The 72,089-nt window shown below is 46.9% G+C and overlaps 1 long non-coding RNA gene across 1 annotated transcript; it reads right to left on the bottom strand.

The window, feature by feature from the left end:
- Positions 1 to 19,980: 19,980 nt before the first annotated feature.
- On the bottom strand, positions 19,981 to 68,163 carry LOC138562526 (uncharacterized). The gene is made up of 3 exons (XR_011299336.1): positions 68,106 to 68,163; positions 40,751 to 40,780; positions 19,981 to 20,019 (listed from the first exon to the last, which is right to left on the bottom strand). It is a non-coding gene; the product is annotated as an uncharacterized lncRNA (long non-coding RNA).
- Positions 68,164 to 72,089: the final 3,926 nt, after the last annotated feature.

Genomic DNA, 72,089 nt, shown 5'->3' with positions numbered 1-72,089 from the left:
TCTTCTCCTATTCCCACCAACACTATTGTTGGAGAGACCACTCTAGTAACTTCCTTAGTTCAGAATTTCTATCTTATGATCATTGTGATGAGGGAGATTACTCCTCATGCACTCTTCACTTGTGATGCCTTTAACACTGTTACTGTGACGAGGGGGATTTCTCCCATTATATTCTACACACTTGATAACTTTGGCACTGGTAATGTCACAAGGGAGATTACTCCCTGTGCACTCTTTAATCTTGGTAACTCTAGGGCTGTTACTGTGACAAGGGTGATTTCTCCCATTATTTTCTTCACTCTTGAGAAATTTGATACTGTTACTGTCACAAGGGAGATTACCCCTGATGCACTCATTAAGCTTGGTAGCTTTAGCGCTGTTACTTTGACGAGGGATATTACTCCTGATGCCCTCTTTAATCTTGGTATTGGTTGTTTGTTTCCCTGGACACCAGGTAGTTCAGAAGCTCCTGTTACCTTGCCTGTCCTGGGAACACATCTCTGCTTCTTCCCAGGTTCTCAAGATTTCATTCCTCGATCAACACTTTCAGTAGCTATTCTTTCAGGCTCTTGTTCGACTATGTGTCTCCCGGAGTCTTTGGGTTGACAGCCTCAGGGTCGTTATTCGACCGCATGGTCCAACTCCCAGAGATCATGCCACCGCCTGGGCTTCCCCAGTCCTTAAGTGAGTCGGTTCCCTGCCGGCTCACATAGTGCTTCCTATGCTGTTTCTGCTTCTTCTTCTTGTTACCTTCTCCTCGAAGTACCAGCTCATATGCAGGACTGTCATGGTCCGAGGTCCTAACTTCTGCTTGATGCCAGCTGTTTATTTCATCAAGTCCTTTTTTTTTTTTGTCTTGTATCTGGTTCCTCCCCAGCATAGTGCCAAAATTCGTCCTTTGTGTCAGTGAAGTACTTTTCATGCCTCTTCGGGGTACTGTCTGGACCTAAAACAGGCGTAGGTTGCATTACTCCTTCAATGTTCCTCTCTCAGTAGTTTGGGGAGATAAGTTATAATCACTGTGTCTGTGCTTTCCATTCTTCCTCGTCTCAGTGATGTCAAGTCTTAAGCAATGAAGGACGGGAATATTGCAGTAACAAACAGTAGTGCATACAGGTGAGATCTCTGAGGACCTGAGATATATCATGGCCTCAATGGTAAGAGCGTTAGAGAATTCCATCGAGGAAAAGGAGTCCTTATCAACATGAGGGGAGTCTCTCCCTGTGAGGTCCCACTTTCTGCCACCCTGCGGATTCATCTCCCTATCCTCACATGGAAGGATCCCCCCCTGTGGAAAAGTGAAAGCATCCCTTTAATTGTTACACTCTGCACTTCCGAAGAATTATCTATGTGTCCGTCACTCCACTTGCTGGCTCCAAAAAACTCAGTGGCCTTTGACGCGTATTCTTTTTAAGGCATGCCTTTAGAGATCCATTGCGTCTCAGCTCAATCGCCTTAGTATTAAGTCATCTTTACTCTCCGTTGAAACAGGCTCCGCCAGCTTCTGACTACACCAGTCGTTGATGGGGCACTGAAGTTCAATAAAAGGCCCTTACCTAGGTTCAAATTCTGTTCCTCGAGCTGGCTTTAGGGTTTATTTTAGTGGAAGGTTGTAAAGGCATCCTGACAAAGTTTACATTGAGTGTGGGAGCGAGGGGCCAGTAGGCCCCTCGCAGCATTCACTTCTCAGTACAAAACTCGGACCAAGTGCCTCCAATAGTGGGTATGCCCCTCGCCCTTATGCAATGTTAACTTTGGGTGACATTCGCATAGATGGGACCACTGAGCAGGACACAAGGCATACATTTTTTGTACCCCCTTTCGACTCCATCTTGTTGACCAGGCCTCACAGCGATAGTACAAAATGCTTCTCTCCCTTTCCCCGCAGCAGCAGCTTGGAGCACATGGCCCCAACCCTTGTTCCCACTCTGACTGGAAAACTCCACAGCTCTATTCTCACGCTGAAGCCGGAGGTGCTTGCAACAAATAATAAATGTAACACATCTCTTTTCCTCTGAGATCACTATCCTGCATGTGAACAAAAATGAGCTAAGCACATAGCTCACCCATCTCCACAAAAGTGTCCTTGCCCTCTTACCCTCGCTAGTGAAAACGTATTGCCATTCTAACCCTGTGTCCCTGTAAGATATTCCTTTCATGTGCCAGACCACTGACCATACCGTGATGCCCACACAGCAAACCTTTAACTAACATTAGATCCCTGCTGCAGTATATCATGCCCAGTACTAACAAATGCCACATACTTGAGATTCTTGCATGTGTAAAATACACTCTGGTCATTGTATTATAGTGGTCAAGACCCTTAACCTATGACTTGTGTAAATCTAGATAATATGGGCACCTGAATGACTTTTATAGAAGACATGATAAACTACTGACATTCTTTTTAAACCACTAAAATTTAGTGAATGAATTAGATCAGCTTAGATAGTGACCACCGTGTTTCACAGCGACCTGACCTTCACCCATCCGGAGCACATATGTCTAACGTCAATCCTCCCGCCAACCAAGCTGCCAACCCGGAGGAAGAGATGCCACCGACACCTGAGACAGCGTGCAACTGACCAATCCGGAATCGACATAGTATCCTATGTTAATTGCGTCATACTACTGTAAAAAAATGTAATGTAGCGATAATTTGTCACAGCGCTCTCAGAGATCTAGATAAACATTTCCTTGAACTCTCGCAGCCTGCTCTTTTGTGTCTTATTCCCTGTCTGGAGAGAGTCTGTGTTATTCATTTTGCACGTGTAAGTCATTGAGGGAACAAACATTTGTTCACCCCAGTGTGGCAGAAATCTCTAATTAAGTGAAATGTGCCTTTCTGATAGGGTGCACCCTAGTGAAAGGGCTCTAACATGAGTCCAGCAGCCACCACACAAGTCACTCAGTTCCTGAAGAGGGAGACAGGGATCCATCTTCAGCTGAAAGCGTCTCTTCTGCGTGATGGTACTCATGCTCTCACCCTCACATATCTAGTGTTAAACATGTTCTCTAGTGATCACACGCTTAAGTTATGGGTCTCCCCAGTGCATTGTAGGCTCTGCCAGCTCCACTTCATGACGACTGCCTCCACATTATTAACCCAGAAAATCAGATTTCGTGGTCTTTCAGCATTTTCACGTTACCCTCTATGTGCATCAATGTTGCTGAACATCTTATCCTCACTGCTGATCATCACTTTGAGGTCTGGTTAGATGCAACTATTCCAACCTCTGGGCATCTTCATACTCTTAATGAGCCATAAACTGCCCTACACATCTCCACTAAATTTAGCAATGGTTTAGCCATGTGGTCTAGTAGATTTGGGGTTACATTCTGTCATTATCCTGGACACATTTTCCTTTTCACCCCAGGCCAACGGTTGCTGTCTAAAAGTACACAATGTTGACTTCATGCCAAACCATGCACTGGTGTAATTATTTAACTATTGCTGAATGCATCATGAGTTAATTTAGCAGTCGTGCTACAGAAAACAAGCATATACATAATATCTGGAAATGAGTCCTGTGTCTGCATGGGATTTCCTCTGTAAAATGCAAGCACATTGCTTTGCTTGTTCCCTCAGCTGACATATTCCAAGCCGGCAATGAAAATGGATGTTTACTGTTTTCGTTTGGACCATATGCCCCACACACAACTGGAACGAAACACAAAGTTGAGCCATACTCTCTGTGCATTGGAACTAGTGCTCTCCTTACTATTAGATTTCACTAACAGCAACCCAAATTTAAATATGGTGTGTTATAGCAGCCATATATATTTTGTATTGGTTACTTTCACCCTTCAGAATAAAGACAACACAGGAAAGGGTGTTACCACATTTAAATGCTTCGCCTTATTGTGAACTTCCTAAATACGCCACATAAAGTGGAGGCGTTCAGAGCCTTATTTCTCTTACAATTTAAAATTTCAGTTCATACTTCACTATCCACACCTCCAAAGGCCAAACACTCCGGTTAAAATGTATTCAGAAATAGGCGGCCAGGATTATCTGCTCTCCTCCTTTACTCAGTGGAAACACTCCAAGTCAGTACACAGAATAAAGACAATGGACACTTACCTGCAGTTGTGTTTGCAGGTGTAGTTGCTAGAAGAGGATTGAAAGACAAAGTTGAGCCATTCTCTGTTTGAATTGTATATAGTCTTGCTCTTATTAGTAATGCTCCGTACCAGCAATGCATTACATTAGAAATCAGATGTACATATAATGTGTATCAAAAGTCATGTATGTTACGACTTGCTCTCAATCACCCTTCAAATTCAAAACATCCCAAGTAAATTGTGCTACTCCTTCCACATGCTAAAACCCATTCTGCACTTCCTTAATATGTCACATAAAGTGAGGTGCCCCGAGCCAAAATAGTTCACTGCTCCAGACTATTCTTGATTGTACCCAAAAGCTTGATTCTGCATTTACCAGCTATTCAGAAAAAGATGGCCCAGTTCAACCAGGGCCTGAGAGGAAACCTTCACATCTTAGTAGTCCTCAGTTCCCTGCATTAACTCCCAGAAGACAAAGACATTTCCCTAAAATCCTTGTGTGCCGTTCCTAAGCATACTGGGATGTTGGCAAGGATACATTCATTGGAATGTCACCATGCAAGATCCTCCCAGGGTCATGTGATCAGCAAACTACTTTGATCTTGCCATCGACTGTTCAATTAGGAGAAACTCCTAGTCGGACTGCGCAGCGCTGCAGGTGTCTGCTTATGGAGCAATGTCTTTAGCTGCATGAAATCATTGTGCACCCGTCTGCACTTGACTTCACACTTTTGCTCTGTGTTTGCCTAGGGGTCGGGTCTCATATAACGTGGTGAGAGACCCTTCTCAGGTGGAGGATTCTCCTTGATCCTGATTGCACCAGATTGGTTAAACAAGATACTGCTGCAGACTGCATCTGCACTTGGCCCCAGATTTTTCTGTGTGTGCACCAAGGATGAAGCACATGTAGCGTATTCAGCATGATTATCAGGTCCTGCATCTTAATGCTCTTGCGTTGCAAAAATGAACAATTGCTGTAGTTTTCATATGCACTTGGCTACTCTAAAGGCTTGGCCCTACCTAACTGAAAAATAACTCGGCTGCTCATCTTCAGGGTTGTAGTCCAACTAAAGAGTCTCTGCTCTGTGCAACTCTAACCTGCACTCACTAATCAGAAGAAGGTTTTAACAAACAGAAATAGCACCAGGATAATGACTCCTGTCTCCTTGTAAACTTAGTCAATCTTAGGCTGTTCTTCAACAATCGTTAGCAATGGCTTCTGATTCAATAAAAGGTAAGGCCGGGGGAGTGATTCCCTTCTCCTGGTCACAGCGGCTCAGCCTTAAGGGCTGTCTCCAGAGAGTCTCTGTTAACATTCCTTAAATGCTCTTGGAGTTCTTCCCAGGGATTTCCCTGGCTTGACCAATGTCCAGCAGTTCTTTTCAGCACTATATATATTCCGGTATTAGCCCCAGATTTTGCCATGTGTGCATCATGCGTAGTCAGCGTGATTACCCTCTATTCCTACACATAGTGAAACTCATAGGTGCCATTGTTGTTCCATATCCTACTTCCCTGTTCAAATCCTCTCCTGACAGTGCCACGTTTCCATAATTTGTATTTGTATTTTATTGTTATTTATATAGCGCTTTACTCCAAAGCGCTTTACAGTTTAACAACCTGGAAGCAACAAACAAGGCACAGAAGAAATAACAGTATACATGATTGAAGTTGGGAGGATGGAGATCATGGGGAGACAGGGAAGATAGAGGAGCAAGGAAAGGGTATTGGGAGGAGAAAGAAAAGGTGAAAGGGAGGGAGGAAGGAGTCAGGGAGGGGAGCGAAGGAGCGCTTTCAAGAAGGAACGGAAGGTAGAATAGGTCTAAGTGGAGCAGATAGTGAGGGGAAGGGAGTTCCAATGAAGGGGGGCAAGGAGCTAAAAGGAGCGGAAACGAGATGAGGAACAGGGAGGAGGGGGGACAGAAAGTAAGAAGAGATCAGCCAAACACAGGTAGCGAGAAGGGGTATAGAATGAGAGAATAGAGGAGAGGTAAGGAGGGGCAAGGTCATGAAGAGATTTAAAGACAAGACAAAGGAAGTGAAATTTAAGTTGGGAATGGAAAGGAAGCCAGCCTAGGTTGGAAAGTGAGTTGGAGATGGAGTCATGGGGAGAGAGAAGACAGTGGGAACGGATGGCAGAGTGCTAGATGGATTTAAGGGGGACAAGATGAGAGGTAGGGAGACCGGAAAAGAGAGAAGAGCAGTAGAAAAGGTGAGAAAAGATAAGGGAGGAGATTAAGAGTTTAGTAGCATGGAAGGTAAGAGAAGAACAGACTTTACAGATATTGAAGAGGTGGTAGTGACATGAGCGAGAAGTAAGGGAAATATGGTGAGTAAAGGAAAGGGATGAGTCAAAGTAGATTCTAAGATTCCTGGCATGGGTGGAAATAGGAAAATTAGAAGGGGGAAAATGAACTGAAGGAGGGGGAGAGGGAGGAGGAATTGTGTTAGAAGGGAAGAATAAGACCTCAGTTTTGTCAGTATTAGGAGAGAGATAATAAGAAGACATCCAGTTTTTAATGGTGGTGAGTCAGGAGGTGAGATTTAGATGAAGATCAGGAGAAAAGGAAGAAAAGGAGAGGAAGGGCTGAGTGTCATCTGCATAGAAATGGTGAGAAATTTCAAAAGAGGAGATGAGAGGAGCGAGAAGAAAAGTATAGAGAGAGAATAAGAAGGGTACAAGGACAGAGCCTTGGGGAACACCTTAGTCCAGAGGGAAGGTGGAGGAGGTTCAACCGCCCCAAGAGACGGCGAAAGTATGGTGGGAAAGGTAAGAGGAGAGCCAGTTAACGACTGAGGCGTTGAAGCCAAAGGACGAAAGAGTATTGAGAAGTAAGGGGTGATCGACAGTATCAAAAGCAGCAGAGAGGTCAAGGAGGATGAGCTTAGTGGATTGTTTAGCGTAGCGAGTGGTAAGGAGGGTGTTAAGGACATAGGTAAGAGCAGATTCAGTGGAATGTTTGGGGCGGAAGACAGATTGAAAGGAGGAAGGAGAGAGCGGTTGAGAATAGGCTAGGCAATCAAGTCGTTTAGAGAGAAAAGCAAGAAGTGAAATTGGGCGAAAGCTAGATGCAAGAAGGGGATTAGCAGAAGGCTTCTTAAGGATAGGGGTAATAGTGGCATGTTAATGTTGTTAATGTTAAAGGATATTTGTACCGCGCACTATCACCACAGGAGTGGTCCCCTGGCGCTCTGGCGGCTCTGAAAGAGGGAGGGGGGTGAGTTAGTGGGAATAAGCGGGAAAAGTACAAGAGAGCAGTGATGTGCTGATGGCAGCCTCAGCCCGGTGGGTCCATCCCGTCCCGTCGTGTTCTGTTGTGCAAGTCTATGTGGGGTTTGTTTTGTTGTTGCACTGTAGTGAAGTTAGTGCGGATTGCTGCGTTTTAGGCTTGTGGTTGTGTTTGGTTAGAGTTTGAGAAGTGTATGCAGAGGGATGAAATTGTTAGTGGATTAGTTAGTTGGCATTGCTGTCCTTGCAGTTATGTCTATGTCTGATGTTTGCTATCATTCACTATTCCATCGTTGCTAATTTTCAATATTCTGTCTAGATGTGAGGCAGGCTAGTGATCACAATTCCAATCAAGTGTTGCACTTACCATCATTCACAGTTTCATCTAAGTGTGTTGCATGCTAACATTCACATTTCTATCTAGATGCGACACAAGCTAACGTTAAGAATTCCATCTGAGTGTGCTACATGCTAATATTCATAATCCCGTCTAGATGTGATGCAAGCTAACAATAAGAATTCCATCCAAGTGTGGCGCAAGCTCACATTCACATTTCTATCTAGATGTGACACAGGCTAAAGTTAAGAATTCCATCTAAGTGTGGTACACGCTAACATTCACATTTCTATCTAGATGTGACGCAGGCTAAAATTAAGAATTCCATCTAAGTGGTGCAAGCTAACATTCACATTTCTATCTAGATGCGACGCAGACTAAAGTTAAGAATTTCATCTATGTGGCGCAAGATAACATTCACATTTCTATCTAGATGCGACGCAGACTAAAGTTAAGAATTTCATCTAAGTGGCGCAAGCGAACATTCACATTTCTGTCTAGATGTGACGCAGGCTAAAGTTAAGAATTCCATCTAAGTGTGGTACATGCTAATATTCATAATCCCGTCTAGATGCTTAAAGGCAGTTGTAAGGTGGCCGTAGAGAGACAATTATTGAAGAAGGAGGTTAGATACGGAATAAGAAGGGGGTAAACCTTTTGAATAGGAAGGGTAGGTATGTAATCCGAAGGGGCAGCAGTAGGGTGGGATTTGGTTAGGAGGAGAGAAACGTCAGAGGAAGTGATAGGAGAAAATTCAGACATACAAACCGAGGGGGAATGCAAGGAGGGAGGGGGATGGGAGTAAGAAGGAGAGGAGATCATTTTATGGCAAAGAGAAATAATTTTTTCAGAGAAGAAGTTAGCAAATTCGGATGAAGAGAGAGGGGAAGTAGAAGAGAGGTCAAGAGGGGGTGGGGGGAGTAGACGAGAGAGGGTTTGAAAGATACGATGAGGATGAGAGAATTGGGAGTGAAGGAGGTTAGACTAGTAGGAGTGTTCAGCTGAATTAAGGCAGGAGTCATAAAGGGAGTGATATGAAAAGTAGGCAGTTTGGTTAGGGAGAGTAGGGGATTTGAGCCAGCAATGCTCGAAACGGCGGAAAAGATGCCTCTTGATTAGGAGGTGAGGGGAAAGCCAGGGTTGAGAAGGCTTACGAGTAGGGTGGAAAGAAGAAAGGATATAGAGTTGATCGAGACTAGAGGTTGGAGAGGAGGACAGAGAAGAAATGGCAAGGTCAGTTGGGAGAAAGGAGAAGTCAGAGAGGGGTGGAAGGGATGAAGCAAGTGTCAAAGAAGAGTAAAGGGTTAAAGTTTTGTAGGTCACGTCGGGTGAAAGAAGTGGAGAGGGGTGCGGAAGTGGGAGGAGGGGAGCAAGGAGTAAGGGAGAAGGACAGCAGAGTATGGTCAGACAGATAAGTGGGTAAAGAGGAAACAGGGGAGGAGGAGTAAGTAGAGTTAAAGATGAGATCAAGTGTGGAGCCGGAAGAGTGAGTAGAAGACGAGGGGAGAAGAGAGAGAAGATAGGAGTCAAGGATTGCGAGAAGGGGAGAGAGATGAGGAGGAGTAGGAAGTTGAAGGTTGAAATCATTGAGAACAGTGTGGGGGGAGGGCAAGGGGGAGATAAGAGAGCAGCGATGATCAACATCCTCTGGCAATAGATCAGGGCTAAGAATAGGCTCAGTAGGCACTATGAGATAGAGGAGGTTCTGGGCTCCCTCATTGAAGAGTCAGGATAGGGCTGTAATGGAAGGTGTCACTTCTGTCCAAGGAAGACAGGTGGTGGTCTTCAAAGCTCAGGTAAAAGAATTTGAGGCAGAGGTAGCTGCCGAATTAACTACAATGCAGGGTCCAGGTCAGACAAAGGGGGGTGAGGGAGGGGATGGCCAGCAGACAGGACTGGAACCTCGGGATCCACTTGAGCAGTAGGTGGAAGTGCTGCAGAAGGCGAGCGGTAAGTTAATAGAGGTGCAGGTCAACTCAGAATCCGGACGGGAGGCCACACCAGTGCCGATGAGCCCTAGGTGAAAGGGGCAGGCACAGAGGAGAGGCCCCAGGGCAAGCTGGTGGGGAGGCAAAGGTCACTACTCCCAGCAGAGCATTCACTGTCAGCAGGCAGGGACGGAGCCCAGGGATCCACTAATCAGCAGGTCAAAGCACTGCAGCAGGCGAACGGGAACGGTAAGATGATAGAGGCGTCCGCCCACTCGGAATCTGGGCTGGAGGCCACAAACATGTTGGATACTCTAACCACTATCCTTAAGAAACGTTGACTAGTGGTGTTGAGTTTACCCCCAACCCTTGCTGTTGGAAGTGGTAATTAAGCTGAATATGGGTGTCAGGGTTTTTTAGTTTCTGTCCTCTTTTAACTTTAACTTCCAGTGAGAATTGTTGGGTCCTTTTTGGGATGGTGACTTCCATGACCAGTGGGTGTTCCCCACCTCATTCTAAAGCCTGATGCTAAGTCACGCCCATGATGCGGCCACAGCCGGTCATCAGGGGTTTCATATGACACTAGAAATCTTAAGAGAGGTTGAATACTGGCCACCCATGGGGCAGGACCTCGACCAATACATGAAGGGTTGTCCTGTGTGTGCACAATTTCAGCCAACATCATTCACACACTGTGCTCCTCTCCAGATTTACAAGTCGGCTTTATCGGGCCCGTGAATCGCTCCTCCAGGGGGAACAAGTACATGTTGACCGTGACATGCTTGTTCACTAAATGGGTGGAATGTCTCCTGACCCCAAATTACAAGGCAGAAACACCAGCTGCCCTGATGATCAATCACATCTTCTTGTGTTTTGGACTACCCCAAAGGATTGAGTCAGACCGAGGTAGCCACTTCACTAGCGACCCAAGGGGCCCGGCGTATCGCTCCATACTCTCATCCGGAACCGGCGAGGAGAACCTGTCGATCCAGCGCTGATGGGAGAAGCAGACGAATTTTGCCACTTGGACCAAAAAGAAAAACAGAACATCCCAATCGCCCGACTTCCCCTTGACGGGTGGTCAAAAGTCAAGTCATGAGGGGGGGTTTGTGGGTTGTATTAACCCACTTATGCTCTGCCCTGTGGCATCACTGGGTGCTGATGGTTCAAGAATGATCAAAATGGCCGCAAAACCCTTGGGCCCGCCGAAACCTATGGAAATCGCACCACAACATGAAAAGATGGCTGACAAATCCACAATGAATGTCAGTGGTGGAATGGAGATTGCACTCCTGAAACATGTCACTGGGCTGCCCAACAAGTAAAAATGGAGGCTGCATGAAAAGCAGTGCTTGCTGAAAGAAATCCGAAATCTTGCATTTTAAATCTTTTCCTGGTTGCTGAAACTGCAGAGTGCTGGTACAAAACACCCACAAACATCCAATATTCTTGCTGGGTGCCACATTTTACTGAATTCAAGAAATCATTGTGAAATTGCAATATCCTGGAAAGCTAAATTGGTCATCAAAACAGCCACAGCACAAGTTTGCCTTCCTGTGGGATCTGTCAAAATGTGGGCGCAGTACCAGCGGCCGCCTGAATGATTGTTTTCAAAAGCCTGCATTAAAACTGTAAACTTGTATCACTAACATTTAATGTCTGAAATCTAAGTGACCTGTTATCAAGAGTAACCTAGGTTGTAACTATTTAAACCTCATGCTTTAGAGTCTGGAATCAGTGTTCTAGCTGCTTGTTTTAAAATTACAAGTTTATTTAAACCAAGAAAAATGTAACAAATGACATTTAAATTAAGCCTGACTGCAAGCCAAAACCAGTAGAACAACTTCCCCCACAGGGCCAGGCACCTTCCTTCTGCTCTCTAGACCAGGAACTCACACCCATGTGATGATTAAGAGGGGAGGAGAACTGGGGCTGCTGTGGGAAGAACACAATGGACTTCCTCCAAGGCAAGGAGATGCTAATCAGGAAGGATCATAAATGGCCTCTGCCAGAAGGAAGGGGGCAGAGATTGCTCCTGAGCTGCAAGGAGGAGAAGGAGGTGGGACCAGACAACCTTTTGTTGATTCACAATGGACAAAAAGCACATTTCTAGAAAGACTGATAATTTACTGTGTACAATTTTGAAAAATAATTAAACCCCGGACTTCTGAACCTCATTTTTGGGTGCACATTTTAAGAGGAACCAGAACTCTGTGCTATGTTCTGGGAAGTAACTGTGACAATTATCGTTTTGCAGCAAATGTATTTATTTAAAAAGCATGAAACTCACACGCTTATGCCCATGTGCAATGCTCACAGTTGTACACTTTTTTGGATAAACTAGATATTGCGTTCCGGCCCAAAAGGACAGAATTCTGTCAAAAGCTGACACAAGATCCTACAAGGACGGGGTTTGGAAGAGTATTTGCTCCACAAAATATGTGATCTAGATATGTTATTGTTATAAAGTTTGCAAAATTGCAAATATGTATTGCACTAAAAGTAGATTTTATGTTCAAAAGGCAAGGGGAGGATTCTCTGACTCATAAAACAACATCATCATGGTGACACCCTGTTTTCTCCTCCAATCAAGGGATAGGGAAGACTCTAGCCAATAGCCTACCTAGGGGGCGCACTTAGGATAAGCCAGCATACACACCCCCTTATCAAATGCCTAAAAAGAGACAGCTGAGGACTTAGCAAGACGCACAGATTCACCATCCAACCGATTGCTGGCGGAGCACCCTGCTAGAGGACTAGACATCTTCCTTGCTCCAGACTCCAGAAACTTGGCAAGCAGAAAGGCCCATTCTATAGCTGATCCATTCTCAGCTTGGCCTTAAAATTCCAGAAACCAGAATTTACCCCAGACCTTTAAGGGGAACCAAAGAACAGCCGGGCTGTGCTGTAACTACTTTCCTGCTAAAGAATTATTACCAGAATCCAAAGACCCAATACAGTAGTGTCGTGCTGTGACCAGATAGCTGTGACCAGAGCCATTGCTGACCCAGTCCAGTCCGGTGTGCCCAGCAGCCTGTCCCAGTCCGGTGTGCCCAGCACAATTTCTGAGCACAATCCCTGATCTTGGCGGACCAGAATTCCCAGCGGTTCTGTTCAAACCTATATAGTGAGTATCCATAGTATAGGACTGTCACTATGTACTATCCATAGTCAATCCCTATCTCAAATCCATCCTCTCTTATATCCAGAACTGCATTGTTAGGATTATTTTGAATTGCCTGAACTCTCTATCTCATCCCTACTATCTTCTTCTGTAATAGTATTGTTAAAAATATCTTTGCGCTGACATATTTCATCTGAAGAAGGCACGCTCCTCGGCACGCAAAAACCTGATCCAGAGGCGCTGTGGTCTAGTGGCTGCGCTTCTGTGTGCTATTTGCTTCTTCATAGTCAACCCCTAGTGTAGAGAAATCATGTTTGTCTTTTGAAAGCGCATCCCTGTTTTCTCATTTTGGTGCTCATTTGAAGAAAAAAAAACAGCCTCCAGTAAAACGTCCATAACTTCTTAGAATGTTATGCTAGACATAAAATGTAAACGTCTGCTTGTAGCTAACATCCACAGCTTTCCATATAACCAAACCGCATCTCAACTCCCTATAGTTTTCCCGCAATTGTGATTACCGCACACAGAAAAGTTTGCCGCAAATTTTGTTTTAGGTAAAATATTGCACGTGTAAAATAGCTTTTGATTGCAACCGACCTCAGTTTTCAGTTTGCACATTGCTTCTTAGTGTCAAATCATTGCTAGTGTTTGTCTGCAACCAGATAAAGTGGCTCCCATTAGAATTTAAACAATTTCAGTGATTTAGCCCATATTTAGTGTTTTACCCATGCCATTCAAAGCCAACTTTAAAACCATTTTGAAACCATTTTGACAATTTGACAATCAATTCTGTTGCTCTCTTGTGTTTGCTGGGGGGAGGAAATTGGGATTGACATTTGTTTGAATTTGGTATTCCTGGAACCTGCTCTCTCTCCTCCTATCCCTCTACATTGCATATTGGGGGTTGAGGAGTGCGCAGGGGGAAATAGTAACCACATTGCTATTTTGATTTGAACACACACCCACAAAAGTATTAAAGCATTGTTTTTGCTCGTTATTACTCCTTGTGATTAAAGATATTGCTTAGTGTGACATCACCCCATTGGTGATCATTGTATTCCCATTAAAATAGTGTGCTTATAATGTGAATATATAAATAAATATTTTAACTTTGCAAACCACCCTGATTCCTGATTCAGTGTGACCGGGGGGGAGGGTGTTCCAAGAGAGGGGTGTGATATGAGTGGTACATCGTTCAGAATGAAAAAACTTTTAGACACAAATAAATAAATAAGGATTTTAGTTGGGCATTACACGCTAGGCATTGACTTAGGTGAAATGCTGGATTGAAATCACTTACAATGCTATGTTTCTTCTACTGGGCTACACCATCCTGTTCATTGGGCGCGGAAAGTGCAATTAACGGTCCCTACACAGGGTAAATTTGGTCAGCATGCTGACTCTGCAATGTGTAAGTAATAGGTTCTGTTGGCATCTTGGCCAAACGTATATTTATTTTACCCTGGCCAGTACTTTTTTCTAGGCTACACCCTAATGGAAGTAATTTAACATTTTTTAATTTCATCTCAATTTCATTCTAGTTACAGACAAATGTTCTATGGAAAAGCCACAACCACACAAGGAAGGGTTTTATATGTTCCTTGAAATAGTGAGGGGGGTCCACTTTACAAGGGCAGCCACTTTGCCCGGCTTTTACTCAGAGGTCATATGCAAAGTCAACATTCTGAGTGATTAAACTGACATTTACATTGTTCACTTTGACTTGAGCTGCCACCTACAGAGGAAAAAAACAAGCAGTTGAAGCTTTCTGTGTGCTCTTATACACAGCCTGCCTCTTACTTACAAGCCAATTTATTTCACAAACAGCATAGCCATCTGTTTCCAAACCAGATTAATAACCTTTATTGCAAACTATATTTCTCAATGTGTGAAGCTTATACTCATTTGAGTTGCAAGTGCAGAATTTAATGGTTGGAGATACTTTATCTCTGGGCACAGCTTGGGTGGCTCCAGAAAGCAGGTCTGTTCATTGCTTAATGAGGTGGGCCTTTCGCCGAGGGGCTGGTTCATTGCATATGGGTGTCGCCCAGACTAGCACTAATCCCTTTGCCTACATATACCTACTTATTTTGATTGTGTTTACCAAACCTACATCTTTTATACTTTCATATTGAATTGATTTGTATTATATATAATGTTTGCATATATGTAAGAAAGGAATATTCATTACATCCATTCAAGAAAACTATTTTAATAGTACATACAATATAGACACATTTTAAATATAAACCTAAAATCAACATACTTTGGGCATAATACAGAGTTTGCTGGTATCCTGGTATACCCCCAGGATACTGGCTGTCAAAACCGCTGTTACCGGCACTTGATCTGCCGCATTACTGGCAGATTACAAGTGCCGGTAAGGGCGGTAAATCCCCATTTCATGGAGTTCCGCAGGACTCCATGGGGGATTTCCTGGCATTACCGGCACTGGTATTACGGGCTATTTCTGCCAGTGGAATGGTGAAATAGCCTTCAGCTCTCATCTGAGTGGCTGCCATAGGTAATTTCAGCAACCCCAGCAGCAAATTTGGAGTTTGAATCAAGGAAATAATCTCTCCAAGCACAAGGAAAGCCCACAGACGCTCACCAACATTAGAATATTTATTTATTTATTTGCATTCATATAGGGTGCACGCAGCCTGGGGGCATCAAGGCACTGTTACAAGATAATAGGCATCATTATGAGACAGGCGGCGGCTATTACCGTTACCGGGAATCGGCAAATACCGGGGCATTAAGGGCCCACCGGACCCGGTAATCACCCATTCCAGGGCGCCGGAATAAAATGCTCCCCATTCCCATTCGAGCCCCATAGGGCTCAATGGGAATGGGGAGGTCGGATGCACCGGCACAATTCAGAATGGTGTTGGTGCATCCAACATGGTCTGCCAGCTGGTGCCAGTCCGCCCGCAAGATCAGAACTGGCGGGCGGAAAAGCATGCACGCAGAACTCGTAGTTTTCTGGTCTGGTAGTAATGGTGTAATAGCTCACCAGCACCATTACTACCAGGCCGGCAAACTTATATGAGGCCCAATGGCTTAGTTACAGTGCATAGATAGGCGGCTAGGTTATATTTGCTCACAGGATAAGATCGCTTGTTTGTATTACTTGCTAGGTGCCTGGGTTACATTGGCCCATACCTGCGTTTAGATAACACGGATTGGTGACATATGTGATAGTGCAGCACAGGGCTACAGGTTGAGCTGCGTATCATGCTTCATTGTCAATAGAATACAGTTGTTTGACTTGTGACACAAAAAGTTCAATGTCAATGGGATACATTTGTTTGGTTTGCATTTACATTTGTTTGACATTAGACATGTAGTGGTAGCTGGGTAGAGGCCTTATGGCGCCGTGTGCGATGATTTAGGCAAAATCAATCATGTTTTTATTGCTTTGTGGAAGGCAAGATGAGAAGATTCAGCTCTGAGGACGCGTGGCACAGAGTTCCGGTGCCTGGTGGCAATGGAGGAGAACCTCGCCCCTCCACCTCTGGCACGTTTAACTCTGTGAACAGGAAATAGATTGGCGTATGGTGTTCTCGTGGGTCTGGAGGCGTGAGGAAGGATGACTCTGTGAGATAGGTAGCGGGTGCTGTGTGATGGACGCATTTGTGCGCGAGGGCAGGCATTTAGAAAAGAATGCGATGGCGGACAGGCAGCCAGTGCGCTTAATGTCTGGCTACTGAGATGTGTTCTCTTTTGTGGATGCCCAGAGCTGCACAAAGGGCGCTATTTTTAATGGTTTGAAGTTTGTCAAAATTTTTAGTTGAGGTGCCCGTGAAGAGGACATTGCAATAGTTCAACCTTGAGCCTATTAGGGCTCTAGAAATTAACAGGCGATTTGTGGTGGAGAAGATCGGTCTGATGGCATTGAGGAGTTCAGAGTAGTAGGCTGTCGAAACAGTGATTGCGCTAACTTGTCTAGAAATAGTTAGGTTGGGATCAAAGTAGACTCCCTGTGTTTTGAATGATTGAGAGAAGGGAATGGTGGTGTTGTCAATGGTGAAGGATAGATAACTGGTCATCAAGTTTGATGCAAGAGTCAGTGGGGGCTAACAATAGTAGTTCAGTCTTATTCACGTTCAAGAAATGCCAATTTTCAGCCATCCATGGTTGAGAAGCGTATACAAGTAGTGGACTCTATACGTGTGTGATTTTTGAAAGCCCACTTGGAACTATAGATTGAGCCCAATTTCTCTACCCAGGAATCCGTCTCTCTAAGCGATAATGCTGCAAAGACCGCGCTGCAGACGTCTAGGATTGCTATTGGTGGATCATTTCTTGGGCTCTTTCTCTCTATCTCCTTTCTTATAGATAGGAATGATATAGGAAAGGTTCCTATTAGGGGTAAGATATATTTTTGGATACAAAATACAGGTTCCTGACCATCAATCCTCAAGAGCTTCCACTTCTCTTCCTTCTCTCTCCCTCTACCCAGCTAACCTAGCACTCTGCTCTTTCCCTCTCTGCCTCTTCTTCCTTACAGGTGCCGTCTGGCCAGGGTCCCTGGCACAGCCCGCCAGTTCTCTTTCACACATGCCCTAGGGCCATGCACCCCACCCACACTCAATGCACTTGTGAATTAACCCAAGAGAGTGGCTCTCTCTGCACTTACTCCAGTCTACTCTGACCGGGTGCACTTGGACCTCCCCCTCCATGTGACCGTCTGTGCACTTGCATGATCCGTACGCACTGCGCCTTAAGATCATCTGTCTGTTCTCCCTTGTCTTCACTCCTTAATTTGCACTGACAAACAAGTTTGAAAAACTGCACAAAATGATGCGATATCACTGTAGACTTGAGTTTGAATGGTTCTACAAAGTTTGGTGCTGTTTTGCCAAGAGGGAACAAAATTAGAGGTGGTGTCCCAAAATATTTGAAAGGCTTATAAATGTGGTTCTGTTTCACAAAACTGCACATACGCGTGCTAAGTGATTTAAGACCCAGATTTGAATGCTTTTGCAAAGTTTGGTGGGGTTTTGTGAAGAGATGGCAAATTTATAAGGGGGTTTCAACATTTTTAGAAGGCTTATAACTTTATTGCTGCTTGACAAATGTGCACAAAAGATTTTAGAAAGATTATAGACCGATACAATGAATTTTGCTGCAAAGTCTGAATGGATTTTGTCAAAGGGGAGCTAAGTTATATGACTATTTTATGTATGTACATTTTGACACTTTCCAAAAAATAAAAAATGGATAGGTTGCAGGAAATTTGTGCAAGTAGCATTGGGAAGGACTCGTAAACATGGTTTTGCAAATGTGTCTGTGTTTTATTTATTTAAAAGTGTCATTATGTAGGTACACACAATAGTGATATGTATTTGGTGACTGAGGTATAGCCTGTGGTCATGGGAAGTGGCTAGACTGTCAGAGTCATGGCCTGTGGCTATGGGCAGTGGCCATTTTATCTGGGTCATGGCTAAAGGCCATGACTCGGATAATCTGGCTACTAGCCATGACCATGAAGAACTGGAAATGGGGTTGAAGTGGGCATAACCACCAGGGCCTGGCTATGTGGTTAAGTCTTTCAAAATCGGGATAGGTTTGAATGGGAAAAGATATTCTGCCCATGAGTAAAGTTCTGTTCGTGACTACAACCCACAGTGCTGCACAGGATTGCATTAACATATCGCTGTGACTATCGCTGCATACACTCTGAGAAAATGCTAATCAGCAGATAATTACCAAGCACACTGAACCAGGTGCCCACGTGGTCAGCAAGCCACCCCTTGAAATCATTAACCACCCTTTTTTGTAAGCATAGTGGGACAAGATATTGGGATTGGATTCCAGACTTATTTCCAAAACCTCGCATCAATGACTGGCCCACAATCCACATGCCTTGCGATCGACCCTAGATCGCTGAATCACGTGTCGGCTGACTTCTTACAATAAATATGGCATGAAAAATGGTTTTGAAGACCTGTTCATTACGACAAAAGTTACTTATTGAATAACTGAGTGCTGACGTGAACAGAGCTCGCTCTCCTCTTCGGAGCCTAACACTTGAAGGAAGGGCACATTCACAAAAGAACCCAGTCACCTGCAGCAGGGTAATCTTTTTAAAGTACTAGATGAAGTGCAGTGATCTACCGATTCTAGCGCCCTGCAATTACTTGATAGCCATGTACTCTGATTTGATTATTGGGGCATGCAGCATGGTCGACACCTAGGTTTGAATGGGAAGAAATATTCTGCCTGCGGCTACAGTTTGAAGTGCTGTACTGAATAACAACAAACCTGCACAAGGAACATCAGCAAGCACCTGAAAGCATTGTTTTGTAAATCTATTTTGTGTTTTCTTTTTCCAGAGTGTACAAATGTAAGCACAATATATGCCTACTCTGAGTTACTTATTGGGACAGGTGGCCTGGCGAAGCTGTAGGTTTGAATGGGGAAAGAAAATCTGCTTGCGGCTGCAGCCCGGAGTGCTGGATGGGATTGCAGAAAAGTTGCACATGGAGCGTCAGCAAGGATCTGAAAGGATGCTTTAGTAAATCTGCCCAGTGTTTTACTTTTTTGAAATTGTCAAAACTAAGTACAAAAATAGTGATATAACTATTCTGCCGTGGCAGAAGGTCTGGCATTTGATGAGGACAAATCTCTACTTTGATTTGTCGTTTGGGGTATGCACTGATGATAACGACTCACATAAGTATACATTGCAAACAATATGTTTGTTGAAGGAAGTTTATAGTTATTTCATATATGTTAAAAGAGAAACAATTAATAACTTATATACAGTGATGTAATATTATGAAACATTTTCCCTTATGAAAATGTATTCAATGGACAGAAGAACTTTGTTAAAGGGGCATAACTGTTATGGTGTACCCCACCCTGGGCACTCCTGAGGGATTTCTGTGCCCAAGCAGTTAGCTAGTGGCCTGCCACCTTGGGAAACGCCTGGCAAGTAGATACCAGATTTAAGTATGATGTATTATAACAGTCACATATGTTATGGCTTGCTCACTTTCACCCTTCAGATTAAAGACATCACAAAAAATGGTGTTACCATTTCCAAATGCTTCCAAACGCTACACGTTATTCTGACCTTCCTTAATAGGACAAAAAAAGTAGAGGCGTTCAGAGCCTTAATACTCTTTCATATGTATCACTGCTGCGGTTTATACTGAGCTCCCCTCACCTCTAAAGGCAAAACCCTCCAGTTTAACCTATTCAGAAATAGGCCACCAAGATCATTCAGCTCTCCTCATTTACTCCATATTCCAAATCAGTACACAGAATAAAGACAATGGACACTTACCTGAAGATTGGGATCCATAGTTGCCTCCATAGTTGCCTGCTAGAAGAGGATTGCAAGACAAAGTTGAGCCATTCTTTGCTTGAATTGCATATAGACTTGCTCGTATTAGTAATGTTCAGTACCAGCAACGTATAACATTAGAAACCAGATGTACATATAATGTGTATCAAAAGTCACATATGTTAGGACTTGCTGTCATTCACTCTTCAAATTCAAGATACCACAATGAAATTGTGCTACTCCTTCCACATGCTACAACTCACTCTGCACTTCCTTAATATGTCACATAAAGTGAGGTGCCCCGAGCCAAAATAGATCACTGCTCCAGACTATTCTACTATTCTTGTTTCTACCCAAAGCCTTGATTCTGCAGTTACAAGATATTCAGAAAAGGATGGCCCGGTTCATCCAGGGCCTGAGAGGAAACCTCCACATCTTAGTAGTCCTCAGTTCCCGGCATCAACTCCCAGAAGACAAACACATTTCTATAAAATCCTTGTGTACCGTTCGCTAAGTGTACTGGGATGTTGGCGAGGATATATTCATTGGAACCTCATCATGCACTGCCCTCCCAGGGTCTTGTGATCAGCAAACTACTTTGCACTTGTCATTGACAGTAGGAGAAAGTCAGAGTCAAACTGTGCAGCACTGCGGGTGGATGCTTATGGAGCAATTTCTTTAGCTCCATGAAATCATTGTGCACCCATCTGCACTTGGCCTCACACTTCTCAGGTGTAGGATTCTCCTTGATCCTGATTGCACCAGATTGGTTAAACAAGATACTGCTGCAGACTGCATCTGCACTTGGCCCCAGATTCTGCTGTGTGTGCACCATGGATGAAGCACATGTAGCGTAGTTGGCGTGATTATCCAGGTTCAGGCTTTTCCTGCATCTTAACGCTGTGCGTTGCAAAAATGAACGATTGCTGTAGATTTAATCTGCACTTGGCTATTCTAAAGGCTTGGCCCTAACTTACTGAAAAATACCTCGGCTGCTGGTCGTCAGGGTGGTTGTCCACGAAAAAAGTCTTCAGCTGGGCAACTCTGCCCTGCACTGACTCTACCGCTAATCAAAAGAAGGTTTTAATAAACAGAAATAGTTTCAGGATAATGACTCCCATTTGTTGTCAATCTTAGTCTGTTCATCAACAATCATTTGCAATGGCTTCTAATTCAACAAAAGGTAAGAGCAGGAGAATGACTCCTTCTCCTGGCCTCAGCGGCTAAGCCTTAAGGGCTGTCTCCAGGGAGTCTCTGTTAAAATTCCTTAAATGTTCTTTGTGTTCTTCCCGGGGATTTTACCTGACTTGACCAAATGTCCAGCAGATGGTTCTTTTCAGCACTATATATATTCCGGTACTTCCAATGTATTCTTCTTTATTAACTAAACAGGGGAGACCACTCCCAAAGTGGTCTTGACTTCTTCTAGTATTCCCACCAACACTATTGTTGGAGAGACTACTTTAGTAACTTCCTTGGTTTAGAATATCTATCTTATGATTATTGTGAAGTGGGAGATTACTACTGATGCACTCTTTAATCTTGGTATTGGTTGTTTCCCTGGACCCCACTATGTTGTTCAGAAGCTCCTGGGAACTTGTCTCTGGTTCTTCCCAGGTTCTCAGGTTTTTCATTCCTCAGTCAACACTTCCAGCATCTATTCTTTCAGGCTCTTGTTTGAATATGTGCCTCCCGGAGTCTTTGGTCTGACAGCCTCGGCGTCCGTGTTCAACCTCATGGTCCAACTCCCAGAGATCATGGCACCGCATGGACTTCCCCGATCCTTAAGTGAGTCGGCTCCCGGTCGGCTCACATACTGCTTCCTCTGCTGCTGCTGCTTCTGCTTCTCGTTACCTTCTCCTCAGGGGACCAGCTCCTTCGCAGAGCTGTCATGGTTCGAGGTTCAAACTTCCCGGGCTCTGCTGGCTCGATGCCAGCTGTTTATTTCCTCAAGTCCTTTTTTGTTTTTTTGTCTTGTAGCTGGTTCCTCCCCAGCACAGTGCCAAAGTCCCTCCTTTGTGTCAGTGAAGTACTTTACATAACTCTTCGGTGTACTGTCTGGACCTAAAAGAGGCATAGGTTGCATAATTCCTTCAATGTTCCTCTCTGAACTGTTGGAGGAGATAAGTCATTATAACTGTGTCTGTATTTTCCATTCTTATTGTCTCAGTGATGTCAAGTCTTAAACAAGGAAGGAAGGGAATATTGCAGTAAAAAACAGTTGTGCGGGGGCATGGCTAGGCAGCACCTTAAAATGGGAAATTTTTGCCTAATTTGAGACGCATGAAAAGCCACTGATGCTGTGGACAAACTTGGGGACAGAATCGGATCACATGAAGCTTGATAGCGGAATCTGAACATGACCAGCAGCAGCCGTGGGGAGAAAAATGGCAGCGAGCGCCATCTGAGGAGAGCTACAAGCGAAGGGGGCTGACCCGCCGCCCGTGGACCATGACGCTCTTCTCCTGAGGGTGACTCAGTGACTCGACACGGGAGGGGTCCCCCCGCTGCTTCTGCTGCGAGCTTGAGGAGAGAGCAGAGCAGCGGTCCGTCGGGACCAAGAGTCTTCCCCTTGGGGAGCCCAAAGGAGGGGGGTGGGCGGTGCCGCCGGCAGACTCTGCTTTGCGGCTTACCTAGAAGCAGGGCGGGCCGCTTATAGAGACGATCTTCGTGGAGTGCCGAGACTGCAGAGTTCTGAGGGAGTGAGCAGGAGCGGGCTGGGGACTTCGATCTGCTGGACCCGTGTCACGGCACTGCCCTTGAGAGCCCGCCCTTGATGGACCCTGGCGGCGTGTGGACCCAGGCCTCCCCCTGAATTGGTTAGAGGGGAGGCGGGAGACCATCAGGGTATCCGGGTGCCGGTCTAGGTGGGGGCTCTGCCTCACCGGAGCCTGCTGCTCAGTTCCCCCCTTGGGAGGTTGCTTGGGGTGGCGCACATGATATGCATCGAGCCCTGGGGAATGCTGGCTCGGGGAGGAAGACACAGAGGCACCCGGTCCTTTCTCTCAGGACCAAGTTGGTGGATGCGCGAATGCCGTGAGGGAGAGACCTCGACCCCCTCTGCATGCCTAAACGTCCATGAGCTGGAGACCCACCGGGAGCGGCATTACTGAGCCTGAGTGCAACACCGCCCCAGGGTTGGGGGAGACGAATCCCTGAACAATATTGATACTGCAGCATCCCCAAGGGACCGTTTAAATCCCCCAGGAGCCAGGAATAAATATAATTTACACTGTCCGCCTACTCTGCAGACGCTGGTTCTTTTCACCTGGTGCCCCACGCTCCTCCAACTGCATTGGGCTCAAACACAATAGTCCTCAGCAATCACCTCGGCAATCAGGAATGCCCAAAGCAGGGATAAAAAAGAAGGGACACAGCAGTTTATTTGACACCACAACCTGTGGACCGATTACCCACATATACGATTATGGCTGTGATCCAACCAGTATCATCCCTAATTCGAGCACAAAGCACGGCGATGTCCAAGGAGGAGCTAGAGCGAATGCTCAGATCATTCAAACAAGACATTACACAAGAGATTAAAGAAGAAATCAAGACCTCCAAAGACCCTTTGGCTCAATCCCTCACAGACCTTATTTCCCACCTCGGCGGGATAGAGTCCAGGGTCAACGACATGGAAAACACAGTATGCGAACAATCCCATAACAATGAGGCCCTTACAGAAAGAGTGAAGATCATTGAGGAGCAGTTGGTAGACATATCGGCAAAGCAGGCTGATTTGGAAAATAGATTGAGATGGAATAATATACGCCTCTGCGGTATCCCCCGACAGATCCCGGACCAAGGATTAACCGAATATGTCGAGGCATTGTTCAGATCCCTGCATGAACTCTCGTCAGGTGAAGAGTTACAACTAGACAGAACCCACCGGGTTTATTCATCGGCCCAACTTAGAAGGAACCTGGTGCCAGACGTGCTTAACCGAATACACTTTTTCCGCCAGAAAGAAGCAATCATGGCGGCAGCCAGGGCCTCGGACACGATACATTTCCAAAGCATGAAGGTCCAACTCTTCCAAGACCTGGCCCCCTACACGTTACCATGCAGGCGGCGCCTACAAAAGGTAACCTCTTGGCTGAGAGCCCAGAAAATCCGCTATCGCTGGGGATTCCCCTGCAAGTTGATATTCGGCTTCCAAAACCAACACTACATAATCTCCTCCGAAGAAGAGGTGAGAGCCCTTATGTCAGAAACACTGGATAACAGCGAGCCGAATCAACACGCTCAGAATACAGATGGGCCCACTTCGCACTCCTTTCTGAAAACTGGAAGAGGGAAAACTCGATGGCGACACATATCTGTGGCAAACTCGAGTCAGGAACCGGGCTCAGAGAGGGCAGCCTCTGCCCCGGGGGGACAACAACCCTTTCACCGTGAGAACAGGAGGACTGGGTGGCCACCTGACCTGTTTGTACTGCATTAAAAGTTTATTTCTGTGAGGACACGGTCACCCTGAGGATCTCCATGGTGTCACTCTTTCCTCGAAGCCAAAATGGACCCCATGTTGCCAAATGGAGGTTCTTGTCACATGAAGATGTCTGCTCCCCTTTCCTTGTTGGATGCTTTCAGGGACACCCTATCTTCAACCTTGGGACGAGGGATGGAGGAGAGAATGATCTGTCAAGTTATGCAGGCCCCCACCACCGTCGCATGCTCTGCCTGGCTGCATCCGGGTGCGTTAGAAATGTCCACTTGATACTCGGCTTGGGCGCCTGAGTGGATGGTGCCCAATAGACTCAAGTCTTGGTTAAAAGTTAACTCTGATTGTAGAAATAGTACCCTCTTAGATGGAAACAATTTGGCTTTTCTGTTTGACTTGCTATCATTTTGATTATTATTATTTCTTTTTCAAGTATAACCAAAAGCTTTTTAGTTGGTATTTTTACCTCTCTCTCTCCGGGGACCTTCCACAGGCCACAGTGTAATGAAATCTCTGGTTAGACACCTCTCTCCCAATCTCCTGGGGGGAGGCCATGTGAAGGGAAGACTCATGCGCTGAATTATGGCAACCCCGAGTTATAGATGCATTTCCCTTAATGTGCAGGGCCTGAACTCCCCCCTGAAGCGGAAAGTACTCCTCAACAGATTAGTGTCCCTAGATGCAACATTTTTATTCCTTCAAGAGACTCACTTGCGGCCTGAAGACGAATTCCTCCTCAATGACAGGCGTTACCCCACTAAATTCTTTGCCTCAAGTGGGCTGAAAAAATGAGGGGTTGCAGTTTTGGTGCGCCAAGGGATTTCCTGAATTTAATGGTTGGAGTTATTTCATCTCCGGGCACAGCTTGAGTGGCTCCTGAAATCAAGTCTGTTCAGTGCTTAATGAGGTGGGCCTTTCGCCGAGGGGCTGGTTCATTGCATATGGGGGTCGGCCAGAACATCAATAATCCCTTTGCCTACATATACCTACTTTTGTTGATTGTGTTTACCGAACCTATATATTTTATACTTTCATATTGAATTGATTTGGATTAAATATATTGTTTGCATACATGTAAGTAGGAAACACTCATTACATCCATTAAGTCAAGAAAACTAATTTAATATTACATCCAATATAGACACATATTAAATATAAACCTAAAATGAACATACTTTGGGCCTAATTCAGAGTTCGCTGGTATCTGGCTATACCCCCAGGATACTGGCAATCAGAATAGTTGTTACCGGCAATTGGTCTGCCAGCATTACCGGCAGATTACAAGTGCTGGTAAGAGTTGTAAATCCCCATTCCATGGAGTCCTGCAGGACTGCATGGGGGGATTTTCCTGGCATTACCGGCACTGGTAATTACTGGCTATTTCTGCTGGTGGGGCGGTGGAATAACCTTCAGCTCTTAGCTGTGAGGGTGCCTTAGGTAATTTCAGCACCCCCAGCGGAACATTTGGAGTTTGTATCAAGGAAATCATCTCTCCAAGCATAAGGTAAGCCCACAGAATATTTATTTATTTATTTGCATTCATATGGCATGCACACAGCCCGGGGGCATCAAGCCACTTTTACAAGATAATGGCTTAGTTACAGTGCATAGATAGGCGGCTAGGTAACATTTGCTCACAGGATAACATGGCTTGGCTGCATTAATAGCTAGGTGCCTGGGTTAAATTGGCCCATACCTGCGTTTAGATAAGACAGATTGGTTATGCATGTGATAGCGCAGCACAGGGTTACAGTTTGAGCTGCATATCATGCTTCATTGTCAATAGGATACATTTGTTTGACATTACACATGGAGTGGTAGCTGGGTAGAGGCCTTAGGTCGGTGTGGGTGACTTTTTAGGCAAACTGTCATGTTTTGATTGCTTAGAGGAAGGTGAGATGAGAAGACTCAGCACTGAGGACACGTGGCAGTGAGTTCCATTGCCTGGAGGCAATGAAGGGGAAACTCGCCCCTCCCCCTCTGGCACGTTTAACTCTGGGAACAGGCAATAGATTGGCATATGGTGTTCTTGTGGGTCAATGATACCAACAATACTTGTAACCTTTTCATCAGTAGTCGGAAAATATACATTTACTACCAAGATCTGAAAATGCATGCATTTAGAACCAAAGTTAACAGCAGGCAAGACATACAGAGACTTAGGGTCTCATGAGAACGGTCTTAATTCAAATTGAGTACGAGCTCTAATAGCTAACCCTCCTCTAGGTCGGCATGTGGCCTCTCGACAAAACACTTTAAATCTGTCAATATTAAGTTGTTTGATAAGCCAAATTTCTTGTAAAAGAAGGCCCTCACTAGGATGCTCCAAAATGGAGCGATTGCCACTGGTGTTCCAACAAAGCCAATTCACTCTATGAGTCGGAAGGCTGAGATTGATAATATCAGGAGTTTTAACTGTATGCTGCAACCCGTGAGTTCCAAACCTAACCTAAACAATTCTGTGATACAAGAGCACAATAATGAAACAATAGTAGGAGAAATACATTTGATCAAGGCCCAATTTTAGGGCTATCAACAGTGGTCACCAGCATATGCATCATATCTAGAGTGCTAATATTGACCAAGCGTGGCATTTTCTGCTCCAATTCTAATAAGAAGGTCTGATTTAAAAAAGGGCTACCTCAACGTGGACTAAGCTGTATCAATTTAACCCATTTACCCATTTACCCCAGGGAAATATCTCACTATGGGCCTTAATGTTGAAGATGCCCAATGTAGTGGCATGGAGGAATTGAAAGGCGGGATAGCATTGTTGAGGAAAGGGGCAAAGTATATTTAGGCATTTGCCGTTGCTCGTTTTGTTAAATGGTTGATTCATGTTATCAGTATCGTGACTGTACACAGCAGAATAGTTGTTGGATGCCCCCAAAGCTTCCATATCAGAGGTTAACTAGCAATGGAGTCACTGAGGCAGTCTACCCAGGTAACTTTACTCCAGATTGAGTGACTCCTGGAAGGAATCATTTATCCCTGTAAAAGAACTTTCTGCACAGTACCATCCCCTTCAGTCCTAGTAATCACGGTTTTCTTTATAAGTATGGGATGACCTTCTTGTGGTTGAGTGGGCAGGAGCTACAACTGAGGAGATGCTAGTGAAGTCATTGATAGTGCGCAGCTTGCGCTTAATGCGCTTCCTTCGAAAAGATGTGCAAGAGCGATACCAGGAATCAGGGGCTTCCCGGCTTCAATACTAACAGTAGAGGCAGCTACGATCCCTGGGGTCTCGCTAAGAGGCACTCCCTGAAAAGTAAATGGATCTTGATTCGCACAAATTAAAAAGAGTTTGATGAAACCTTGGCAGGAGCATTGTTCACAGCTTCCACCCCAATGATGCTGGTAGTAACAGCCAAAGAGGAATCAAGAGTGTGTATCAAATTACATCCAATTATGACGTCAACATCGTTGGATAATATGTATTTTAAGTCATGTTGCTCTTGAGCTATTTCTGAGCATTATGTTAACAGTGCTTCTATATAAGCCGACAAAGAGTTCATAGATAGAGAAGGCAAAGAACTGTTGGCAGGTTCGAAAAGGGAGACATTTCATCTTCTCTGACAGAGTCTGATGAATCCGATGATGACATCAGCCTTTGCAGGTCTGGGCTTGCAGAAAGATTCGTAACTATGATGTTGTCAAACTGTCATGATCTCTGCTTCCAAAAGGTCAGGGTTTTCCCAACTCCCTTGGAAGCAGATCCATAACCCAGGTTCCGAGTGCCAACCAGTCCCAATTGGGACCTTTTGGACCCAGTCCTGGCGCCAGTGGCACCAGGCTCATAAATATGCCCAGTCCCAGCGCTGGAAGCGCCGGGCTCATAATGCTTGGGTGGACTTACCTGCAGCAGACCATGCTGCTTACTTGCCTGCCAGTTGAGCCTCTGATCCTCTTCTGTTTGGAACTACTTTTCCTGTTGGTTGGGGCAGGAGCCACTCCCTAGATTCAGAACACTGGAACTCTTCTGGAAAGCAGGAACTCTTTTCTTACCTAGGCGTGGCTGTGGAAGGAGACACCTAAGCACTACAGGAGGCTATTTAAACCACACCCGATGGATGAATCTTGCTTTGCGTTGTTCTGCATCCTCTGCAGCAGAACGCTCATCGTGTCTTCTGCATCTGATCCTGGGCCTAAGGAAAAAGGCTTACCATCCTGAATCCAGTCTTCAACAACACCTATAAAGACAAGAAAGAACAGGTTAGCATTACGGTCTTCAGTGACAGCTCTTCACTTACCTGGTCCATCGGCTGTCACCAACGCCTCGCGCTGCATTCCGGCATCTGAAAGACAAAGGCTTACCTACTCTTCGTGCGCTCCGGAGGTCTTCACACTACATTCCGGCATCTGAAAGACAAAAGCTTACCAACTCTTCGCACGCTCCGGAGGCCTTCGGCGCTGCATCCCGCATCTGAAAGACAAAACAAGGTGCGTTTAAAGAAATTGGGGAACTTTAATACTCACGTGCCATTACTCCTTTCCACATCTAACCCAGTGGGTATTCCGGCACCCTGCAGCTGCTCCGAACTTGTACCTGCAAAATAAAAAGACAGTTAGAGCGCATCGTGAAGCAGGCAACAAGCGCTTACTTACGTGCTTCCAGGAGCTTCTATTCATCACACGGGCTCCATCTTCAACTCACTTCAGCCCGTCATCCGCCATCGCCGGAACCCTGCAAAACAAGAGACATCATTACTAAAGACTTTAAAGACATTAGAATTACTCGAAACTTACCGTTCGTGCAGTAAACGACGGACAGCAGTCCTCTGAAGTCAAGAGGCCTGCTCCCCTTATCCAGTGAAGAAACTGGTTACAGCACCCTGCCCCGAGGCAGAGGGAGAGCACAGCGTTCACTTACCTAAGACATCTTACCCTTCGAGTCAGACATACAGTGCACAGAGGTCCAGCCCAAAGAGCCAGCCGTGTGTTACACATCACCTTTGAAGATACAGTATACGCCCAGTCAAGACCGGCGCCTCTACGGGAATCAGGTGAGCGTTACAGAACGCAAAGCCTACCACAAAACTCCCATCCAGGTGCTATGGAAACCTTCGGATACCGACCAGCTAGCCCAGTTACTTGGGGAACTAAGGGCAGAAGTGCATGCAGCCCGTCATGAAACGAACGCTCTAAGAAGGGAACTGATTATTTCCAAGGAGCGAACAGATGATCTCGCTAGACAATTGCTACAGTCACAAGCCGGACAGACCCCGTTACCCGCATCTGGGGGAAATCTTCCTTCTACATCCTCTATGAATCCAGTGCAGATCAACCTACCTGGGAATGTACCTCTGGCTCCGCCTGAACGATTTTCTGGTGACCCAAAGAGGTTTGCAGTATTTATCAATCAGTGCCGGTTGCATTTCTTATGCTGGCCAGCAGCCTTTCCAACTGATCAAGCTAAAGTAGCTTTCGTGCTTTCGTACCTTAGTGGCAATGCGGCAGACTGGTCGATCCCTCTAGTAAATCAAGATGATCCGGTCCTCCATGATTTTCAAGCTTTTCAGCTCAGTATGGAAAAACTGTTTGCAAGACATTCACAGGGGCAGGCCTTGGACAATGAGCTTCTTTCATTGCGACAAGGTAATCAAGACCTTTTGGCTTATATTGCGTCTTTCAACAGACTGATAGTGGAAACTCAATGGCCTGAGGACAAAAGGATTACGCTGTTTTATAGAGGTCTACGTGGAGAGCTCAAAGATGTGTTAGCCCAAGTAGTGAATCCCCCACAAGATTGTTCGGACTATATAGACTTAGTCGTTCAAATAGATCACAGACTGCAGAACAGGAAGGCCGATCGTTCCAAGTTTGATGCTCGAGTATTTTCCAAACCGCCAACTCCTTCCAAAGGAGTAGACTCCGGGGAACCCATGCAAATAGGGGGTCTGAAAGGTCCTCTAACACAAAAGGAGCGGGAAAGGAGAAAACAGTTGCAATTATGCCTCTATTGCGGAAACTCAGGGCACTTTCTTCGAGACTGTCCGGTGAAACCTGCCAAGAAGGCAGTAGGAGCTGCAGTTACCAAAGTTACAAACTCTGAGCAGGGAAACGACCTCGCCCGACAAGAATAGAGGTCCTCTTGCCGAGCGTGAAAACCAGTTCCGTGACCTCGCATTTCATGATACCTATGGTCCTCATTAGCCCTGATAATCCGGATCGATTACATGCAATTGAAGCTTACGTCGACAGCGGTGCCATTGGCAATTATGTGGATCATGAAATGGTTTTGAGGATGAATCTAACTCTTTGTCCCAAGGCTATAAGGACGTCATTACTACGGTGGATGGTACGTAGATAGCCTCCGGGCCAGTAATGCATACCACTCAAGAGGTGACGCTAGTAAGTCAAGATGGACACCATGAGAAGATTGTGTTCGATGTGATCAAGGCCCCTCAGTTTCAGATTATTCTAGGAATACCTTGGTTAGAGAAACACAATCCTCTGATCGATTGGCGAGCAAGAACGGTCCAGTTTCCAGAATGTGTCTCTACTTGTCACCCTCCACCTGGTGTTGCACTGGCAGCAATTTCTTCAGAGACTCCCCAGTTACCTCCCGAATACCTAGAATACCAAGATGTTTTCCGGAAGGATCAGGCTAACTCTCTACCTCCTCATAGGTCTTATGACTGCCAGATAGACCTGATACCTGGATCTACTCCTCCTTGTAGTAGAATGTATGCCCTCACCGAGCCTGAGAACCTTCACCTTCGACAATACCTGGATCAATACCTGGCAAATGGGTTTATTCGTCCTTCCAAGTCCCCTGCTTCTTCAGCTTTGTTCTTCGTTCCAAAAAAGGAAGGAGACCTTAGAACTTGTTTAGATTATCGCTCCCTGAACCAGATCACCGTTAAGAATAGATATCCGTTACCTTTGATCCCTGAACTCCTGGACCAAGTCAGAAAAGCATGCATATATACAAAGCTGGATCTTAGAGGAGCTTACCACTTGGTACGAGTAAAAGAGGGCGATGAATGGAAGACGGCCTTCCGCACCAAGTATGGGCTATTTGAATATCAGGTCATGCCCTTCGGACTTTGCAATGCCCCAGCCGCCTTTCAATATTTTATGAACGATGTCCTCAGAGAGCTCATAGACGTGTGTGTTGTTGTTTACATTGACGACATCCTCGTTTATTCTTCATCGGAATCTGAACACCGGAAACACGTGAAAATGGTCCTCGAAAGATTGCGTCAACACAAACTTTTTGCTAAGTTGGAAAAATGTGTTTTCAACGTGACTGAAGTTGAATTCTTGGGATTCATATTATCACCTGGCGGAGTGCGTATGGATTCAAAGAAGGTCGATGCAGTTCTCAAATGGCCATCACCATCCTCCGTAAAAGGTGTGCAAAGCATGTTAGGCTTCGCTAACTTTTACCGCAGGTTTATCCCCGAATTCTCTCGAATAGTCCAGCCCATCACTGCCTTGTTAAAGAAAAACAAACGTTTTGAATGGTCTACCGAGGCGGAACAAGCTTTCCAGGATTTGAAGACTAAATTTATCTCTGCACCAATCTTAAAACACCCTCGCCCCGAACTCCCCTACATCGTGGAAACTGATGCTTCAAGCCTTGCCATGGGGGCAGTTCTATCACAAAAGGACCCGGTAACCAATCAGTTGCATCCCGTGGCATTTTGGTCCTGCAAATTCTCGCCTCCTGAAATCAATTACACGATTACTGACAAGGAACTTCTGGCTATCAAGTCTGCCTTTAAGGCTTGGCGGCATTATCTGCTGGGGGCCCGACACACCGTTACTGTGATTACGGATCACCGAAACCTGCAATATTTGAAAACCGCAAAAGCCCAATCCTCTAGACAACTCCGTTGGGCATTATTCTTTGCGGAGTTTGACTTCATAATTACCTATCGACCTGGTACAAAGAACGGTAAAGCTGATGCCCTTTCTCGGATGGGAGTGGAAGAACACTTGATCAACCCTAAACCTGTACCAATCATTCCCGAACAAAGAATTCTGGGTTTAATCGCCACAGAATCCATAGAGGAAGTTAAGGCTAAAGCCAGGCAACTTGTAACTCCAGCAGACATACAGAATTGGCATCTGCAGGGAAAGGACTTTGCAGTAAAGGACAACTTATTGTATTTCCAAGAACGATTATACCTACCCAGCACAGATTTACAGAAAAAAGTAATCTCTTGTTATCACGATTCTTTAATGGAAGGACATCCCGGTATGGCCAAGACCTCAGAAAAGATCAAGCGCTACTTCTGGTGGCCGTCTTGGAAAAAAGATATCAGAGACTTTATAATGTCCTGTGGAGTATGTGCCCAAAACAAGAGTCAAAAGGAAAGACCAGCAGGCCTCTTACGCCCTATTGACATCCCACCTCGCCCTTGGCATAGGCTTTCTATGGACTTCATCACCGATCTACCTCCATGCTCCGGATACAATACGATTCTAGTTATCGTGGACTTATTCTCCAAGATGGCGCATTTCATTCCGCTCAAAGGCTTGCCAACAGCAGCAACTCTGGCCCGAGAATTTCTCGAAAACATCGTCCGACTGCACGGTTTTCCTTCGGTTCTAATTTCAGATCGAGGTAGTCAATTTATTTCTCATTTTTGGCGAAGTTGCTGTCGGTCGGCTCAAATTGATGTGAGACTATCGACCAGTCACCACCCTCAGACCGACGGACAAACCGAGAGGACCAATCAAACTCTGGAACAGTATTTACGCTGCATGCTGCAACAAACTGAAAAAACTTGGAAAGACATCCTTTGGATAGCCGAATATGCCTACAATAACTCTGTCCATTCGGGAACTGGGAAAACCCCGTTTTTTCTTTTGTACGGCAGTCACCCTCGAACCTCGGAGTTGGATCCCCTCCAAGATCTTGAAACACCAGCAGTAGACTACCTGCATTCTACAATCACCCAAGCCTTTAAGGAAGCTGTTTCTCACCTTCAAAGGGCTAAAGAACAATACAAGAAAGGAGCAGATCAACATCGGAAGGAAGCTCCTCAATATCAAGTAGGGGATCAAGTCTGGTTATCCACCAAATATCTACCTCTAAAAGGGCCACGCACATTCAACCCAAGATACCTTGGTCCCTATTCCATCACTACCATAGTAAACCCAGTAGCGGTCAAGTTGGACTTGCCCCCGCACATGAAGATACATCCGGTCTTCCACGTCTCTCTATTAAAACCCGTGCAACCTCAAACCCGACTAACTAAATCTCCAAAACCTATCCTAGTTGATGGAGAACTCGAGTTTGAAGTCAAAAGCATTCTGGACTCCAAGATCTCCAAATCTAAACTATTTTACCTAATTGACTGGAAAGGCTACGGCCCCCAAGAGAGATCCTGGGAACCTGCTGAATATGTCCACGCTCCTCGCCTAATCAAAAGATTTCACCGAACATTTCCTGACAAGCCAAAACCCCCGGAGAAGCCCGGTTTGGGAGGGGGCTTGAGGGGGGGTACTGTCATGATCTCTGCTTCCAAAAGGTAAGGGTTTTCCCAACTCCCTTGGAAGCAGATCCATAACCCAGGTTCCGAGTGCCAACCAGTCCCAATTGGGACCTTTTGGACCCAGTCCTGGTGCCAGTGGCACCAGGCTCATAAATATGCCCAGTCCCAGCGCTGGAAGCGCCGGGCTCATAATGCTTGGGTGGACTTACCTGCAGCAGACCATGCTGCTTACTTGCCTGCCAGTTGAGCCTCTGATCCTCTTCTGTTTGGAACTACTTTTCCTGTTGGGTGGGGCAGGAGCCACTCCCTAGATTCAGAACACTGGAACTCTTCTGGAAAGCAGGAACTCTTTTCTTACCTAGGCGTGGCTGTGGAAGGAGACACCTAAGCACTACAGGAGGCTATTTAAACCACACCCGATGGATGAATCTTGCTTTGCGTTATTCTGCATCCTCTGCAGCAGAACGCTCATCGTGTCTTCTGCATCTGATCCTGGGCCTAAGGAAAAAGGCTTACCATCCTGAATCCAGTCTTCAGCAACACCTATAAAGACAAGAAAGAACAGGTTAGCATTACGGTCTTCAGTGACAGCTCTTCACTTACCTGGTCCATCGGCTGTCACCAACGCCTCGCGCTGCATTCCGGCATCTGATAGACAAAGGCTTACCTACTCTTCGTGCGCTCCGGAGGTCTTCACACTGCATTCCGGCATCTGAAAGACAAAAGCTTACCAACTCTTTGCACGCTCCGGAGGCCTTCGGCGCTGCATCCCACATCTGAAAGACAAAACAAGGTGCGTTTAGAGACATTGGGGAACTTTAATACTCACGTGCCATTATTCCTTTCCACATCTAACCCAGTGGGTATTCCGGCACCCTGCAGCTGCTCCGAACTTGTACCTGCAAAATAAAAAGACAGTTAGAGCGCATCGTGAAGCAGGCAACAAGCGCTTACTTACGTGCTTCCAGGTGCTTCTATTCATCACACGGGCTCCATCTTCAACTCACTTCAGCCCGTCATCCGCCATCGCCGGAACCCTGCAAAACAAGAGACATCATTACTAAAGACTTTAAAGACATTAGAATTACTCGAAACTTACCGTTCGTGCAGTAAACGACGGACAGCAGTCCTCTGAAGTCAAGAGGCCTGCTCCCCTTATCCAGTGAAGAAACTGGTTACAGCACCCTGCCCCGAGGCAGATGGAGAGCACAGCGTTCACTTACCTAAGATATCTTACCCTTCGAATCAGACATACAGTGCACAGAGGTCCAGCCCAAAGAGCCAGCCGTGTGTTACACATCACCTTTGAAGATACAGTATACGCCCAGTCAAGACCGGCGCCTCTACGGGAATCAGGTGAGCGTTACACAAAGCCAATAGCTGCATTCGGTTGCTCATTTGTACCACCCAGTGAGTTCCTCTGTAGACCAACACACACATTCAGAAGAGAATTATCGTGGTCAATGGAGAATGATCTCAGAAATTATTTTCCCAAAATGTCTTCTTGACTGGAAGAAATGGAAGGCAAGTGAATAAATCTAGTGCTCTCATCAGACACTATTTCAGTAACGGGAAACGAGCCAGAGATTTTAGACTGTTTCTCAACAACAAGTTCTAGTTTGCCTTTTTTTGGGTGAGGAAGATCAGGTGCGTTACTGACATGACGGTCGGGCTCCGATTACGTTTTACAGCATTTCGCAAAGGAACTACTCAGCGCTTGTGTTTACATTTTTTCAATGGTTTTAAATTAATGCAGGGAATAGAAGCAGATAAGGGTGAGGAAAAGTCTACTCACCACGCACTGCAACACTGACGGCGAAGGACAATTCCCAAGAGTTCCCTAGTGGAAGTGGGGGAGGACAACGCACACAGGCCCCAGCAAGCAGGCTCTACATGGTGGATACAGCCTCCCCACCCTGCCCAACTTAACACACTTCACCACACTTTGTGCCAACCAGCAGAACGTGGGTTACTGAGGCCCAAAATGTCAGGTAGCCCTTTCTCTGAACTCAAGGTTCTTGCCACCCTTAACCCTTAGCATGCTGGAGTGACAGTCAAGACCTTTCCTAGCCTGCCAACCAGCAGAAGGTGGGTTACTGTGGCCCCAAATGTCAAGTAGCCCGTTCTCTGATTTCAAGGTTCTTACCTCCCATAACCCTTAACATGCTGAAGTGAGAGTCAAGACCTTTCCCAGCCTGCCAACCAGCAGAAGGTGGGTTACTGTGGCCACACATTTCAAGTAGCCCTTTCTCTGATCTCAAGGATCTTGCCTCCCAAAACCCTTAGCATGCTGGAGTGAGAGTCAAGACCTTTCCCAGCCTGCCAATGAGCAGAAGGTGGGTTACTGTGGCCAGACATTTCAAGTAGCCCTTTCTCTGAACTCAAGGTTCTTGCCTCCCACAACCCTTAACATGCTGAAGTGAGAGTCAAGACCTTTCCAAGCCTGCCAAACAGCAGAAGGTGGGTTACTGAAGCCCCAAATGTCAAGTAGCCCATTCTCTGAACTCAAGTTCTTGCCTCCCATAACCCTTAACATGCTGGAGAGAGAGACAAGACCTTTACCAGCCTGCCAACCAGCAGAGGTGGGTTACTGTGGCCTAAAATGTCAAGTAGCCCGTTCTCTCAATTCAAGGTTCTTGCTTCCCATAACCTTTAGCATGCTGAGTGACAGTCGAGACCTTTCCAAGCCTGCCAACCAGCAGAAGGTGGGTTACTGCGGCCCCAAATGTCAAGTAGCCCTTTCTCTGAACTCAAGGTTATTGCCTTGCATAACCCTTAACATGCTGAGTGAGAGTCAAGACCTTTCCCAGCCTGCAAGCAGGCTCTACGTGGTGGATACGGCCTCCCCACCCTGCCCAACTTAACACACTAAACACACTTCACCACACCTTGTGGTGCTTTGTCGTAGGTTTTAAAAGTAGTTCCCTAAAGGAACAGCAGCAAATTCCCAGGGCAAAGCAACAGGGAGTCCAACGCTAAACATGTCTTCTCGCACCAAGAGTCAGTAATCACTAAACACACTTTGCTTCACTTCACATTTAACTTAAGGGCCATCAGCGAGGTGGAATCCTTTGCGGAAATTAGCACGTGCTCTGTGTCACGCAATGCTAGTGCTGTATTACAAAACGTGGCCGTCCCTTTTGTACAATGTGAAGGAGGGAATGATTTGCAATCTTTTAGTCACAAAGCCTCCTTTCGGCAGAAGAAAATTACTAGACAAGGGTTTAAGAAAAGCCCCATTCTAAATTTAGCAGAGACCAGGTTATAAGCAAGAATAGAGAAGACGCCACAAGCTCTGGGGTTGCGGCCATTAGGCGTCACTGTGCATGAATGGCGTGTTGCCTCCATCACTGCCCTTCCGGTAATTCAGAAAACCCCCCGAAATGACATCATGGGAGAAGCGGGTTGGTCGCTAGGTGGGTGCCGCATGTAAGGGTAGAGGGGCCTGGCAGCAGCCTCTTGTCCTGCCCTGTTGTGTCCAGCAAGATTTGTTTTTCCCTCTTGCCCATCCCAGCTCCTTTGATGTCTTACTGTAAAATTCTGAAGAGTTTATTGGTTCACATTTTTCAATGCAGAATTGGTTCTTAATTTGTTCACAATGAATTACTCTGAATTGTAGTTGCTCATCTCCTTAAACTATGAAAGGCAATGTATAGTTTCTTAGTCCGTACTGATGATTTAGCTGCTTACTGTGGCAATTGATTTGATCTAGGTTTGGCATTTGTTTGACAGGCTGTGTTGACGGGGATCCAGATATCTTGCATTATATCATGGGGCCGTAGTGTGGGGTTTGTGCGACTCTGGTGCTTGTCACCTGCCCCTGCAGTCCATCATGCTGGGGCAGTTGGCTCGTACCACAGCTGCCCATGGGGAATGGGGAACAGGGGGGTTCTGATAACTGACCCATATATTCCTTACTTTGCTGGGTCTCATAACTGAGCAACATCTGCCCAGGTTAGACCTACAGCTTGACAGGGGCATGGAAACAGTTTCCAGGTCATTAGAAATGCCTCTGGCTCGTGGACAGTATGAAGGTGTCCCAGTAATATTACAAACATTGCTGGATGGAAACAAATGTTGAATAAATGCAGCCATGTTCAGCCATGTCTGCATTGCATTGTCTTTCTATGCAAGTGTGTCCCCTAAGCTTTAGGCTTAAGTTAAAACTGACCCGTTCAGAAACCTGTGAATCTAGACAGAGTTTCCCTGTGGAACACTCAGAATGTCAATTTGATGGTGTCTATTAAGAAGAGGGATATAAAAAGGCAAGAAACAAGAGCGGCCAGTGTTGACCAGGCAAGGTGAGAAGCATGAAAATCATTGGCAATCGAACCTGCTCAATGAGTAAATTTGTGTCAATCACTGCCTCCTGCTCAGGCTCAGAACGATGGAACGAAGCAGTCCTGAGCCTATGTTTTCCGTGACGAGAGGACATGACACAGAGAATTGACCATGTGATAAATTGATTTGATCTTATTGAACTTGTAACTTGAGTAAGGTGGTAATGGCAAGTTCATTGAAATGAATAGCGTCTTTGGTGACTGGTCAGCCATTAATATTGTCTCAGCTACCTTCAGAACAATTGGATCCAAGGACCTTCAGGTTGTTGCTCGAGTGGAATAGGCCAAAGAGAAGTTCACTATGAGAACTGGTAGTTCTAGGTCTATGGTTAAGGATATGGTACCATACTGCAGAGAATGGAATAACATGAGGTATGATAGTGAGCTTAGGAGTGAAGATAGGACGCAGAGTGCTGCTAATGATAAACATGGGGTAAGCATGATCAGACTAGCCGCACCAGACTTGGGATGTCGGCCATCCTCCAGGAGGGCGGTACATGCTGCCTGCAGATTGATGCAAAAACAGGATGGTTCCCTACAAATACACAGTCAAATATTGGGACTCGTCCCTGGCTGTGAGAAGGACAGTGTGCTCTCCTTCATTACCCGGTGACACAGGTGCTACATGCATGACAGGCCCTCCTATGATGTCCTAAGGACATAGTTATGCGAGGATCTTGGGTGGCAGAAGAACTACATTTTTAAGCAGAAATAAAATAAATAATGAATAGTCTGCTAGGGGATCTAGGGAAGACACAAATGGGTTAATGCAAAGACAGTCACACAGCACCAAATGTGAACTATCAACTTGTGCTTTAGAGGCCCAAATTTGTATATTGGCAGATAGTTGAATCAATACAGCCTAACACGTGTTTTGAGCATGCACGTGCTCTTCATCAGAGGCTTGTAACGAATAGTTAGTATTCCATCTGACAAATAAGTCCAGTCTGGCAGAGTTTACCAGCTGGTGTCCTGTAGGGTAAGTGATCAACTCTAATCCTTCGCAGTTGCGGTCAGTAACTTCATAATGCTTTTCACGGGTCTGAATTCAAAAGCATTATGAATTTACTGACCGCAACTGACTCTCTGATTGTACTGGCTGCTGTATTTGTGCTGGCTGCTGTGTCTGTGCTGGCTCTCTGATTGTACTGGCTGCTGTGATTGTACTGGCTCTCTGAATGTACTGGCTTCTGTGATTGTACTGGCTGCTGTGATTGTACTGGCTGCTTTGATTGAACTGGCTGCTGTGATTGTTCTGGCTGATGTGATTGTGCTGGCTGCTTTGATTGTGCTGGCTGCTGTGATTGAACTGGCTGCTGTGATTATACTGTCTCTCTGATTGTACTGGCTGTTGTGATTGTACAGGCTGCTGTGATTGTATTGGCTGCTGTTATTGTACTGGCTCTCTGATTGTACTGGCTCTGTGATTGTACTGGCTGCTTTGATGGTACTGGCTGCTGTGATTGTGCTGGCTGCTGTGATTGTGCTGGCTGCTGTGATTGTGCTGGCTGCTGTGATTGTGCTGGCCACTTTGATTGTACTGGCCACTTTGATTGTACTGGCTGCTGTGATTGTACTGGCTCTCTGAATGTACTGGCTTCTGTGATTGTACTGGCTGCTTTGATTGTGCTGGCTGCTGTGATTGAACTGGCTGCTGTGATTGTTCTGGCTGATGTGATTGTGCTGGCTGCTTTGATTGTGCTGGCTGCTTTGATTGTGCTGGCTGCTGTGATTATACTGTCTCTCTGATTGTACTGGCTGTTGTGATTGTACAGGCTGCTGTGATTGTATTGGCTGCTGTTATTGTACTGGCTCTCTGATTGTACTGGCTCTGTGATTGTACTGGCTGCTTTGATGGTACTGGCTGCTGTGATTGTGCTGGCTGCTATGATTGTGCTGGCTGCTGTGATTGTGCTGGCTGCTGTGATTGTGCTGGCCACTTTGATTGTACTGGCCACTTTGATTGTACTGGCTGCTGTTATTGTACTGGCTGCTGTGTTTGTGCTGGCTGCTGTGTTTGTGCTGGCTCTCTGATTGTACTGGCTGCTGTGATTGTACTGGCTGATGTGATTGTACAGGCTCTCTGATTGTACTGGCTGCTGTGAGTGTACTGGCTGCTGTGATTGTACTGGCTGTTGTGTTTTCAATGATCAGAAAACCCATGTGTGTGCGATAGGCTCTTTTGCCACGATACACTTTGTGCTGCTTTTTCACTAGACACTGATTGTAATGCTCTCCCTGGAAAGCTAGCAATGACCAATCATTAGTCACCTGGCATGCAAGGTTAGCATGCATTTTCCCCGCTCGTTTGAGGACATTTCTCGATGCTAATAACTGTCTGCACGTAGTTCCTTATGCACTGGCCCAGGACTTGATGAGAAACCCTAGACCTTCAGGTAGAGGCAAGTCAAACTAATGTGAAGCATAATGTTCTCTAGGAGCCTTTAAACTGTTACTGGAGCAGAGCACATCATGCTGTCCATGTATCCATGGGACAACATTCCAAAACATGACACTGATTAATACAAATTGGCACTTACCTGGGTAACCCTGTGGCCGGCCCATTACACCTACAAGAGGGCAGAAGAGCACAGTTTCAACTTTCGGTATTTACCTCATGCATATGTATATTCAAAATCAGATCCATATTTCTAAAGCATGTGTGCTTTCATATATATGACTGAAATACCACGTTTCAGTGCATGGTCTATTACATTGATGCACATCACCTGAGCATGCTGGAGTTAGAGTCAAGACCTTTCCCAGCCTGCCAACCAGCAGAAGGTGGGTTAATGAGGCCCCAAATGTCAAGAAGCCAATTCTCTGAACACAAGGTTCTTGCCTCCCATAACCGTTAGCATGCTGGAGTGAGAGTCGAGACCATTCCAAGCCTGCCAACCAGCAGAAGGTGGGTTACTGTGGCCCCACATTTCAAGTAGCCCTTTCTCTGAACTCAAGGTTCTTGCCTCCCATAACCCTTAGCATGCTGAGTGATAGTTTAGACCTTTCTCAGCCTGCCAACCAGCAGAAGGTGGGTTACTGTGGCCCCATATTTCAAGTAGCTCTTTCGCTGAACTGAAGGTCCTTGCCTCCCATAATCCTTAGCATGCTGGAGTGAGAGTCGAGACCTTCCCAAGCCTGCCAACCAGCAGAAGGTGGGTTACTGTGGCCCCACATTTCAAGTAGCCCTTTCTCTGAACTCAAGGTTCTTGCCTCCCATAACCCTTAGCATGCTGGAGTGAGAGTCGAGACCTTTCCAAGCCTGCCAACCAGCAGAAGGTGGGTTACTGAGGCCCCACATGTCAAGTAGCCCATTCTCTGAACTCAAAGTTCATGCCTCCCATAACCCTTAGCATGCTGAGTGAGAGTCAAGACCTTTCCCAGCCTGCCAACCAGCAGAAGGTGGGTTACTGTGGAACCAAATGTCAAGTAGCCTTTTCTCTGAACTCAAGGTTCTTGCCTCTCATAACCCTTAGCATGCTGAGTGAGAGTCAAGACCTTTTCCAGCCTGCCAACCAGCAGAAGGTGGGTTACTGAGGCCCCAAATGTCAAGCAGCCCGTTCCCTGAACTCAAGGTTCTTGCCTCCCATAACCCTTAGCATGCTGAGTGAGAGTCGAGACCTTTCCAAGCCTGCCAACCAGCAGAAGGTGGGTTACTGTGGACCCACATGTCAAGTAGCCTTTTCTCTGAACTCAAGGTTCCTGCCTCCCATAACCCTTAGCATGCGGGGTCTAGTTTGCATCATTTACTGATCCTCTTTCTCATGGTGTCCCTCAAGGCTCTGTCTTGGGTCCTCTTCTTTTCTCTCTCTACACCACCCCTCTCGCTGCTATTATTTCTTCCTTCGATTTTCCCTGTCTCCTGCATCCTACTGATTCCCAAAACCTTCTCTCTTGTTCTTATTGTCTGACTCTATTCTCTCCTCACGTTCTGCTTGTTTACTTTCCATTCAGTCATGGGTGGCGAATCACTATTCTGTCATTGTGTGTAAGGCTTCCTAGTGGCGAAAGCCTGGGTCTCTCCCACAACAACAACACATATATTGTATTCAGATTTCTCCATATTAATGAAAACAACAGTATTTCATCATTACTTTGACTATGACCTCATACTTTGTGGAATTACGTAACGTGTCGTGTGCTCAGGCAGTATCTGGAGTGCTCATATTCATTGTAACTATTTCATTTTGTTCTGAGGTTTTTGTATTTTCTGCTTGTGCTTCCCCCTATAGTCACCTTTAATTGAATTCCTTTTCTCAAGCTGCTTAGATTACTAAAGCAGCTCATGTCTTTATGTCTGTCTTTGCTCCACCAAACCTTTCCGCAGTCTAATGCCGGCATTATACCACTTGGATTTTGGCACGGCATGAGCCGCAGCCATTTCAGATAACCCAGCATTCACATTCACGGGCAATCCCAGAGGGGTCTTTAGAAAATAGGCCACAAGTTCCATCCCCAGTGCTCCAGTCAGTGCTCCTGGGGGAAGGCCTGCAAGCTGCCTTAGAAATGTGCCTTTTGCCACAAGATTGTGCATGGCCCCAAATGTTGCGGCCATGTAGAGTCATTGAATGCATCAACCGCAAGGCATTTGCCAAGTCTGAAGCCACTGTACTTTTAATAACATTTTAGTGGTCCTTTGGACTTTAGGAGGGATTTTGCGGCTATGTTCCTGGTAGGAGCAGACCACTCCCTGCAATGCATACATGTTAGTCCCAGGTATCCTTCTATGTTATAATTATTAAGTGGGCATGTGCTTGACTTGGCTTTTTCACAAACACCATCATTCTTGACTTGATTTTATTTTCCAACCTATGCATGCCCAGGTATTCTTCAGCATAGTGTAGTCCTTGCTGAAGGCCAGCCGGGGTCAAATCCAATATTGTGGTGTCATCTACATATAGGTGCCCAATACATGGAACAAAATTCAATTGCAGGTGGCAAAGGTTTCTCCCTGCAGCGTTTGGGTCCACATCTCCTAAAACAGAATGCATAGAAGTTGTCCTCCCTTGGCAGCATGCAGACCTGTCTGTCCAGGAATGTCTTACCCTTTGGGTCAGGCAGCAGAGATGGAGAACTCTGACCTGAACTGAAGAAGGTAGTCACTGAGAGGTGCACCTTGATGGAGGCGGCGGGCAATCCCTACTGCAACCAAAAAAGGAAGTAGTTGCAGTACTTTGACAATGTTCAGAGGAATGCTGCAGAGGCTGTTGCGTCTATTTTACTTTTGTAAACTTTCCTTGTTGAAGGGGATTTGCCTCTGCAAAAACTGACATTTCTTCGCCAAATAACTCGGTCTTCCAGAAGTAGGGCTGTTCAGCAGTCAAGCTGTTAATGATTGGAATCCTGTGTCATGATATAGGTTGTTCCCACCTGGATTTGTGCGGAGTGTCAGATGAGCCTGCAGGTGGGTCGGATCCATGACTGTCATCTTGAACACTATTGTATGCCAAATCTACCACGTGCACACCGGGACAAGCATGATCGCCTTGCATGGCAGTTTCTCTATGTGCCGCAATACTTCCGGGGTCAAGGGGATACGGGGAAGAGGAATTTCCCTGTCCAAGCAGATGCAAGAGATTCTCCAAACAATGCTGACTTTCAAAACCTGCTTAAACCTGCACCAATTGGCGTTCATCTTGGTTGTGAAGAGACCTACGGTGGGGACTCGTATGGCATGAAAAGGTATTTTTTTCATTTGACTGAAAATTAAAAAAGACAGATTTAGAAATATTGCTTTGAGAACACACAGAGCGGTCTTTCTAAACCTTAACTATCACGCCTCTGCCGCGCACCATTGTGCACAGGGTCTGACAGGCGCGACGGGGACGACGGTTGTGAGGCGTTTGCTTGCATTTGTGTATGTTGTGGGATAGTGTTTGTATTGGGGAGCGGGCTGGGGAGAAGGTGTGTGTCTGCGCGTGTATATTTGTATGTGAGGCGGGTTTGGACGCGTGCACAAGTTAAAAAGATGTTCGGGGGTAAAACCCCCATATTTCAAAGGGCAGGCAGAGAGTCATGTATTTTTTTTAAATTTATGACTGCACCATATCAGCTGAAAACAATCTGGCTTTGTTGTATGTGGCCTTTAATATTCTAGATTAGCACAGAGAACCTGTCTTCGTTTGTGAGTGCTATATTCTTGTCCGGAGCTGAGTCCAGTCAGCCTCCAGTCCTTGCTGTTTTTTTGGGAGTAAGCAGTCATTGTGAGGAGCTGCACTATGTGCTCAACCTCTTTCTATCTTCATTGGCATCCTGTTTTAAACTCCCTCCAGAGCGCGGAGCGCGGCACGGAGTCCAGAGCTGAGTCCAGTCAGCCTCCAGTCCGCCTACATCATCGACGAGGACACCCCCAACATAAGGCAATGTAAGGCATTGAATTGTCGGATTACCGGTAAGAGGAAAGTATGGTTACTGATGTACGGGCGCAGACGCGGCAAACAACTTTGAACACTCGAAATCAGTCCGAGCTTTCGTTCACAGCCGATGCTTCCATCTCAACAGCTGGCGTGAACATTGTTGCTCCCTCTTCCCGTCTCCCTCATCCCACATTCCCTTCATTGCCCCCCCTGTCCTGCCTGTCTGCTGTGGCAGACACTCCTTGCCTTTCCACCCCCTCCTCTCCCTCCTCCCCTTCCTCCCTTCCTCCCCTTCCTAATCCGGTACAACTTACCACCGCCTCGCTGTCTTCCGCGAGTTTCTGTGGTGAGCTTGAATGGGGCCGACTTGAATGCCGACTCGAACGTTGCCCCAGCTGATGTAAACCTTGGTGAAATGTTGTCGGTCGACGTTCTGGCTGAAGCACCGACATCGCAGTCCTTGAATGTTAAACCTTATGTACTCCTGTCGGAAACATTCGGACATGTTATTGCCGACATAATGACTAATCAACTGGAAAGTCTCCCAGGATTGGTTGTGAACAAAAACTTAAAGCAGCTGCCGTCCCAGGCACATAGAGATGAAATTGATCGAGCCACTCAGACTATGTTGCCCGACTCCTTGCCTGAAGTTTCCCAAGCAAATATGTTGGGTGGTGTGGGCAGTGAGACTGTGGGAGAGGTGTCCTTAAATACAGCCCCATTTGATCTTGACCAAAATATAGCGATATCTGGGGCAAATGATCATCATTTACCGGTGCCACCTGCGCCACCGGCGATGATCGAAATTGACACCGCCTCCTTTCTATCTCCGTTTGATGTTACAGACACTGAACTTCTGGCTCTAAAACTACCAAATGGATTAGGAAACCAAACACACTTTTCCTTTGTCCCGCCTTTAAACAACAATTCTATACACAGCCCTACAGACAGCAGAGTTGTTGCTGAGACTACGATGTCTCGAAACGAGGCAGACGTATGTGGAAGAGATGTTTCACGCCAGCCTGACTCCCTTCCACCAGCGCCCTCGTTGCCCTCTCTTCTGACAGGCCCTTCTACGAAAAACCACAAAAAAAGTCTTGAGATTTAGCAGGACGCGAAGCGCGGCTAACTGAGAGGCTGACTGCGGATTATCAAGCAGTTAAAAACAAATTAATACACAGCTTTTCTACGGCCCCACAGAATGTATTGCTTCCAACAAAAATGTTGTTGGCAAACAGCGAAAAAGGAGTGAAGTTCGCGCAAGATCCTAATGGCACGCTTAAATCTTGGACAAATACAACCCACCAAAAAGATTCTCAGAATATCCAAAATATTGATACTACGTTAAAAAGAAAATCACAATCAAGCTCCTCCAAGGAACCGACTGAGAACCTACGATTTCACTGCAGTACTAAAGTATCCCAGCAAGCTCAGCAAGCGACAGGAAATGAATGGTGCTCTAGCAGACATGATGAACAGTCAAATCTTGAATCTGAGTCTGTTAATCATTCCAAAGAGAATTTATCGGTTGCAGCCGGAATTCAAATCCATAACAATGTCCTAGCGGCAACATCATTGGCATTGATTCCTTTTATCAAACTCATGGAACAAGTAAACAAGACTGTGAAAGATCAAAATGCCTTGCTGCACAATATGACAAATAAAGTCTCGTCTTTGGAACAAAACAACGTTCACTTAGTGTCTAGAGTTGAACGGGAAGCAGAAATCTAATTTCAATGGCAAAACCGCCTTGGGGACATTGCTATGAAGGACCACACAGACAAAAACGATCAAATGGAGACGATTTTAGAAATCATGAAGTGGTGTCGCCACTCATTCTCCAGAAGTAAGACAGACATGGAATATCCCCCTAATGAGAGACCTCTACATCGCACAGTGAAATTAAATGCGAAAACAAGGGCAAAGGTAGACCAATGGAGTTCGACTGACATCCCTAAACACATAACTGTCCCAGGAAAGAACTTAGAGATACCTGTACTGGATAAAGCAAACAGTGAAATCATTGTGATTGCTGAACCACATTTGACTTCTACAGCTGAAAAACAGCCCAATGGTACTCTTGCAAACAAACCACACGAAGGGTCTGGATCAGACCAATGTAAAAACAACCCACTTGAAGCAATAGCGGTGGAAGCTCAACTTCCAAACCACGCTGCTGCACCGAGTTCTAAAGGACCCGTTACTTCTTTCAACATTTTTACTGGAACGGCAAAACTGTTTGTTCCTTCGATTACATCAAAACTAGGTGAAAAATCTATAAAAGCTCAAGCCAAAAAACAATCAACAAATAAGCAGCAAAATAAAATGAACAATGTCAGAAATAAAACAAAACAGTTTGTGAGAAATCTTTCAACTCCTCACAAGTTGGGTCTGTTTTCACGCAATACACCAAACGATAAACAGGATGATAATGAGTGTATGCCTGTTCGCAAGTCCATGCCGAAAGAAATAACTAAAATAAGTGTGGTAGATCCTCCTAATCCAAATAAAAGACGAAGACTGGATTCTAACACTAGCTCAAAGAAAACTGATGTAAGTGTTATCGACTTATGTGATCTGTCCACATATTCAGCCGAGTCTGACGAATTGCAACAGTCAACACAAGAAGAAGAACTTTACCGCTCGGCCAGGAATCCTCCTCAAGGCCTGTGAAAAATCCACCAAGCGGAAATACCTAACGAAGGAGAAAGAAAGAAGACTTGCTTAAATGCAAATCAAAATTGCCCAAACGAGAATTCACAAACCTACAGCAGAAAGGATGACAATGATGTGGCTCACCAAAAAAAACTGACCTCCTTAAAATTAAATCCTAAAATGATGGCAGCCCAATGGCAAAAGCAAAAGCAATTGAATCCTAAAGAAACTGTGCCTGATAAATCTAGACTGGAACAAAAACTATGGAGACTTAGGCTCGAGAATATTTTTCCAGATGCAAATGAAGTTAACCTGAATCGCAGAAATGTAATGCAATTGCTACACAACTTTCCGTCACTGAGAACGATAACGTAAAATGACATAGCCATTGTGGAATACATCATCGAGGACTCTCTAGATATGGTCTATCTACATATCCCTTCCCAGGCAGTAGAAAACACCATGCTCGCTGCAAAAGACGAGCTGTTGTCATACGGATTCGATCTGACATTAGAAACAAAACACCGAAGAGACGGCTTCAGAAAAGCTGTGTCAGCTGTTGGTGAGCAAACCCATGAACAACGTCGTGAGGCATTAAGGAAACAATTTAACATCCAAGAAAGAACAGCCGGTAACCAAAATATCTCCTCCCAACCTTCAACACAGACTCGCGCGAATAGAACTTAGCTATTACAAACTAAGGAGGACGGAAATGGCCTTATATCATGGAATACTAGAGGTTTCCGGCACTTGTTTCAGAATTTCAACATCTCGATGAAAACCAACTTTGCAGTATGTCTCCAGGAAACATGGCTGCGGGAGGCGCCGTCTAGAGAAGGATATTCAATCATATTAAACCCGGCTGGGAAAAATCAATTCGGTCAACCGTTCTCTGGTCTTCTGACTATGATAAATAACGCATCAGGCTGGGAGATTTTAAAATAATTCTCTCCAAACTTGTTTGTGCAAGGATTAATCTTTCAAAACAGTCAGAGATCAAAAGTACCATTCCATCATCTACTAATTCTCAACACCTATTGGAATTCAGCCATGATACCCTCATCTCATTTCATTCAATCAATTACAAAATTGATTGATGATAACATGGAATTATGGTCTGACCTACAAGTGATATTATGCGGAGACCTGAATTTCTCGTGGTTTGATGAGAATTTGATAATGAAAAAATTCAAGCATCAAGCTTACTCAACATGCAGAGGCTACCAATTTGACTCAGCCATGATTGCCAGGAACTGCCATATGCTCAACGGTCAAACCAAAGGTGATCGTCCTCCGAATATTACGTGGCAGCGTGATGGTACAAGAAAAATCATTGACTACATTTGGGCATCAAATACAATGCTAAATGAGATTCTACAGCTGAAGGTCTTGAAATCATCAAGCAATGACCATAATCCACTTGAACTAACTCTAAAGGCATATTTCCCCAGAAATGCAGAGATCTTCAACCAACCAATTGAGGTGAATCAAAGAGGCAACAGACTAAAAATAATAGCAAGCAATTGCGGAAATTGAACGAAATGATAACCTCAGAGGAGACCGCTTCATGCGACAAACTAAACTATCCTGCGTTGATAGTAGACTTTCAAATCAAGTTCAAACATCCGAATTGCTGCTCCTTTCAAAAGAAATATGAATTTAGTACACTGGTGTCTCTAAAAAAAAACAACTATGCCGTGAGCTCAGGAAATTAAATAAAGAGCCAGATCCAAATAAATTGTTGCAAAGGAAACATCTAAAGACACAATATCAAAACTGGTTGAAATGCTTCAAAACGATGAGAGATCAAGAAAGAGGTGAACATCATAAATAATAAAACAATATTCCAGCAGGCGAAGACCCATCATGGTATCTCTAAGGCCACTTGGGAACAGCACGTTTTGGTTTTTGGGAGCAACAAACATCAGCTGAGTGACGAAAGACTTGATGAAGTCCAGTCTTGGAATGTAATCGAATCTAAAGAAAATATATCAACAGCAATTCGACACTTAAAAGACTCGCGAGCCGCTGGACCCGATGGCCTTTCCAATGTCACACTGAAAGCAAACAACTAGCTGTGGACAACCTTCATTTTCCATCTACTCCTAACAATTGCAGCAACAAAAATGATACCTAAATCTTGGAACTCAGCCATCATAGTTCCCATTTTCAAAAAAGGATGCCGCGATGATCCGGCCAACTATCGACCAATTGCTCTCTTAGATATCCTGGGGAAGGTATTTGTGTCTTTTCTACAACAGAAATTGTCAAAGTGGGCTATGTGTTCCGGTCACTTCGACTTACGTCAGACAGGTTTTACCAAAGGCGTAGGAACAGAAGTGAACTTAACTATACTAAACCTGCTGAAATTAAATGCTCTACAACAAGACAAGAATCTTTTTATTGCCTTTATTGATATGAAACAGGCCTTTGACTCCTTAGATCGAACAAAATTGTGGAAAAAACTGATAAACTGGTTGTGTCCATCGGAATTACTGCAGCCGATAATGGCTCTCCACAAAAATACCTCAGTTAGAGTGCGAATCAACGAAGCAGGTGAACTGACTGATAAAATAAGAACGAATAAAAGAGTCAAACAGGGGTGCCCTTTAGCTGCCCTGTTATTCAAACTTTTCATATCCAATATATCTGAAGCATTTACACAGACACGCTGTTTCCCCCCCGAGGATAGACAACAACAGCATTAGCTGGATAATATATGCAGACGATATTGTCCTAATAGATGCAACACCAATTGGACTTCAGAGACTGTTATATGCATTGGAAAGCTATCTATCAGACAATTTGCTGCAAACCAATGTAGAAAAAACAAAGGTCATGTCGATCGGAACTACATCCAAAAGATTAACAAAGAACTTTAGATGGAACCTTGATGTACTTCAGATCCAAGCTGTATCATCTATTAGATACCTGGGCATTGTTTATAACATCTCAATAAGAGAGCATGAATGGATCTGCGACCTGAAACAACGTATGTTGACATTTGCATTACAAGGATCGAAGCTACATGCCGAATATGGGAAATTTACCTTCAAACCTGTACTAACCTTTTATACACAAAAGGTTATTCCCTCGATCACGTTTGGAGCTGAGGCTGGATGGAACCCAGATCATCATATATGGCCAACCCTTGAAGGTCTCTTCTGGAGACGCATCCTCAAATTACCAAAAGGTGTTTCAATGATTTCTATTAGACCTGAACTCGGACTTAAATCAATGCATAACATAGTTGTCTGGAAATCTTTGGCCATGCTCCGAAAGATGTCACTAAAGGACCAGGCCCCGGCCTACAAAGTTTTTTCAAATATGATCCATCAACAACACTGTAGTATTACACAAAATTGGACTAGCGGTCTAAAACTGATTTTGGAACTGCAGATGTAACGTGGGAAACCTTGATAGACATTCCCCAAATTGCGAAACAAAAACTAAGGAAATGGAATTGGATAGATAACTTAGAACAAATAAATCTCCTATCTACGTCGATCGACTTAGGCTCTCTAACAAATTGTCTGGATCACCTACCAAGATACCTACAAAAATTTCCCTCAAGGAAACACTGTAATCAATTTCTGAGACTGCGGCTGAACGCACACACAACAAAGGAGATTCTATGGAGACGAAAAGCCCCCAAAATTGAGAATAATCTTTGTAGGTTTTGTGAAATCACAGTCGAATCTGTAAAACACCTAGTCATTGAATGTCCTAAAATTAAGGAACATCGTACTCGCTATTTGGGCGCTTTTGCGCCAATTGACAAGGATATGGACAAATGGTGGCACCATATACTATCTGGATCAAACATGCCACTGACATGTGCAGTTTGCGATTTAGTGGAACATATTCTGAATGAGGACCAGTGTCAATCAGAAAGATTCCCTTTCCTTCCTTCATTGAATGATTGTCATTGAAAGACTGTCATTTCCTTGTGTTGTCTTTGTTTTCTTGTTTCTCTTGTCCTCCTGCAGATTTATGTTTATGTATGTGAAAGCAGGATCGTCTATTGTTTATTGTAATTGAAGTTTATTTGTAAACTAATTGTTACAATTAAAATAAAAAAAATAAAAATAAAAATATTCTTGACCCTAACAGAAGTTAGATGTTGTGCTGTGATTCACACCTGCATGCTGTGATGTCATGAATGTTCTGGTACTGGAATGCGTGTGCGGGTGTCCTGCTGAGTATCCTACGGAAGACAGTTAGGGAGGGGCTGGCTGAGTGACAGGGTGTGGCGGTGGATGTCCTTTCCTACTGGTTGTTTTGTTACCAAGAAGCGGGATAGGAGAGGGATGAAGAGGGGGTACTTTGGAGGCAGGTACCAAGATTGCTTCTCTCTTGCTGAAATTCAGTATAACAATAAGAGCATGGGGCTTGAGTCTGAGTGGCTACTGTTGTGTGTTTGCTGGGAGGCATCATGTACCCCCTGACCTGGTGTGTGCATGATAATCAATGCAGAGTGGGGCCAGTTGAAGCTCTTTAATCTCCTGGAGCTCACTGGGTGGGGAGAATGTTGGTCACTGAGCAGTGAAGATCCAGTTCTGTGTATTGGACTGTTGGGGCTGGAGTCAGAGTGGCTACTGTTGTGTGTTTGCTGGGAGGCTGTGTGTAGCCTCTGCCTTGGCGTGTGCATGATAAGCAATGCAGAGTGGGGCCAGTTGAGGCTCTTTAATCTCCCGGAGCTCACTGGGTGGAGGGAAAGTTGGTAACTCAGCAGTGGGGATCAAGTTCTGTGTGTTGAATGTTGGGGCTGGAGCCAGTGTGGCCATTGTGGTGTGTTATTGGGAGGCTGCATATTGTCTCTGACCTGGCGTGTGCAGGATACGCATTGCAGAGTGGGGCCAGTTGAGGCCATGCAATCTCCTGGAGCTCTCCAGGTGGAGGGAATGTTGGTCACTGAGCAGTGGAGATCCAGTTCTGTGTGTTGAATGTTGGGGCTGGAGTCACTGGCATAACAGGTGCCCCTGCAGCCCCCGCCATGCGGGGGGGCCCCGCCAGCACATGTCCTAGGAGGGGGCTTTTTGAATTCAGTCTTCATTCATAAATAAATAATTTCTGTAACAGAAATAATTTCTTTATGAAGGAAGAGTGACTACAAAAAGAACATTTATTTTGAAGTCTGAGGGCTCCACCCTCCCCATGACATGGAAGATGCTAGGCTCGAGGCTCCCATGTCATGGGGTGAAAGAGCCCTATGACTTCAAAAAGAAATTGTTTATTTTTGAAGTCACTCTGGGACAAGGAAGAGTGACATGGAGGTAATTCTGGGCCAAGGAGCTGATTTTGGAGATGGGGTAGGGGTGGTAGCGAGAGCGGATTTGTGGGGGGGGCAGGATTGTACAACAAATCATAATGCTTTCCAGGTTAAGCAGGCATGATATGTGGTATTAGTGGCTAGAGAGGCATGTTGGTGCAGCCAGTCTAGTCATTCCTAAGTTTGGTATGACTTTTTTTAACTGGGCATTTCTGATAAAGCAGTCCTGCTAAGTGAATTACCTGGCTAGACTGCCATTTGGGGGCTGCTAGTCTAGCCGTTTCTTACTGCGGCATTGTATATTTTTCTGGGCATCTGTGATCAAATGATATGATATAAGTCATTTATAACGCAATGGTACACAAGGGTTTCTAGGCGCGACAAGAAAAGGGAGGGAAGATAGAGGGAGGACAAGACAAACAATCTTACTAAGCCTTGTGTCATTCAGATCATGCAAGTGCGAGAACGAGAAGTGCAAGGGGGAAGGGAGGAGGGAAGTGCAAGGGAGAGGGGAGGGAAAAACAGGGCAGCAATGCTCAGAGTAAGTGCAGCCATGGCAGCGTGGCTCTTGGTATTGCAAGGCAAACAAGGGACTGTAGGGTTACAGTTACAGCCCCTAAGTGCTTGGTAGGCCCAGAGGCAGTGCAAGGGTGACTGATCAAGAAAGAGTCTGGACTCAGTGAGACTCTGAGGGTAGCCAAGCAAACAGTCGGTACAGCGGACAGGTAGGTCAGGTAGGGCAGCAGGGGAGGGAGAGAGAGAAAGCAGAGGAGAAGAGGAAAGTTTTCAGCTGCTTCCGGAACTTCATGTGGTCCAGCTCAAGTTTGAAAGGGGCAGGGAGGCTATTCCAGAGGGAGGCACCTGCAGAGGAGAGAGATCTACCCCCACTCTCTGCCTGGAGAAAAGTTTAACCCTTAGAGAGTTGTAGGTAGCTGAGCGAAAGGCTTGAGAAGGAAGATATTTTGGAAGACAGCGTTGGATGTAGTGCGGACCCCAGGCCCAGAAAGCCTTGTAGACAATACAAAGGGTGGGGAACTTGATCCTTGCAGCAACTGGGAGCCAGTGGAGAGATTTCAGGGCTGGAGAGATATGATTCCTGGGCTTGAGGCCAAGGATAAGTCTTGCAGTCCTGTACTGGATTAGTTGCAGAGGGTGGAGAGTAGAGGAAGGCAGATTAAGAAAGAGGCTGTTGCACTGGGCCAGCCTAGAGAGAACCAGGGCTCTGGAGACCGTGAGCTAATGGGGGAAAGTGAGAAAGTGAAGAGTTCCTTTGAGGAGGAGAAGCTGGTAGTGAGCAGAAAAAGAGAAAGTGGATTCAAAGATGACACCAAGGTTGTTTGCCTCACAGGAAGGGCCCAAGGCGGAGAGGGAAATCAGGGGCAGGAGTCCACATGAGAAGGATCGCCATCTTACTGACATTAAGGCAGAAATCGTTGGAGGCACACCAATCCTGAATCGTGGATAGACAGTCAGGAACGAGCAAGAGAGTAGAGGAGTATGAGGGGAGCCCGAAGGAAAGCAGAGTGTCAGCCGCATAACACTGAAAGTTAGAGGCAAAGGTAGAGTTAAGGTGGGCCAAAGGGGATAAGTAGAGGTTGAAAAACCATGGTCAGAGGATGGAGCGGAGAGAAAGGGACCAAGTTGGTCCTGGGAGGGGCTGTCCAAGAGGAAGGAGGTCAGCCACTCAAGGGCCTGATCCGTGATGTCCAGGTTCTCATGGAGTCGATTGATCAGGATTGATCAGGATGGCGTGGTTGACCGTGTGGAAAGCAGAGGAAAGATCAAGGAGGATAAGGACAGAAGGAATGCTGGAATCAAGGTTAGAGAGCAGATCTTTACAGGCGTTCAGGAGAGCAGTTACCGTGCCTCCGGCAGCTCTGAAGCCAGACTGAAGGTCATGGAGACAACCAACAGATTCTGTGTGGAAAGTAAGCTGGGAGATGGCCAGCTTTTCCAACAGTTTGGCCAGGAAAGGGGTGATGGAGATTGGGCAATAGTTTGCCGGGCACGCAGGATCAGCAGATGGCTTCTTGAGGAGTGGGTGCATAAGGGAGTGGTTAAGGGGAGAGGGGAACATTCCAGTGGCAAAAGAGTGGTTACAGAAATCATCCAAGGCTAGAACAAGGGTGTCAATATGGACCTTGATGGTTTTGGAGCAGGGGAGCACCTGTTTAGATGACACTTTCATAGATCGGACTTGTCCAAAAACCTCTCTCAGGTGTTGTCAGAGAGAAAGAGGAGAAAGGAGGAAGAGAGGTAGAGATGGCCAAAGGGGGGCCGAGAGAGGAAGAGGGAGAGGAAGAGGAGACAAAGGACAGGAGTTTTAGCAGAGAAGTGAGATGACAGAGGGCCTGGGAGGGAACAGGAGAGGTAAAGACCGCAACAGGATTGATCAGTTCCTTGCAGATTTTAAAGAGTTTGGCCGTGTTGTTAGAGGCCACAGGCTTGAATGTGTGTTCTCTTCTTGATGAGTGTTAATGCTTCCACTGACATTTTCTAATCTAGGTAGGTCTAAATGTGGCCTGGCATGCTTTACTGTAACAATATTACGTGTCTACACTGGTCTACGTTGTGTAGGCACTTGGACATGTTTTCAATGTGGCATGGCATTTTTAATAGCAAAGTATTAATATTCCTGTGCACTGTTGGTGACTTGCATCTATTGGATTGGTGCTTCCCTACAAAACAATTTCAAACACTCTTGCTTTTTAGGCAATTTTTCTCAGAAAGTGTGCTATATACTGCATTCAAACACATATTTATATCATTCTACTAGTGCAGTGTGTGGCATATCCCTTCAGCAGCACATTCATGCGTGTTTCGCAAGCTTGATAATCTAGGCCGGCCCAGAGTTTGACGCAACCAGTGATTTGTTGCTGAGTTGGGGGGCCCCCTAAGCATGGCTCGCAGGGGGGCCCCCACATTTTGTGTTACGCCACTGGCTGGAGTCAGTGTGGCCATTGTTGTGTGTTTGCTGGGAGGCTGCATATAGCACGTGACTTGGTGTGTACATGATACCCATTGGAGAGTACGGCAAGATGAGGCTGTGCAATCTCCTGGAGCTCTCCAGGTGGAGGGAATGTTGGTCACTGAGCAGTGGGGATCAAGACCTGTGTATTAAATGTTGGGGCTGGAGTCACTGTGGCCATTGTTGTGTGTTTGCTGGGAGGCTGTATGTAGCCCCTAACTTAGCGTGTGCAGGATACACATTGCAGAGTGGGGTGGGTTGAGGCTGTGCAATCTCCTGGAGCGCTCCAGGTGGAGGGAATGTTGGCCACTGAGCAGCGGAGATCAAGTTCTGTGTATTGCATGTTGGGGCTGGAGTCAGAGTGGCCATTGCTGTGTGTTTGCTGGAAGGCTGTATTTAGCCCCTGACTTGGCATGTGTAGTATAAACATTGAAGATTGGGGCCAGTTGAGGCTCTTTGATCTCCTGGAGCTCTCCAGGTGGAGGGAATGTTGGCCACTGAGCAGTTGAGATCCAGTACTGTGTATTGAATGTTGGTGCTGGGGTCAGTGTGGCCATTGCTGGGTGTTTGCTGGGAGGCTGTATGTAGCCCCTAACTTAGCGTGTGCAGGATACACATTGCAGAGTGGGGTGGGTTGAGGCTGGGCAATCTCCTGGAGCTCTCCAGGTGGAGGGAATGTTGGCCACTGAGCAGTTGAGATCCAGTTCTGTGTATTGAATGTTGGTGCTGGGGTCAGTGTGGCCATTGCTGGGTGTTTGCTGGGAGGCTGTATGTAGCCCCTAACTTAGCGTGTGCAGGATACACATTGCAGAGTGGGGTGGGTTGAGGCTGGGCAATCTCCTGGAGCTCTCAGGTGGAGGGAATGTTGGTCACTGAGCAGTGGGGATCAAGACCTGTGTATTAAATGTTGGGGCTGGAGTCAGTGTGGCCATTGTTGTGTGTTTGCTGGAAGGCTGTATGTAGCCCCTCACTTAGCGTGTGCAGGATACACATTGCAGAGTGGGGTGGGTTGAGGCTGGGCAATCTCCTGGAGCGCTCTTGCTGGAGGGAATGTTGGTCACTGAGCAGTGGGGATCAAGTTCTGTGTATTGACTGTTGGGGCTGGAGTCAGAGTGGCTACTGTTGTGTGTTTGCTGGGAGGGTGCATGTAGACCCTGACCTGGCATGTGCAGGATACGCATTGCAGAGCAGGGTCAGTTGAGGCCATATAATCTCCTGGAGCTCTCTGGGTGGAGGGAATGTTGGTCACTGATCAGTGGAGATCCAGTTCTGTGTATTGACTGTTGGGGCTGGAGTCAGAGTGGCTACTGTTGTGTGTTATTGGGAGGGTGCATGTAGCCCCTAACTTAGCGTGTGCAGGATACACATTGCAGAGTGGGGTGGGTTGAGGCTGGGCAATCTCCTGGAGCTCTCCAGGTGGAGGGAATGTTGGTCACTGAGCAGTGGGGATCAAGACCTGTGTATTAAATGTTGGGGCTGGAGTCAGTGTGGCCATTGCTGTGTGTTTGCTGGGAGGCAGTATTTAGCCCCTGACTTGGCATGTGTAGTATAAACATTGCAGATTGGGACCAGTTGTGGCTGTGCAATCTCCTGGAGCTCTCTGGGTGTGGGGAATGTTTGTCATTGAGCAGTTGAGATCCAGTTCTGTGTATTGCATGTTGGGGCTTGAGTCTGAGTGGCTACTGTTGTGTGTTTGCTGGGAGGCATCATGTACCCCCTGACCTGGTGTGTGCATGATAAGCAATGCAGAGTGGGGCCAGTTGAAGCTCTTTAATCTCCTGGAGCTCACTGGGTGGGGAGAATGTTGGTCACTGAGCAGTGAAGATCCAGTTCTGTGTATTGCATGTTGGGGCTGGAGTCAGAGTGGCCACTGTTGTGCGTTTGCTGGGAGGCTGTGTGCCGCGTCTGACTTGGTGTGTGCATGATAAGCATTGCAGAGTGGGGCTAGTTGTGGCCATGCAATCTCCTGGAACCCTCTGGGTAGGGGGAGTGTTGGTCACTGAGAAGTGGAGATCAAGTTCTGTGGATTGAATTTGGGGCTGGAGTAATTGTGGCCATTGTTGTGTGTTTGCTGGGAGGCTGCATGTAGCCTCTGACCTCGTGTGTGCAGGATACACATTGCAGAGTGGGGCCATTTGAGGCTGTGTAATCTCCTGGAGCGCTCTGGGTGGAGGGCATGTTGGTCACTGAGCAGTGGAGATCAAGTTCTGTTTACTGAATTTTGTGCCTGCAGTCAGTGTGGCCATTGTTGTGTGTTTTCTGAGAGGCTGTGTGTAGCATCTGACTTGGCGTGTGCAGGATACCCATTGCAGAGTGGAGCTAGTTGATGCTTTGCAATCTCCATGAGTGCTCTGGGTGGATGGAATGTTGGTCACTAAGCAGTGGAGATCAAGTTCTGTGTATTGCATGTTGGGGCTGGAGTCAGATTGGCCACTATTGTGTGTTTGCTGTGAGGCTGCATGTAGCCCCTGACTTGGCATGTGCAGGATACCCATTGCAGAGTAGGGTCAGTTGAGGCCATACAATCTCCTGGAGTGCTCCAGGTCGAGGGAATGTTGGTCACTGAGCAGTGTAGATCAAGTTCTGTGTATTGCATGTTGGGGCTGGAGTCAGAGTGGCCACTGTTGTGTGTTTGCTGTGAGGCTGCATGTAGCCCCTGACTTGGCATGTGCAGGATACCCATTGCAGAGTAGGGTCAGTTGAGGCCATACAATCTCCTGGAGTGCTCCAGGTCGAGGGAATGTTGGTCACTGAGCAGTGTAGATCAAGTTCTGTGTATTGCATGTTGGGGCTGGAGTCAGAGTGGCCACTGTTGTGTGTTTTCTGTGATGTTGTATACAGTCTCTGCGTTGGCGTGTGCATGATAAGCATTGCAGAGAGGGGCCAGTTGAGACTGTGCAATCTGCTTTAAATTCTCTGGGTGGGGGGAATGTTTATCACTGAGCAGTGGACATCAAGTTCTGTGTATTGAATTTGGGGCTGGAGTCAGTGTGGCCATTGTTGTGTGTTTTCTGGGAGGCTGTGTGTCGCGTCTGACTTGGTGTGTGCAGGATACGCATTGCAGAGTGGAGTTAGTTGAGGCCATGCAATTTCCTGGAGCTCTCTGGGTGGAGGGACTGTTGGTCACTGAGCAGTGGAGATCCAGTTCTGTGTATTGAATGTTGGGGCTGGAGTCAGTGTGGCCATTGCTGTGTGTTTGCTTGGAGGCAGTGTGTAGCCCCTGACTTGGTGTTTGCAGGATATGCATTGCAGAGTGGGGCCAGTTGAGGTGATGCAATCTCCTGGAGCTCTCTGGGAGGAGGGAATGTTGGTCACTGAGCAGTGGAGATCCAGTTCTGTGGATTGAATGATGGGGCTGGAGTCAGTGTGGCCATTGTTGTGTGTTTGCTGGGAGGCTGCATATTGCCTCTGACCTGGCGTGTGCAGGATACACATTGAAGATTGGGGCCAGTTGAGGCGATGCAATCTCCTGGAGCTCTCTGGGAGGAGGGACTGTTGGTCACTGAGCAGTGGAGATCCAGTTCTGTGGATTGAATGATGGGGCTGGAGTCAGTGTGGCCATTGTTGTGTGTTTGCTGGGAGGCTGCATATTACCTCTGACCTGGCGTGTGCAGGATACACATTGAAGATTGGGGCCAGTTGAGGCGATGCAATCTCCTGGAGCTCTCTGGGAGGAGGGACTGTTGGTCACTGAGCAGTGGAGATCCAGTTCTGTGTGTTGAATGTTGGGGCTGGAGTCAGTGTGGCCATTGTGCTGTGTTTGCTGGGAGGCTGCATATTGCCTCTGACTTGGTGTGTGCAGGATATGCATTGCAGAGTGGGGCCAGTTGAGGCGATGCAAACCCCTGGAGCTCTCTGGGAGGAGGGACTGTTGGTCACTGAGCAGTGGAGATCCAGTTCTGTGTATTGAATGTTGGGGCTGGAGTCAGTGTGGCCATTGCTGTGTGTTTGCTTGGAGGCAGTGTGTAGCCCCTGACTTGGTGTGTGCAGGATATGCATTGCAGAGTGGGGCCAATTGAGGCGGTGCAATCTCCTGGAGCTCTCTGGGAGGAGGGAATGTTGGTCACTGAGCAGTGGGGATCCAGTTCTGTGGATTGAATCTTGGGGGTGGAGTCAGTGTGGCCATTTTTGTGTGTTTGCTGGGAGGCTGCATATTGCCTCTGACCTGGCGTGTGCAGGATACACATTGAAGATTGGGGCCAGTTGAGGCTCTTTAATCTCTTGGAGCTCTCTGGGAGGAGGGACTGTTGGTCACTGAGCAGTGGAGATCCAGTTCTGTGTGTTGAATGTTGGGGCTGGAGTCTGTGTGGTCATTGTGCTGTGTTTGCTTGGAGGCAGTGTGTAGCCCCTGACTTGGCGTGTGCAGGATAAGCATTGCAGAGTGGGGCCAAGTCAGGCTGTGCAATCTCTTGGAGCTCTCTGGGTGGAGGGAATGTTGGGCACTGAGCAGTGGAGATCCAGTTCTGTGTGTTGAATGTTGGGGCTGGAGTCAGTGTGGCCACTGTGCTGTGTTTCTGGGAGGCTGCATATTGCGTCTGACCTGGCGTATGCAGGATACGCATTGCAGAGTGGGGCCAGTTGAGGCGATGCAATCTCCTGGAGCTCTCTAGGAGGAGGGACTGTTGGTCACTGAGCAATGGAGATCCAGGTCTGTGTATTGAATGTTGGGGCTGGAGTCTGTGTGGTCATTGTGCTGTGTTTGCTCGGAGGCTGCTTGTATTGGAGCTAGAGTTAGGAACCAGATTTGGTTGGGAGTTTAGCTGAAGTGAAGTGATTTCAGCAGATCAAACTAGTAAATGCTGGCCACAATAAAGTGCTACTTTATGTACAATCATATATTTTTCTCAGACATTAGCAATGTGTCATCACCTTTGCTTAGGAGTTCATAAATGTTAATGATCTTTTGGGGGGTTCTGCAGTAGGATTTGATTAGTCACTGCTGCAGTGTTCTAGCTCTGCCTCGTCCCTTGCATTTGCCTCAACCTGAACACGTGATTAATCTATGCTTATCTAAATTAGAAAACGCGAGCTCCAGGTGTGATCGCAATGCATTCATATAGAAAGCGGCATGACACATTGTTGCTGCTCCTAAGCGCAGCATTTACATGTGATAATAGCCCAATTATTTGGGGTTCAAATCTGTGGCCTTCAGGCTGCACACACACATGTCCTGGGTGAGCGCTGGAGTGCATACCCACACACACACACACAAACACACAGATACCGGTACAATAACACCCTATACATCACAAACACTGCATCCGTTCTGTGGTTCAAATATGTGTCCTACAGGCTGCACATAATGTCCTGCGTGAGCGCTTGAGTACACACAAACACACACACACCCCTGTGCAAAAACACCCTATACATCACAAACACTGCATCCGCTCTGTGGTTCAAATCTGAGGCCTACAGGCTGCACATAGATGTCCTAGGTGAGCGCTTCAGTACAAACACACACACCTGTGCTATAACATCCAATAAATCACAAAATACGTTGTGCTCTTAGAACAGGCCTGTAACACACACTGCCTTCTGTGCAGTTACAACTGTATATTGCATTCCCGTATTGCCACTTCTTTCCAACACACTTATACTGCCTTGTATATTAAGACTAGTTCATGTCTATTTCACTCTAAGCCCCTATGCTCTGTAGTGGCCGCCACACATGTCGCATGCACAGCACTTGTGTCATGTGCAGAGCACATGTGCATCAGTGACACCTCCATCTATGCAGCTCCAGCCCTCCCACTGGAAGCGTCGCCCTGTGCATTCCTCCCTTCACAGCCCAGCTCAGTGCAGTGTAGCAGAAATCCCCCCCAGCCCGCCTTACACCTGTCCAGTACGACATACAGGTAACATGACCCTAGAACTCCATTCATTGATTGAGACACCATACTTCAGACTAACAGTACCTAAACTATGCAGTGACCACACTTCCCCACCATGATACACTGCTGCAAAGTGACAGCTATGCGCTATACAAAATATATTTAACATTGACATTTGACCGTCTGTGTCTGATATAGCTCACAGAGAATGTATCAATCTTGAGGATATAAGTCCCATTGCTGCTACAAAAGGCATATTACAGATAGAGCAGTGTCATATCTGCTACAAAAGACGTATTACAGACAGAGCAGTGCCATATCTGCTACAAAAGACATATTACAGACAGAGCAGTGTGATATCTGCTACAATAGACACATTACAGACAGAGCAGTCCCATTGCTGCTACAAAAGACGTATTACAGACAGAGCAGTCCCATTGCTGCTACAAAAGGCATATTACAGACAGAGCAGTGTGATATCTGCTACAATAGACATATTACAGACAGAGCAGTCCCATTGCTGCTACAGAAGGCGTATTACAGACAGAGCAGTCCCATTGCTCCTACAAAGCGTATTACAGACAGAGCAGTGTGATATCTGCTACAAAAGACGTATTACAGACAGAGCAGTCCCATTGCTCCTACAAAAGGCATATTAAAGACAGAGCAGTGTGATATCTGCTACAAAAGACGTATTACAGACAGAGCAGTCCCATTGCTCCTACAAAAGGCATATTACAGAAAGAGCAGTGCGATATCTGCTATAGTAGAAGTATTACAGACAGAGCAGTCCCATTGCTGCTACAATAGACATATTACAGACAGAGCAGGCCCATTGCTCCTACTAAAGGCATATTACAGGCAGAGCAGGGCAATTTCTGCTACAATAGACATATTACAGACAGAGCAGTCCCATTGTTGCTACAAAAGGCGTATTACAGACAGAGCAGTATAGTGTATTACAAACAGAGCAGTGCACTGTTGCTACAAAAGGTTAGGGTATTCATTTTTTTAAATTTCTATGGGTGCTTGGAGCCAGTGGAATACTGGCAACAACTGGCCTGGAGGGAAAATTCACTTTTCTAGCCCCTGGTGCAAGGGCCCAAACCCCACAGTGCAGTGGCCCGAACTTGCAGAACAAGTGATCTCAATACCAACCACTCTCCGTCCCACACATTCTCCAGTAATCTCAATACCAACCACTCTCCGTCCCACACATTCTCCAGTAATCTCAATACCAACCTCTCTCCGTCCCACGCATTCTCCAGTAATCTCAATACCAACCTCTCTCCGTCCCACGCATTCTCCAGTAATCTCAATACCAACCTCTCTCCGTCCCACGCATTCTCCAGTAATCTCAATACCAACCTCTCTCCGTCCCACACATTCTCCAGTAATCTCAATACCAACCTCTCTCCGTCCCACACATTCTCCAGTAATCTCAATACCAACCTCTCTCCGTCCCACACATTCTCCAGTAATCTCAATACCAACCTCTCTCCGTCCCACACATTCTCCAGTAATCTCAATACCAACCTCTCTCCGTCCCACACATTCTCCAGTAATCTCAATACCAACCTCTCTCTGTCCCACACATTCTCCAGTAATCTCAATACCAACCTCTCTCTGTCCCACACATTCTCCAGTAATCTCAATACCAACCTCTCTCTGTCCCACACATTCTCCAGTAATCTCAATACCAACCTCTCTCCGTCCCACACATTCTCCAGAAATCTCAATACCAACCTCTCTCCGTCCCACACATTCTCCAGTAATCTCAATACCAACCTCAATACCAACCTCTCTCTGTCCCACACATTCTCCAGTAATCTCAATACCAACCTCTCTCTGTCCCACACATTCTCAAGCATATGTAGTAGATATTATTGGCATTACTACTGTTTTATGCACTATCTTTTTCAGTTAGCAAACATAGTAAAATTGTTTCACTGGGATGATATAATCGGTGACACAGGAAAGCTGCGTTGTGAGCCTGGTTTTCCACGTGCTACAGTTTTCTAATTCATCTCCTCCCATCCCAGCTTTAGAGCAATGTAAAGAGGGGGCAAAGTTCGAGAATGTATTGGTGGAGCAGAGCCCTTGCTGAACCAGGGGATTTTGCTGGGATGGGAAAAGACCAATACCTGGCTTTCTACCTCCCGAGCCCACAACACAAAGCCCATACCCGCACCCTGTGCACTCACCCCTCACAACATGAGATCCTCACCTGCCATCCTGCCTCCCCACCAGTATTCTTAACAGACATTGTTAACATTATTTTTAGAGTTAAATTATAGAGTATAAACCCACATGAGTGATGCTTTACAGATAGTTAACGAAAATAATGCACAGTGAGGAAAAATGATTTGCTCAGGATCACATCGTTTATGAAGTATGGAAGTTGGGAATTTCAGCCCTGTCTTCCTGCTTCCACAGTTTCCCATTCTGAAATCAGGGGAGACTGCTTCGTCTTTTTCATCTTGAATATTAAAAACAAAAAAAAACTGCTCTCTGCCAAGTTGTTCTTGAATAGCTAAACTTGTTTACTGTTAATTACAATTAAAATGTATTATAATTGTAATCAATGCCCGTACAATTGTGTGTACTTTCAATGTACCAAGTCACAAGATAAAGCAACCCAAAAATATAAAAGAAGCAGTCACTGAAACATATGTTCATAAAGCAAGTAGTCATCACTTAGAAAAAAGAAAGGGGGTCAAGTCACTCCCACACTCGGGTGCAACGGCATACAGGTCGGATATCAAACTGCTGCCCAACCCTTCCAGATGTGTATCACCATCTCATTCACCCAGATCATCCTCCGGTGTCCTTCCCTTGCATCACATTATCAATGCCCCCCTGATTCTTACAATTAGCTTGCAGCCCGCAGTGCCCCTTTTGCTCCAGGCTTTAACTATTAATTCAATCTCCTTCCCTTAACTTGCACGCACCTCCTTCCCTTGGCAACATTGCACAATCCCTGATTCCTTGCCATTCACACCCTTTAACAGCCCATCACACCAGGCCCATGTCTTGCCCCTCACCACCTTTTGTTGCCCTGTCTGACAGTTATATAAGAGACCACCTTGACTTGCCATTCATCCTCTGCCAGACAGGACAGCAAGTCGTGGTTGGGATCCTGCTGGCAATTGTGGCGGAATGTGGTTTAGTGTATTTTGTGACCACTAATCTATAGGTGCAAGGATGTATCGGTGTTCATGTGACTTTGTATATGAATCTGGTGTTGATTTGCATGTGTGTCTTTTGAGGGTCACATAAGAGCACAAGGTTCTGGACGAGACAATGACAATGAAAAGCAATCACAGACTTTCGGGGTCATTCAGAGTTGGGTGGTAATAGTAAATTCATCAGTATTCGTTTTACTGCATGAACGGCGGCACAGGAGCGCCCGTCCAATAGAGTGAATTTCTTTTTTTAGAAATAGCCGTGTCAAGGGGACCCTTATGTGCATTACGACAATCAACAGTAGTGATATGAGCCTCTACTGTGCATACATGGAAAAAAAGAACCTTTTCACATTACCGCCCTTGGATGTGGTATTTCTGAAACAGCACTGGAGGTGTTCCACGGTCGGAGCTGGTAACTTTCTTCAGCGGTATTAAAAAATCTGCCCACCTCTGAATGACCCCCCTTTATTTGCAGTCTTCTAATAATTAATATCTGAATATTACATAATTCTATGCATGCCCAAAAGTAAATGCCCCAAATAGTCCCAGGGCCATTCCTATACCCACTATATAAGTAGCATCCGTGAGTGCTATTTAGGGTGCTATTAGGCTATATTTGCATGACCACACAGGGATCAAGAATGCACCAAACACGGGGGACGCATTCGCACAGAATCAAGCCGAGGGCAAACTCTAATAAGTCATGGATCTTGATCACCTGCTGTGCATTCTACCAGGCTCATGGTGTAAGGGGCACAGGGGTGCCAACATTACCATGCAAGGTCACATAATCATACTGGAACATGCCCCTGCCGCATAGACCCCTCCCCCTCTCGCCATCTGTGGGGGCCATGTGCCTCCCGCCATTTACACAGAATCTTTGCAACACTATTTCATTGTGGCAGCCTGGACCACACCCCCTCTCGCCATCTGTGTGGGCCATTTGCCACCCCCATTTACACAGAATCTTTGCAACACTCTATTTCATTGTGGCACCCTAGGCCCGCTCTTCTCACCATCTGTGGGGGCCATGTGCGTCCCCCCACTTACACAGAATCTTTGCAACACTCTATTTCATTGTGGCAGCCTGGACCCCTCCCCCTCCGCCATCTGTGGGTACCATGTGCGTCCCCCCTTTTACACAGAATCTTTACAACACCCTATTTTTTTGTGGCAGCCTGGACCCCTCTCCCTCTCACCATCTGTGGGGGCCATGTGTGTCCCCCCCATTTACACAGAATCTTTGCAACACTCTGTTTCATTGTGGCAGCCTGGACCCTTCTCACCATCTGTGGGGGCCATGTGCCTGCCCGCCCCCCCATTTACAAAGAATCATTGCAACACTCTATTTCATTATGGCAGGTTGGACCCCTCCCCCTTTAACCATCTGTGGGGGCCATGTGCCTCCCCCATTTACACAGTATTTGCGCAAGCTTCGCAACACTTCTTTGTGGCAACCTGCCCCCCCCCTCCTTCTCACCATCTGTGGGGGCCATGTGCCCGCCCCCCCATTTACACAGAATCTTTGCAACACCCTATTTCATTGTGGCAGCCTGGACCCCTCCCCCTCTAACCATCTGTGGGGGCCATGTGCCTCCCCCCATTTAAACAGAATCTTTGCAACACTATTTCTTTATGGCAGCCTGGACCCCTCCCCTCTAACCATCTGTGGGGGCCATGTGCCTCCCCCCATTTACACAGAATCTTTGCAAAACCCTATTTCTTTGTGGCAGCCTGGACCCCTCTCATCACCTGTGGGGGCCATGTGTGTCCCCCATTTACACAGAATCTTTGCAACACTATTTCTTTATGGCAGCCTAGACGCTGAAGGATTCCGTCTTTTTCTATTCTTTATTTTACAGTTTGGAGCTCCGTGCCATGGGGCGGCAGCTGGACTAGCCTGAGGGTCGATTGCCCTTTTACCCCTTTGCCAGTCCACCCCTGGTTGGGGCTTAAGCGAGGGGTTTTGATTTAAGGCTCACAAGCAAACTCTAGCTAAAATGCCCTCTGCTTACATATCTAATAACACAAATGATAGAACTCATAGGTAAGCTTCACACCTGCCATCATGGTGTCTGTTTATACAGCGCGTCCCACCATACACCTGGACCGCTCTGTAATTAAGGGGTGCTACTAATACCCAACTCATGTGAGCACATGTGCTAACCTCAGTGGGACAAAGAGTCTGAGTTGCTCCGATAGTGATTTAAGCCTCTAAGTCAACGGCAGCCTTTGGCGCTTCAGATTTATTTATTCAGCCATTTTTAAAGCGCTCACACAGCCGTAGTCATCGAGGCGCTGTTAAGAGTTTTTTTTTTTTAGTTGCATCATTTTTTTTTGTTTGTTTTTTGTCCTAGTTTCGTATTTATAACGCGCTTAAATACCCAGAGGTTTCTAAGCACGGACCCGGGGATCGAACCTGCGTTGCTTCATGTCGTCTTTCTTCCAAGGTGGGCAGAAGGCACTTACTTGGCGAATGGACGCTTAGGCTGGAAAGAGATTTCTGGACGGACCCATTCAGCCGGAGCCTGAATCGCCTGGTCTCACAGTATGAGGGTGACAGACTGCGGTTACACTCATGACTGCTACATGCTGAGGAAATGAGGGCCCGGACCGCTTCACCGCAGCACATGTTGGAAGTAGTCGATGCACGTCCCATGGGGAATGGGCAGGGCACCGTATTTACAGAGGCCGTCTGCACGTGTGCACAGGCGATGTGCTGTGCAACCCCCGTGCGTGCGGTGCACTGGCGTGGGTGCACGTATGTTGCTCCCTGCAATGTGAGAGGCTTACCAGCAAGCAGGGCCATCAGGCACAGGGACAGGGCTGCACCCTTCAATGTGAGAGCCATCAGGCACAGGGACAGGACTGTGCCCTTCAATGTGAGAGGCTTACCAGCAAGCAGAACCATCAGGCACAGGGACAGGACTGTGCCCTTCAATGTGAGAGGCTTACCAGCAAGCAGGGCCATCAGGCACAGGGACACGGCTGCACCCTTCAATGTGAGAGGATTACCAGCAAGCAGGGCCATCGGGCACAGGGCTGCACCCTTCATTGTGAGGCCATCAGGCACAGGGACAGGGCTGCACCCTTCAATGTGAGAGGCTTGCCAGCAAGCAGGGCCATCGGGCACAGGGATAGGGCTGCACCCTTCAATGTGAGTGGCTTACCAGCCAGCAGGGCCATCAGGCACAGGGACAGGACTGTGCCCTTCAATGTGAGTGGCTTACCAGCCAGCAGGGCCATCAGGCACAGGGACACGGCTGCACCCTTCAATGTGAGAGGATTACCAGCAAGCAGGGCCATCGGGCACAGGGCTGCACCCTTCATTGTGAGGCCATCAGGCACAGGGACAGGGCTGCACCCTTCAATGTGAGAGGCTTGCCAGCAAGCAGGGCCATCGGGCACAGGGATAGGGCTGCACCCTTCAATGTGAGAGGCTTGCCAGCAAGCAGGGCCATCGGGCACAGGGACAGGGCTGCACCCTTCAATGTGAGAGGCTTACCAGCCAGCAGGGCCATCAGACACAGGCACACGGCTGCACCCTTCAATGTGAGAGGCTTACCAGCAAGCAGGGCCATCAGGCACAGGGAAAGGTCTGCACCCTTCAATGTGAGAGGCTTACCAGCAAGCAGGGCCATCAGGCACAGGAACACGGCTGCACCCTTCAATGTGAGAGGCTTGCCAGCAAGCAGGGCCATCGGGCCTTCTATGTGAGAGGCTTACCAGCAAGCAGGACCATCGGGCACAGGGACACGGCTGCACCCTTCAATGTGAGAGGCTTACCAGCCAGCAGGGCCATCAGACACAGGCACACGGCTGCACCCTTCAATGTGAGAGGCTTACCAGCAAGCAGGGCCATCAGGCACAGGGAAAGGTCTGCACCCTTCAATGTGAGAGTCTTACCAGCAAGCAGAAACATCAGGCACAGGGACAGGGCTGCACCCTTCAATGTGAGAGGCTTACCAGCAAGCAGGGCCATCAGGCACAGGGAAAGGTCTGCACCCTTCATTGTGAGAGTCCTTCAATGTGAGAGTCTTACAAGCAAGCAGGGCCATCGGGCACAGGGACAGGGCTGCACCCTTCAATGTGAGAGTCTTACCAGCAAGCAGGGCCATCGGGCACAGGGACAGGGCTGCACCCTTCAATGTGAGAGGCTTACCAGCAAGCAGGGCCATCGGGCACAGGGAGAGGGCTGCACCCTTCAATGTGAGAGGCTTACCAGCAAGCAGGGCCATCGGGCACAGGGACACGGCTGCACCCTTCAATGTGAGAGTCTTACCAGCAAGCAGAACCATCGGGCACAGGGACAGGGCTGCACCCTTCAATGTGAGAGGCTTGCCAGCAAGCAGGGCCATCGGGCACAGGGACAGGGCTGCACCCTTCAATGTGAGAGTCTTACCAGCAAGCAGAACCATCGGGCACAGGGACAGGGCTGCACCCTTCATTGTGAGAGGCTTACCAGCAAGCAGGGCCATCGGGCACAGGGACAGGGCTGCACCCTTCATTGTGAGAGTATTACCAGCCAGCAGGGCCATCGGGCACAGGGACAGGGCTGCACCCTTCAATGTGAGAGGCTTGCCAGCAAGCAGGACCATCGGGCACAGGGACACGGCTGCACCCTTCAATGTGAGAGGCTTACCAGCAAGCAGGGCCATCGGGCACAGGGACACGGCTGCACCCTTCAATGTGAGAGGATTACCAGCAAGCAGGGCCATCGGGATAGGGACAGGGCTGCACCCTTCATTGTGAAAGGCTTACCAGCAAGCAGGGCCATCGGGCACAGGGAGAGGGCTGCACCCTTCTATGTGAGAGGCTTACCAGCCAGCAGGGCCATCGGGCACAGGGAGAGGGCTGCACCCTTCAATGTGAGAGGCTTACCAGCAAGCAGGGCCATCGGGCACAGGGACTTCTATGTGAGAGGCTTACCAGCCAGCAGGGCCATCGGGCACAGGGCGAGGGCTGCACCCTTCAATGTGAGAGGCTTACCAGCAAGCAGGGCCATCAGGCACAGGGACAGGGCTGCACCCTTCAATGTGAGAGTCTTACCAGCAAGCAGGGCCATCGGGCACAGGGACTTCTATGTGAGAGGCTTACCAGCCAGCAGGGCCATCGGGCACAGGGCGAGGGCTGCACCCTTCAATGTGAGAGGCTTACCAGCAAGCAGGGCCATCGGGCACAGGGACAGGGCTGCGCCCTTCAATGTGAGAGGCTTACCAGCAAGCAGGGCCATCGGGCACAGGGACACGGCTGCACCCTTCAATGTGAGAGCCATCAGGCACAGGGACAGGACTGTGCCCTTCAATGTGAGAGTCTTACCAGCAAGCAGGGCCATCGGGCACAGGGACAGGGCTGCGCCCTTCAATGTGAGAGGCTTACCAGCAAGCAGGGCCATCAGACACAGGGACAGGGCTGCACCCTTCAATGTGAGAGGCTTACCAGCAAGCAGGGCCATCGGGCACAGGGACACGGCTGCACCCTTCAATGTGAGAGGATTACCAGCAAGCAGGGCCATCGGGATAGGGACAGGGCTGCACCCTTCATTGTGAAAGGCTTACTAGCAAGCAGGGCCATCGGGCACAGGGAGAGGGCTGCACCCTTCTATGTGAGAGGCTTACCAGCCAGCAGGGCCATCGGGCACAGGGAGAGGGCTGCACCCTTCAATGTGAGAGGCTTACCAGCAAGCAGGGCCATCGGGCACAGGGACTTCTATGTGAGAGGCTTACCAGCCAGCAGGGCCATCGGGCACAGGGCGAGGGCTGCACCCTTCAATGTGAGAGGCTTACCAGCAAGCAGGGCCATCAGGCACAGGGACAGGGCTGCACCCTTCAATGTGAGAGTCTTACCAGCAAGCAGGGCCATCAGACACAGGGACAGGGCTGCACCCTTCATTGTGAGGGCCATCGGGCACAGGGACAGGGCTGCGCCCTTCAATGTGAGAGGCTTACCAGCAAGCAGAGCCATCAGACACAGGGACAGGGCTGCACCCTTCAATGTGAGAGGCTTACCAGCAAGCAGGGCCATCATGCACAGGGACAGGGCTGCACCCTTCAATGTGAGAGGCTTACCAGCAAGCAGGGCCATCATGCACAGGGACAGGGCTGCACCCTTCAATGTGAGAGGCTTACCAGCAAGCAGGGCCATCAGGCACAGGAACACGGCTGCGCCCTTCATTGTGAGAGGTTTACTCTTTCTGTGCTCAGCGTAAGGATTGGATCACTGCCCTCTCACCTCTGCTCAGGAGAGGATAGCTCTGTCTTTTAAAGCATTTTCCATCCAATCACAATCATTCTTTGAGATGAGCTGTTCACCTGCACCAATCGCTGCCACATATTTCGAGGTTGCATCTGTTTGTTTTCTCATCCTGGAAAAGTCCCTTAATTCCTTTCCAAACTGGATTGGCTGGGGTTCAACCCTGGCAGGGGAAACAGACAGGAGTGTGCGTTGCATGTGAGAAGGCATGGTGACAGAGAATACATGAATTAACTCAATACAGGCACTGTCGACCTGCAGCTTAGGGGAAACACATGCAATGCTACATAGGTGATCATACATTCTACCACGAAGTGATGGATTGGAATGCCTTTTATCATATCCCATGTATGCCAACGAGAGGGGGTGGCACGGCTTCTAGGAAGGCGTTCACTGTATGCAAACTAGAGGGGATGGCACGGGCATTCTCCTGAGACTTTCTCTGTATGTCAACTAGAGGGGATGGCACGGGCATTCTCCTGAGACTTTCCCTGTTTGCCAACGAGGGGGGATGGCACGGACATTGTCCTGAGACTTTCCTTGTATGCCAAAGAGAGGGGATGGCACGGCTTCTAGGAAGGCTTTCACTGTATGCAAACTAGAGGGGATGGCACGGCCATTCTCCTGAGACTTTCTCTGTATGTCAACTAGAGGGGATGGCACGGCCATTCTCCTGAGACTTTCCCTGTTTGCCAACGAGGGGGGATGGCACGGACATTGTCCTGAGACTTTCCTTGTATGCCAAAGAGAGGGGATGGCACGGCCATTCTCCTGAGGCTTTCCCTATATGCCAACTAGAGAGAACGGCACGGCCATTCTCCTGAGACTTTCCCTGTTTGCCAACGAGAGGGGATGACACGGGCATTCTCCCGAGACTTTCCCTGTATGCCAACGAGGGGGATGGCACGGTCATTCTCCTGAGACTTTGCCTGTTTGCCAACGAGAGGGGATGGCACGGCCATTCTCCCGAGACTTTCCCTGTATCTGGAGGGGATGGCACGGCCATTCTCCTGAGACTTTCCCTGTTTGCCAACGAGAGGGGATGGCACGGCCATTCTCCTGAGACTTTCCCTGTATGCCAACTAGAGGGGGTGGCACGGCCATTCTCCCGACACTTTCCCTGTATGCCAACGAGAGGGGATGGCACGGAGTCTAGGAAGTTGCCGCGCTTAATAGCAGGAGTCGCAGGTGTACCTGCACTCAACTATTAAGGTTTCATTGTTTGGCAACTCAGCACAATCAGTTTGTACTGTTATCTTTCTGGCAGCTAAATGCCACCGCAGCTGCAAGCAAGAGTGACAATTAGGAGTGGGCCACAATCCCACTCAGGAAACATTTCGATACCGCCTGCTGGGCC

This window comes from Ambystoma mexicanum, unplaced genomic scaffold (genome assembly GCF_040938575.1).
Source record: "Ambystoma mexicanum isolate Mex_15411 unplaced genomic scaffold, UKY_AmexF1_1 Mex_scaf56, whole genome shotgun sequence".
In the NCBI taxonomy this organism is placed as follows: Eukaryota; Metazoa; Chordata; class Amphibia; order Caudata; family Ambystomatidae; genus Ambystoma; species Ambystoma mexicanum.
Note: the sequence above shows the minus strand (reverse complement) of the source record. Positions and strands in the feature narration are given on the sequence as shown.